This window comes from Phragmites australis, chromosome 5, assembly GCF_958298935.1.
Source record: "Phragmites australis chromosome 5, lpPhrAust1.1, whole genome shotgun sequence".
NCBI lineage: Eukaryota > Viridiplantae > Streptophyta > Magnoliopsida > Poales > Poaceae > Phragmites > Phragmites australis.
This window is the reverse complement of record NC_084925.1, coordinates 18,800,984-18,873,072: the sequence shown is the minus strand read 5'-3', so window position 1 is coordinate 18,873,072 and position 72,089 is coordinate 18,800,984. Positions and strand designations below refer to the sequence as shown.

The following is a 72,089-nucleotide window of genomic DNA, read 5'->3' as shown; positions in this document are numbered from 1 at the left end:
CAGCTCGAGGATCTGCAATTTGAAGAATTGAATAAATCAATACATATGATTTTGGCGTATCGAACCTGAAAATTAGTCATCAATGTGTATACCGCCTACCTTAGGATCTTTTGGCAGGATCGAATCCTCTGTATTGAAGCTGTGCATAAATTCCATTACATAAAAACCACATAAATTATTGCCCGGACCCTGCTTCCTACAAGGAAAGCCATATCGGACTGTCCATTCTTTCGTGTATGGCCTGTATCTAACGCTCTTCTTGGTGTATCGCGGGTACACTCTGTATGTGTGTGATTATTACCGTAAGTAGACTTAGATTCAATCAAATCAAATACTACAAGAGCAGTAACGAAATGGTCGGTTTTTACCTTTGTAGCAAGTCAATGATGGGTTGGTAGGTTTCTTTCGGATTATCTTGTGAGTCGAAAATAAAGATCTTGCTAATATCTGACTGGATGACAAGAAGGATCCAGTGAAAACTGTACATAGGTGACTATAGGTTAGTTGGTTCTAATTTCTAACGATGTATTGCTAAAAAGAGTATAAACACGTACCCCCAGTGGTAGGGTAAAAGTATGTATTTCTTCAATTGTAGCTCCAGAAGACACTTCAATACGTAGTCCTCGGTTTTCTTTAGGTCGGTAGATTTCATCATTGTTGGGTTAACAAGATATGGGTCGATAAATCCCACATGCATGATGCACTCCTTTCTGCATCTTTGTACCTCCATTCTACACAAGGAATAAGTTAAGAGATTCAATACAATGGTACAGAAATGTATATTGTGAATTTTACGTATACGACACTTACAGAGTCCAACAACTCAAGATAGACACGTCGAGGGCATCATACTGGTACAATCGATACATTTCCTCGAAGAATATAAAAATACTGTCATCCCCGTGGAGGAGATCTTGTTCCTTGAATCGGGCCTCAAAACTTTCCCTACCCTCCTTCGACTCATTCATGTACCACGCATGAAATTTTTGAAGTTGATATGTCAGTTTGGCCCACTCGTCCGGCGCGACCAATAGTTCGCCCAGCTTAAATTGCCATCTCTCGACTGCTTTGGGTGCCACGGACTCGTTAAAAAATTGCTCTTTTATCATATTGGTATCCTTAAGGAATCTTTCTAGTTGTTGTTCTTCCCGTACCTGATCAATAGAAGCCTGCCTCAAGGATTTCTTTCCTTTGATACGCTCATAGTCTGATTGACGCTTAGTCACAACAGGTTTGCTCAACGTCAAGAGAAATTTTTTTGTTTCCTTAGTGAGTGGTTTTTTCTTCTCAGGCTCTCGCTTCTTAAAAAATTTCTTGACTTCGGCATTCACTATCGCTCTGTTTTCCTCTGCAGTTCTTTCATAAGGCAACTTCTCAGGTGCTGCCACCTTCTTAGACTGAGAGCGTGTTGTCAACTTCAGAGGAGTTGGCCATTTTGGTGGCAGTGTTGCTGACTTCGGAGGAGGAGGAGTCGGCTCACTTGGAGGCACTGATGCTGACTTCGGAGGGGGAGGTGTTGGCTCCCTTGGTGGCACTGTTGCGGACTTTGGAGGGGGAGGAGTTGACTCTCTTGTTGGCGACTTGCGTGGGGAAGGAGTCGGCTCTCTTCTCGGTGACGGTGGCAGTGGCGGCGATAGTGGAGGAGTTGGATCTCTTCCTGGTGACGGTGGCACTGGCGCCGACCGTGGAGGAGTTGGATCTCTTCTGTGTGCTAGGTCCGACTCTACATCAGACGACTCGTCTGTCTCATCTTCAAACAATATGTAGCGCTTGTGCCACAAAACGAAACCACCCACGTTTGATCCGAGCCTCTTGGAACCCGTCTCTCCGGGGTAATCCATGTCAAGCTTACGGTACGGCTTTCGCATGGAGTCCACGTGGACCTTAGCGTATCCCCGTAGTATCGGAAGATCGTTCAAGAGAGCCCCTTCGATGCATTGGTCGACCTGCCCCATAGCCACCGTGATGGTAATGTTCATAGTGGGCACGACAAGCTTGCACACCTTGCTTTCTGTGATGTCATCCACGGGGTAACGGGCTAATTCTTCTTCTCCAAACCCCGCGGACGCGCAGCTGCTCCGACGACCACCAGGGCTCACAACATTTTCTTCGCCTTGCTGCTGTCTGATTCCTTGCTGAAATGATTCTTTGATTTCTCTGATTTTGGCGTCTGTCATCTGACGCTCTTGCACAAGTTCTTGTCGCACTACAGCCAGCAGGTCTTCCAGCTCTTCTCCTTCTCTTTCGACTCCTATAACTTTCGGCGGATTCTGGGAATCCCTCTTTCCAGGGCACCACACCCTTGCCTCTGGTGCGACCTGGGTGCTCCTTGGTTTCTAGTGTCAAGGTTAACTGGTCGTTCTCCCTATCCGGCCTGAAAGAGCCTTGGGAAGACTGAGTGTGGGCATCTGCAATTCTCTGCATCACTTCCTATTCTCTGTCACTTTTGAAGTTCAGACTGCCATCTGCCACCAAGGTCACCCCTCTCGCGTATAGATAGTGCTTCGCCCGTTCAATCCAGGGAGCCATCTGAGGTGTGGCACCACTGCGGGTTACCTGTTCTTCCATCTCATCCCACTCATCGTACTTCCTCACGTACCCACGCGAGCCAGTTCTGTGGGGGTACACGTTCTTCTTGAAGTTAGCTTTGTTGATCTCGCTTAGTCTTTGTGCTTCCTCTGAACGCTTGTGCTCTATGAAATCGTTCCAGAATGGTTGAACCGTCAGATAATGGTCCCATTTTGGTGTCCGGCCCACCAAGCCATAATTTCTCCACAACTTACCCTTGAAATTCTTGAACGAGATGGACATTGTTGATAGGGCACGACTCTTCGCTTTTGCCATGCTGCATCCTTCAGGGAACTCAAACTTTGCCAACAACTTGCCCCACATAAGATCCTTGATATTTTCGGGAACCACCCACACGTCATCCCGTCTTCCTCTCCAAGTTCTGTATGTGACTGCGACATGGTCCCTCACCAGACACCCGATTGCTGTCTTGTATGGGCCCAGAATAACTTTTAGTCTTGTGGGCTCCCCGACTGCATTGACCTCTGCGATGATGAAACGTCCCTCAGGCATCCTGTTGGGACCTCGTCCACTCCTCTCTTCTCCAGTCATCTTGTCACCACCCGGAGCATCAGCATCAGGGTCGATCTGACCCTCCGGTGCATCACCTTCGGCCGTGCCCTGCGCAACCTCAGCGGCTGTCTCCAACTCAAACTGTTCCATGTTCAAGTACAACCTCGGGCTACCTCCCCATGTCTGGTCCGGCTCCATGTTTGCAGGCTCATCATGTACTGAGGCTGGAGCCAGACTTGAGGGACCTTGTCTCGGAGGGGGGACGGGACGGGGCCGTGCACGGCGGTTGGATTTTGTACGTGTCATTCCTACATCAACATTGTACACACAAGAAGCACTTGATTTAGAGATAATCTAAAACCGAATGCTATACTGGAACATAGAAGAAATGAGGAGAAAGGGACGTAAAATGCAAGGGCATAAGGCATACAGAAATGCAAAAGTACAACATATTGCTCAGGTCCATAAGTACAACATACATCAGTTTCAGTTATGCAAGTGTTCATAGCCAGAGTACTATACACATAATAATCAGGTCCACACAAGCATTATACATTCAAACTACTCATCGCTATCATCACTCGGCAACCACCAGTACTCATCGTCCTCAATGTGGCCAACATCATCGCCCTCAACGTAGTCATAAGGAACCACGTCGTTCGGGTCCACGCTAGAATCCATATCATCGCCCTCAAGGTGGCCAACATCTTGACGGTTCAGCACCTCGGCCGATTGAATGGACAACTTCTGAAGCCTTCTCACTACCTCCTCAATTTGGAGTACAAGCCGGTTCGCATTCATAGAGCACTTGCACGAACAGGGATCGAAGCTTTCCTTAGCCATCTTCCTTAGGTCTACAACTATATTATCGATCTTTTCAATGGTCCACGCCCAACCATTAGTCATTGTTCTACAACCATCCAAAACGGATAGGAAAACACATATGACATACCAATTTATGACAAAGCTATATATACAAATGAAAGGCACATATTAGAATCAATGACAAAACTATATATACAAAGCTAGTCCAATTATTGGAAAATTGCATGGTTTGAGATAAAAAAAAATGCAGATAATATTTCCATTGATCTGATCTGTATCAAAATATTCAGTGTAAATAGCAAATTTGACAATATAACCTTGAGGATAAAGAATGCAACAGATAGAATTAAGTATAAATAGTAAGTAATACATATACTATTAGAGAAACACATTTTACTAACTAAGCTGCTAGAAACCAAGCTGCTACAAACCAAGCTGCTACAAATAAGTAGCCTTAAACCCAATTTTGAAGACTCTTCCACAAATTTGCCTATTTGCAATGTCATCTTCTAGCCGAATTCGATTGTAATGTCACTCTCCTAGATTTATTTAGTAACCTAATTTTACCCAACAGAAATTAAAGTTGCAATTTTATAAAAAACCTGAAAGGCGGTCTTCAAGCAAAAATAGATTTTGGCTGTAATATGCAAAACACTCTACAAGTTTGGCCACTGAAACTTCACAAATTAGCTGTCATAATTGTACTTTGGAGTGTACAAATCACTAATCTTAAAAAATAATTTACTTTGTGCTTCATGGAACATTTGCGGCATCAAGTTTGCACCAAATATCACGTGTATAAATGGTTATGTTCTATTTCAGTAGTCATCTAATGAAGGAGACCAATACGTTGGTAACTGCTGCTGGTTCACTACTGAAGCAAAAGGAAGAGAGTTACTCTACATGCTTTGTCTCAACATACTGATCATTAGATGCAACTTAGTGAAACCTGGCAGGCTGTATCTCTGACACCTATTTCTGCTATGAGATGGACTACTGAAGTAGAACAAGATGAATTATTGAAGCATGAGATTTGGAAGAGGATAAAAAATTTACTACTGAACTAGGATAGGATGATTACTGACACAATTTCATATGATTTTGGATGCTACAAAGAACAACAAAGTGCTGAAATTTGCTATAGCTCGAAATCATTGAACTCTGAAAAAATGCTAAAAATAACTACTGAAGCCTGAAGGATCAACACTGAAAAGCATAAATGGATGAACTACTGATACGATTTTCATATAACTTGGATGCTAGAAATTTGCTACATCTTGGACTACTGGGCCCTGAAAAAATAAACTACCGAATCATGAACTTCACATTTCACGGAACAAAACTAGAACCCTAGTTCGTAGTTCCTCTATTTCTCCCAAATTCTTCCATCCTTATCACAAATCGGTGTTGGGGAGGATGGGATGGTGCTTACCCGTTGGGCTTGAAGGGGATGGAGGAGAGCAGAGCAGGAGAGGTGGTCCTCGGCGTCGGCATCAAGGGCGGCGGTGGCTCCTCCTCCGTGGGGGTTGACGACGGCGACGGCTCGGGGACAAATCGGCATCGGGAGGAGGCGGAGGAGCGTCGGGGAGGCGTCAGGAGGAGGAGGCGGCGCGTCCGGGTGGCGTCGGGAGGAGGCGGCGGCGCGTCGAGGCTCGGGTGACTGAAGTTAACGAGGAAGGTAGCGCTAGGGTGAATAGAGGAACGAGGATGCGGCTAAGTGTTGGCGATAAATATAGGAGACGTATCAGTGCCGGTTCTATTTCCCAACCGGCACTGATACGTCTATCAGTGCCGGTTATATGTACAACCGGCACTGATAGTTCAAGTATCAGTGCCGGTTATATGTACAACCGGCACTGATAGTTGAAGTATCAGTGCCGGTTGTACATATAACCGGCACTGATACTTGATTTCCCAGCAAATTAATTCTTATAATGTGCTTTGTTTGACAAAATAAATGCATTAATGTGCTTTGTTGCATATAAAATTAGTTTTAATTCTAGAAAATTGCAAAAAAAAATTATAAATTCTTTTTAACTTGTTTTATGTTGAAAAATAATTCTAGAAAAATTCAATATGCACTCAATATAAATTAAAGCATATTATTACATCACTCATACATGTCCTTCGTACAAAATAAAGCTTAACCTAAATATTATACAAATTTCATCAAATACATGAAAGCTGCTTTCACTGAACGATTAATGCTTCGTTATGGTCGCGGCGTATGTAGGTAGCTTCCGCAGTGTCATCAATGAGAAGCAGTTCGACATTCTCTCCAAAAGGAGGTAGGTCTTCGAATTTGTCGCAGTCTTCGTCGTCGACAATATTCTCAACACCGACGATTTTTCTTTTTCCTTGAAGAACCACGTGACGCTCCTCCTTGTTAGCTGGGTCCGGATCCTTTACATAGAAGACTTGTGCAACATCGTTGGCAAGCACGAATGGTTGTTCTCTGTATCCGACGAGTTTGAGGTCCACGGTAGTCATACCGAACTTGTCGACCTTGACTCCCCCTGTGAGTCTGACCCATTGGCACCGAAACAGAGGGACCATCAACTCGCCATATTCAAGTTCCCAAATCTCCTCTATGAATCCATAGTAGGTCTCCCTGTTGCCAGCGCGGTCACAAGCATCAGTACGGACACCGCTATTTTGGTTAGTGCTCTTGTTGTCTTGTGCTCGCGTATAAAATGTATAGCCGTTAATCTCGTATGCTTGGAATGTGCGAATCGTAGTTGACGGGCCATTTGCCAGCAGTTCCAACAGAGCATCGTCGGTATCCTTACCCATCATGAGTTGATGTAACCAATTACCGAAATTATCTCTGTGCTCTTTTGCGATCCAATCATCTGACTTCGTTGTATTTGTGGAGCGTACCATGCTCACATGCATTTTGACATACGGGATCACTACAACTGCCTGTTGCAGAACTGCGAAGTGTGCTTGAGTGAATGAAGCACGATCTTTGATATGGATTGAAGTATGACCTATCGTCCCTTTCCCCTTTAGCCTCCCCTCATAGCGAGATATAGGCATACCAATCGCGTTCAGTTTCATATAGTCAATGCAAAACTCAATGACCTCCTCCGTACTCCACCCTTGGGCAATGCAACCTTCCGGACGACCTCGGTTACGAACATATTTCTTCAGAACCCCCATGAACCTTTCGAAAGGATACATCTGATGCAGAAACACGGGGCCAAGGCTCTTTATCTCACCCACAATGTGAACAATTAAATGGGGCATTATATCAAAAAATGTCGGAGGGAAAATAGTCTCAAACTGACATATAGTATGGACCACGTCTTCCTACAGCTTTGCCAGTTTGTTCGGATCAATAACCTTCTGTGAAATTGCGTTGAAGAACGAACACAACTTAATGATTGGGTCTCGGACCTTATCCGACAGAATACCTCGAATTGCAACTGGAAGCATCTGCGTCATCATCATGTGACAATCATGAGACTTCATGCCAACTAACTTCGTATCTTTCATGTTTACAAAGTTCCTGATATTGGAGGAGTAACCGGTCGGAACTTTGACATCACGCAAGCAACCACACAGGCGGATCTTCTCTTCCTTGCTCATAGTGTAGCAAGCTGTGGGAAGTTTCTTTTTGCCGTTGTCTAGTTGTATGTAGTGTAGGTCCTTCCTGAGGTTCATTTCTTCCAGGTCCAGCCGTGCATTTAGTGTATCTTTTGTTTTGCCGGGTATGTCTAGTAAGGTACCAATCAAGCTATCAAACACATTCTTCTCCACGTGCATGACGTCGATTGCGTGTCGGACCGTAAGATACTTCCAATAAGGCAGCAACCAAAATATTGACATCTTTTTCCACGTGGGACCATTTTGCCCAGCCTGCATTTTTGTACTGCCTGGCCCCTTTCCAAGTACAACTCTAAGTGTATTAACCATCTTAAATACCTGTTCTCCACTGCGAATCTTTGGAGCTTGATGAAGCTCCATTGTCCCGTCAAAAGCTCTTTTATTCTTGCGGTATGGGTGATCCGGACGGAGGAACCTACGGTGACCCATGAAGATCATTTTCCGGCTGTTTTTTAGCCACCACCCCTCCGTTTCCTCCAAGCCCTGAACACATCCATTGTACCCTTTTACAGTCTGCCCTGATAGGTTACCAAGAGCAGGCCAATCTGAAATCGTCACGAACAACATCGCGTGCAAGGTGAAATTCTCGCGTCTGTACTCATCCCATACTCGTACGCCATCTTTCCACAGTACAAGAAGATCTTCCACCAATGGTTTGAGGTACACATCGATATCGTTGCCCGGTTGATTCGGCCCACTAATCAGTAGAGGCATCATAAGGTACTTCCTCTTCATGCACATCCAAGGTGGAAGGTTGTAGATACAGAGAGTCACAGGCCAAGTGCTATGAGTACTTCTCGTGTTACCGAAATGATTCATCCCATCCATGCTCAACCCGAACCTTATATTTCTCACTTCATCTCTGAATTCCTTGTATTTTGAATCGAATCTCCATTGCATGCCATCAGCAGGGTGTCTAAGCATTCCATCTTTCTTGCGCTGTTCGGCGTGCCATCGCATTAGCTTGGCATTCGCTCTATTAGCAAACAATCGCTTCAAACGGGGGACTATAGGGAAATACCAAGCCACCTTAATGGGGGGTCTTTTCTTCTTTCTCTTCACCCCTACGCCATCGCCCTCGATATCATCAACGCTGCTCTTGTACCGCAGTGCATTGCAAATGCGACACGCTTCCAAGTTTGCATCCTCACCGCGGAACAACATGCAGTCGTTTCCACATGCATGTATTTTCTCTACTTCCAATCCCAATGGGCAAACAACCTGCTTGGCATGGTACGTGTTTTCGGGCAACGCGTTCCTCTCTGGAAGCAATTCCCTCAAGAATTCTAACAATTCATTGAAACCCTTATCGGCCTAACCATTGCTAGCCTTCATTTGCATCAGTGTCAGCACCACATGCAACTTGCTATGCTCATCTTTACAGTTCGGGTAAACTGGTGTTTTAGAGTCCTCTATCATGCGCTGGTACTTTTGATGTTGTCTTTCAATGGTGAAGTCCCCCTCCCCATCGCGCAACATTTGTTCTATGCCTTCTTCATTGTTGCCAACAAAACTGTCCCGATCATCGTTCTCGACAAAAGTATCTTCAAATGCCGACATATCGAAGTCTTCGTTAGCCGTCGGATAGTTGACTCCGTCACCTTCGACTGTTGGTTGCCCTTCACGCCCAACATCTGCAAGTTCACCGTGCTCAGTCCTACGGGTGTAGCCAGCCTTAAAACCCCTGCGAATCAAGTGTGCACGGATCTGCTCTATGTTTGAAAACTGCTTCTCATTCTTGCAGTCGACACATGGACAACATATATAGTGCTCGTCACGCTTCCCTTTTGGCTTCTTGTACACCGTGGCAGCCCTAAAAAAAGCCTCGATGCCAACAATGAACTCTGGCCCTCGTTCCTTGTACATCCATGACCGGTCTATCTGCAAATCATTATAATTAAACACATTGGACTTATAATCATTAAACATTTCAAAATCTAGAACATATTCATCGAATTACCTCGCATCCTGATTGGTCCATATTTGAGGGCCCATCTCCTTCCGGTATTTGGGCCGGGTCGGGGGACCCGCCTTCCAAAGGCTGCCGAGTCTGATTGCGACCCGTGGGTGGACGTGCCATCCCTACAACACAGTATTTTATGAACTGTACATGTTAAATTCAGTATGTTGATTAATTAACTGATGAAATTCATCGGATTATTATTAAAATTCATGACTTTAAAAAATATACGCAATACACATACCAGAAAATTAGAGCTAGATTTTAGAGACATTTTACAAATACCTCCCTGATTTTTTATTCTTTGGATGCCACTCGAATGACAGTTCTAGCGGTATTTTTGCAATTTTTGAATGGCAATAATGGTTCAACAAGTTGCAAAGTTGCAACTCGTTAAATCATCTACAATAATAAAATTACGACCTTTCTCTAATTTATATGGATATTTGAGCTCTTGCTCATTTCAAATTTCAACACCAACTAACAACCACCTAAATTCAAACCTAGAGAAATCTAACAACTAAAATCCAACTAAGAATCAAATTTAGATCATCTCTATACATATAACAATGACAAAGTTGCAAAATTTACCTAAATTATATCTCAACTACATCTCTAAATCCATAACCATGGAACAAGCACCATCCATCATCAACCCTATAGCAAATTACCAAGAAATCTATCCAAAAATAAAATATAGATCTCACTAACCTTAAAACAGTTGACTCCTCCAAATTTTGAAGGCTCCCACGCAAAAAAAAAAACCTTGAATCGCCAAAAAAATGGTAAGGAGGCGCTGTAACACTGGGCTGCGACGGCGGCGGCTCTGTTCTGGGTCGAGACGGGGAAGAAGATGGGCTATATATACTGTAGCAGGCTTTCAGTGCCGGTTTAAAGACAAACCGGCACTGAAATACCACTATCAGTGCCGGTTCTTAACTCCAGGCCCTCGATCGTGGCCGGGAGTTTTAGAACCGGCACTGATACCTCTTTCAGTACCGGTTCCTTTGAACCGGCACTGAAGGTGGCGACTATTATGTGGGGTTCTGTAGTAGTACAATCTACCATAAAAAATGTTAGTATGTTACCAAACTGTCAACATGCAGCAAGTAAGCATCATTTTTTCAACATGACAAATGACAAATCACACCACAAGTTCATAGAAATAACATCAAAAGTTCAACATAACAACATCATATTTTTAAAACACAACACTCTTATTTCTCAGTAGTCATCATCATCAAGGTTGAATCCATCCAAATTCTTGCCATCCATATTCAAAGTAGCAACCCGTTGAGCTTCACCATTATCATCAAGGCGTCATCAACATCATCATCATGAAGAATAAAATCTTCATCATCATCTTCACCTCTTGAATCCGAGTATGGTCCATTTTCTTTGACCACCCTTGGTGTAGAAGTAGAAGTTGGACACCAAAAATAGCCTCTAGGAAGATTGTCACGTCCCAAATCATTAATTATGTAATTAAACATAATTACACTTTTAAACATTATGTTTAATTTTGTGTAATTATAATTGGTAATACTAATGCACTTCATTAAATTTTAATTGGATGAGAGAAAAAAAATCTGAGAGGGAAAAGAATGAAATTCGCAGTCAAAACGGACCTTTTTCTCTAAAACATGGACCTCACATGTGGGCCAACCACTCAAGTGAGCACCCCCACCTGCTCTCTCTCCTCCCTCACTCCCCACACCTCCACCTTGCAGCTGCAGCTGCAGCTCACCCCCTCCCTCTCACACCCCTCTCTAGCTCTCTCACTCTCCCTTAGATTTCTCTCTCTAGGAGCCAGGCTAAGTTATGCATGTGGTACCATTACATTCTCTAGCTCGTGAGCTGCTCATCTATCCAATTCATTTTCATTTTCCCGAAGGATTCAAGCTGATTTTGATTATTTTTGGTGATTAGGGTTGAAATATGAAGAACACCATAATTCTTCGTCTCCCGAGCGTTTACTTCATTCTCCGGCAGTCACCCAACTTCACAAGTATCTTGGGTAAGTCCCTTAGGTTTCCCATGGCATGAATTCGTGATTTGGGTGGTCGATTTTGAATTAGAGCAAAGTCCATGAGTTTTGAAGTTTAGACCAAAATGAGGATTTAGATGAGATTTGAGTTAGAAATCGAGTTAATAGGTTGATGAGTGAATTCTAGACTCTATAAACTATTTTAAACATGTTCCCCTTTGAATTGGAGAGGATTGCAAATCGATTTGGCAAAGTTTTTCCCTAAAATGTTGCTTTTCTGGACAGTCCAGACAATTTTTCGGAGGTTCCACCGTCCGGAACTTCCGCAGAAATTCGCGGATCTTCTGCAAAAGTTCGGAACTTCCACATAAATCTGCAGAACTTCCGCAATTACTATTCATTAGGTGGTCCAAAAGTTGTAAAATTCATAATAAATTCTCCGTAGCTCCAAAAATTATGAAACCAATTTTGTTTGTTTCATAATAACCTAATCTACCTATTAAAAATGTCCCTATCCATGAAAGAATTATTTAACTTTCTAAGATAAATTAATTAGGTTAAGGCTTCATTAATTCACCGTTGGTTCTTTGTGAGTCCAAAATTGATGAATCCAATTTTGCTAGTTTTCTTATGACTTTTTCTATCTAGGAAAAATATTTTAAGCCATTATATACATATTGTAGCATATATTTGCACTTCATTCATACTCATTGCATTGCCCGCGTTGATCCTTTTTAGAGAACGCCGATCCGTCGATCCCAGAGGCCCAGGATGATCCCGACACGCCCCACCTATTTGAGCCAGTGCATCAAGGCAAGCAACTAAGCATATTGATCCATCTTGTGTAATTGAATAAGTCAAAAATTGATGAAATATGCTTATGTATATATGCATGTTTGGCGAGTTAGTGTCGGGTACCAATAGGTAGAACATATGTCGATTGCATTCTTCTACTTTGAATACTTGTGTATTTACATTCCTTGTAACCTTGAGATGTTGTCAATTTCTAGGTATGAGTTCGAATTATATGCTTAGCCATGCTTAGGTCATTCGGTAGAAGTCGAACGACGGCGCATCCCATTGTTCGCGAGCATTGGACCTTCTTATGATTATATACACTTGTTGAGATTGAGATGGTTGTATGAGTGGTGAGTATGAGACGAGGTGTGGACGGTGCTAGGAGGTGTTTTGTCCTACCCAGATGAGGAGTTCTCCTAGGTAGGTTGGTAGAGGAAACCGGACACTGTAGACTGCTTTACGCCGGTTAAGCACCGATCGTCGGTGTTGTCGGTTTTAGTATTTACCTTACTCACCACATGCCGATCTAATGGTAAGACAAGCTGAATACCTTCACAACTATGACTTTTTGGGCGTGGACATCGATGGTACTAGTTTGCTCCGGGAGTAGTTCTAGTACCATCGCACCGAGCGATGCATGATCCAAACGGTTGGGGCTGGATAGAAAAGGCTGTCACGAGTACTCCCTTGTGTGTACTTTGATCGGTGGCATAAGCCGAATGGTCATCGTGTCGTGTGGGTCCGGGAGTATCCCCCTGCAGGTTGTATAAACGGTTCGAACTGCCGCGCTCTAGGTCATGAGCATGCTTTTGTCCATCTGCATCGGTCGTAGAGTTTTGAGTATGGTTTGTAGTTCGGTATGTGGGAGATAGTGATGTTGGTTCTTGTTACTTATTGATACACATGTTGGTTACAGTTACACTTGTTTAGCTGTTAGTTGCAGGGTAGTTTTCATATGTTTTGGTTCAGTTTCAGTCGTTCACACATATGTCTAGGATGCTTAGTGCATATGTTTTACCTAAGCTGTGACTCATCCTTGCTAATGATCAATGCATGATCCTTGGATTCAAGCTATGTATATATGCTCTATATGGTTTAAGTCTTGCGAGTACCTTCGTACTCATGCCTGCGCTTTCAGGTACTCCTGCTGCTGAGGAAGAGGCTATTTTTGGCTACTTCGTGCCTACCGATCTTGGTGGCGGGCAAGAGTAGTGCATCATACTCTGAAAGTGGAATTTTTGAGACGGTGTCTAAGGGCATGCGACGCCGTTCTCTTTTGTTGTTTATAAGTTTAACTTTCCGTTGCGTAGTTCTTTTGTGGTTAGGAGTTAAGGGATTTTGTCTCCTCCAAGCTCGCTTTTGTTGTAAATTGTTGAAATCAGTTGCATGCTTAATACTTGTAATATAAATGTTAATTATTGTAATATAAATGTTAATTACTTGCTCTTTCTTAAACTATGTTGTGATGCTAAATGTTGGAAGGCATGTGTTTCGATCTTGGGCACAAAACACATGCCGGGACTACCGGGATGATATTCTGGTTGATCATCGAGGTTGTGATTGTGAATAATGATCCTCCTAGTGATTAATTAGAATATTATTTGGATGGCTCCCCACATAGATTTCGACCTTTAAGCATGCGTGATGCACCAATAGCGCCATCAATAGGCTCGAATGTAAGGCCATCACACCAACCATAAACTTAAACCGGTTTGGCCAATGGGTCCACCCATTCATTGCTCCAATCAAATTTCTCTATGACTAAAGGATCATAGTTGCAGCCTTCCACTCATTCATTGCCCCCATCCATATTGCTTCCAACCTCCTCATACTTCTAATTTATCTACTTCTTTCACGCTCTCCTCCAACAAGGACACCCTTAACTCATGGTAACTAGGAGGCTTGTATCCAGGACCGTATTGTCCAATGGACTCACACATGACCTCAAAGCTCTTTGAGTTTACGGCATTAAATGGTATGCCACACTCATAGAAGAACGTTGCTACATGCATGTTCACGACATATCTTTCTTCCTTAGTTCTCAGCTTTGACTCAATGGAAACTTGAGAAGAAATGACCTTTGTATGTCTTTGCTGAACAACATCTTCTAGGCTTTTTCAAAGCATAGTAGCAATAGACTTGTTTTGCTTCATTTTAGTGCCACAACCATGAAATTAAGGGCATATTGTTTCCTATTGGCTGTTGTCCCAGAACTTGGCACACCAAAGGGCCTAGAGGTAGTGGTAGAGCCAACCCCAGCAGAGGCAGGGGTAGAGCCAACACTGCTTGCTACCTCAACTACATCATCCCCTCCTTCATCATCATCTAAGTTAAGTGGTATGTTTCTTCTATTTTTGTTCAGATAATATGCTTTTCTTTCATTTCTTTCACGATTGTTGTTGTAGTCCTGATAATTTCCTATCACAAAGTGAACATTGCACCAAATATCTGTTCAAAATGCATACTTCCATCCCAGGTGTTTAGATTTTTCCTTCCTTGTAGGATCCTTCTTTGGATCTGAAAGTGAATCTAGACCCCCCATGTGGGTTTTGATGATTGATGATAAGAGATTAAGGGACTAATATATTCAATGAGTATTTGAATAGGTGAAAGTCCCATTGATGAAAGCATCATGATGTTAGTGACCTCCAAAAATTGAAGAAATAAGACGGTGAATGATTTTTACCTTTTAAAGTACTTTTTTATATTTGAATTGAGTATAGGACCACCGTACTATTAAGAGTGGTGCAATGTAGCAGCTTTATCATGAATTTAGTGCTCAAAATGATCTACACTCAATTTAGAGAGAGACACAATTCACAATATGGACACCGAGTCAAAAGCATCTTAGTGAAATCGGAAGTTCCGAGCAAGTCGAATAGTCTGAAATTTGAGAACTCTAGGTTCTCAAGTTGCTGTTTTAATTAACATTGGAAGTTTTGATGTTTTCGTCGGAAGTTCCGACCAGGGTCAGAACCTCTGGTTTCTACCAACTTAAAGTTCTCGGGTTTGAATTAAAACTCATATATTGTCTGTTTTGACATTTGGATCAAAAGTTCCAATAGGGGTCGAAACATCCAGTTTTTGTGGACATATGACTCTCAGTTTTGATTTAATTTCTAGATCAGAAGTTCCAATCCATATACATCGGATGTTCTGATGTGGTTAACATACTAGTTCTGACTTGGGAAGTGAATACATCGGATGTTCCGATCGTGGGGATTGGAAGTTTCAATGTGGGCTAAAAAGTTATCCAACGGCTAGTTTTTGAAGAGGTATATTTATACATCTCATCCCCTCTCCACTTCCAACCCTTGCCCATTTCAAATCTGAGCTTACATCTGAAGCAAAAGTCCCTCTCCTCTCCCTAGAAAGTGATTCATCTTTAGAGAGAGATTTGAAAAGAGAGATTGAGTGCTAGAAAGAAAAGAGTTCATTTTTTAGCATTAGGGTTCATCTCTGAGCTTTTCTGCTTGTATTTATTTCCCTTGGAGATCGAGGACTCCTAGATGGCTAAGAGTTGCTCATGAGCCACCGACTCATTTGTGGTGAGTTGTGAGAAGGATTGTGAAGGCCAAATTTTGCCTCCACAAGGAAAGAAATACCACAAGAAAGCCGATGAGAGCTTTGTGCAACCTCAAGAGAAATTTTTTTAAAAGAGATTCGGCTCAAGTGTGATCAAGTCTCTCAACGGAGACGTAGGATACCCTCAAGGATCTGAACTTCAGGAATAACATCGATTTTGTCTCCGCTTTTGGTTATTTCACTTATTTTCAAACCTTATTGCAAGTTCTTATATTGCTTAGTGTAAATCCTTGTTGTGTTTATCTCATATAGGATTGCATCTTATAGCTTGGCTTAGAATAGCTTTAATTTTGTAATTAATTTAATTAAAGCAAAATTTTAGCCTATTTTGAGAAAAATAGAAAAAGGCCTATTCACCCCGTCTAGACTGTCATCCCGATCATTCAAGATCATATTGCTCGGTATGCTTTCTTCAATTTGTGCCAACCATGGCATTTGTTGCTCTACTTGCCGCATTAGTCATCACTTCCTTGTGTCTTTGTTTTTCCTATAAAATAAATTGCTCAGTAGTCAGTACTCACATTGGAGGAGAGGGAGACGATGGAGTTACTCAATACTCCCACTTGAGCCTGGTTGAATTGCCCTGGAGCAAAGGGAGGTGATAGGTTTGCCCTAGAGCAAAGGAGGGTAGTAGGCAGTGGGGACTAAGGAGGCGATAATGGCGGTGTGCCAGAGCAGAAGCAATGTAGGAGGTGGGGACTAGGGAGGCAACGATGGCGGACCGACAAATCTCGTCTTTTGGAGAAGAGGAGACGATGGGGAGTCCAGGGACTATGGAGGCGGGTGGGCAATGATGATGGCGTGCTAGACTAGAGCAACTAAGGTCAGGACTGGAGAGGTGGGTAGGTGGTGACAATGACGTGTTGGACTAGTGCAATAGAGGAGGTGGAGATAGGGGGGAGGTGATGACGACTGATCTCTTCTTCTAGAGCAGATGAGGCGGTGACGATGACGATGCTGGAGACGATGGCGACGGTGGGGAGGGGGAAGCGATGGTGGCGGTGGACCTCCTGCACTCGCTTATGCTTCCCTGTTCCTTTGCGCGCTCTCTCTACTTTTGGTAACTTGTTGAATTGCATCGTCTCTTATAGTTGCCAATAGAGCTTGCGGCAGTAAATGATTACAGGGAAGAAGTGGAAATGCAGTTCCCTTTGATTTCACCAATTCCAAATGTTTCAAACTAGAGTATTGTTGGATTAATTTCTCCATGCTAAATTGGAAAAATGCAAAGCTAATACTATGTTATCTATAGTCATACAAAATATTGCTTGAACGCTGCGATAGAAGTAGAGAATATACCCTTTTATCCCTCGGTTTTGAGGCTATTCCTTTAATTTTGCATGATTCCCTTTGAATCTCGTATTGCACGAGTTTGGACATCAAGTCAAATCCATCAGACGCTCTCGGGTGCTCCCGTTGCAACATTTCACCATACCTTCCACAGCAAATCAAAATAACAGCTGCCACAAGACATCGTGATTTAAATAAAAAACCAAGAAAAAACTCCGAATCAGGATCGGAAAATGAGTTGCTAATCATGCAAGGGATCTCCTCCCACGGTGGATAAACACATATTGCAAGAAAGAACGCTGCAACAAATAAAAACTGTTATTACAACAACTGAAGAAACCATTTCCAACAGAAGTTAACTGCGGTGGACATATTACCCGCAACAAAAAGAGCAAATTCACTATACGGAAACTGCAACAGACGAAAACACTAATTGCAACAAAATCGAGAAAACTGTTCCAACAGAGAAAAAACATGAAAAATCTTGATGTTGCACATGTTCTTGCTCACTGTTGCACACATGAAATCAAAATGTTGCAGTAATGAATTATCATTGCAACATCTAGACAAATATAGTCTCAACATCTAAAATGAACTATTGCAATAAAATTATATAAAAAAATACTGATGAAGCCTACCCGTCCTCTGCCCTCGTAGCTTTCGAGTCCGAGATCAAGGGTGCAGAGAAAGAGGTGGCCCGGACGGAGGAGAATGATGGTCGACAGCTCAAGTGCTTGGAAGCGCTGTCGCCCGCATCCGCTCGCTCTCAATCTTGTGGGCGTCGATCCCCATCTCTCTCCCATTGCCTCTCGTCCTCTCCTCTCGTTCCCTCGCCTCTCGGCGCAGATCGCGCGTCGCCCTTCAGCTGCCGCCCACCCTTAGCTTTCTGCGTGCTGCCTCTCAGCCGTGGCTGCTCCTCGCTGCATGCCGTTGCCTGCCACCTGTTGCCCCTCAGCCGGTCGCTGGTTGTCCATGCCGTCGCTTCCACCAACGCGAATCTTCTCCAATGCGGCAACGCTGATGTGCGTGCGCAGCTGGGGAGGAGGCAACATACGAGGGAAGTGCTTGCGAGGAGATGTGGACCAAGCTCCGACGTAGAGGAGACACGAGAGCTCATGAGACGACGTCAATTTTGTGGCAGTGAGGAGGACACGTGGTGTGGATGAGGTAGAGCTGTGTGAGATTCTGTTTGTTCTCTAAATTCTGGATTGTGGATTGTAGAAGTTATCTTTAGTGAATTATGAATTGTGCCATAATTCAAGTATATATTTGTAGAATCTACTTTTAGAATCTAACTATTTATTTGTAGAATCTACAATCCACAATCCGGAAGCAAACAAATAGGGCCTAAGTCTTTCCGCTCTAAGGGCTATTTGGGAAACAGGATTGTAAAAACACATGAATCAAAAAAAAATATATGAATAGGATTTGCCGATCAGTGAAAAACAGAGGATCGAGAAACGTATAAATTGTAGGAGATTGATTGTTTAGAATGTAGGAATAAGACCCGAGCGCTCATGGAGATGATATCAATTTTGTGGTGGTGACCGTGGTGTGGATGAGGTAGAGCTGTCTGCTACTTTTCACTTTAAGCGTTATTGGGAACGCAGGATTAGAAAAACACGGGAATAAGAAAAATACAAAAATATGATAGGGTGGTGGGTGGAAAACAGAGAATTAAGATATGTAAGAATTGTAGAAGATTAATTGTTTAGAATGCAGAAATGACATAACAGGAAACCAACTAATGATGCGCGATTTGCCTCGATCCTGTTGCTGCTCCTGTTGTTAGCTGCTTCTGCATCAGTGCTAATGACGAGTGTTTGCCTCGATGCTACGCGAACCAGCGGGAAAAAATGAGCTTCCACTGGATTTTCATTTCCCGTAAAATTACCGAACTTTTGCAGGATCACCACAGTGTTCCTGTGAAATTCCTTTTCCCAGTTCCTGCAAACCAAACGGCTTGAACAGTGCAGATTCCGGAGGAACGAGCAATCCTGTGAAAATCCTCTGAGAATCCCATGAACCAAAGGGGCCCTAAAAATATCAGCATGTGCACTTGCATTACTGCATAAGCAGGTGAAAGCTAGCCACTTTGCCACTAGCTACCAATCTATGCCAAATTTTATAGATAAAGATGTTATGTTACTTTTCTCATGGAAATGATCCTGGACAATTTTGTTATTCTAAAATTTGAATATTTGATCTGGGTTGCAATAGACTTTTATGTTTACTTGTTTAGGATGATCAACATGTTAAAGGAAGAAAAGCTATGATCAAGTCACTAACAGATAGCACATTCAAGCGGAACGAGTATGAGTCGGCATCAAAATGTTATGGTTTGGTAAGTCTTCGCACCTTATCTATAGTAGTTTAGAAGATAACCTATGCTGGAACCAATAGGAAAACGTTATTGGTCTCAAAATGGATAGGAGAAAACATCATCTTGGTAGCCAACTAGTTTTTTCCTCTAATTTCCATCAGTTAACAGATAGACAATGTTCTTTTTTGAGATCAAGAATAGACAGTGTTCTGGAAACTCAATAGCGAAAACGATGCTAGAGTTCAATCTTTTTTAAAGTGATTATGAGTTTTGATGCAGTTATGAGTAGGATAGATATGCTAATGGATGAACTAAAGTTTACACCATCTCCAGCCCTTATCTAACTAGGAATGCTCTAAAATACACACTTTAACTATTTGAAGTAGAATGGAAGCAGATTCCAACGTGGGATCGATGTAGATTGTAGGGGCAATGGGGAATGTCATATTGCTCGGACAAGCTTAGATTAGGAGAGCAGAACATCTGGTAGTAATTAAAAAATAACTTTAAAAATTTCTGCATCTTTTTTGAAAACATGTGTCTAAAAAGTTTGTAGATATGTCTCTATGACTATATATATCTGCTGTCACGTGCGAACTCTATTGTCTACACATAATTGTTACAATGTAGTTTCCATTTGTTATCATCTAAGCTTGGGAAATGCAATTGTATAACCTGTCATGTTTGACCATAGGTGATAGATTTTGCACCGGACACAACGTTATATTCAAACAGGAGCCTCTGTAAACTGCAAATGGGTAATGGTGAAGGTGCTCTGTTAGATGCTTTGTGCAGGATGATCCGACTTGACTGGGCAAAAGCTAGCTATCGTCAGGCTGCAGTTCACATGCTACTCAAGGTGAGATCACACTTCTGGCTTGCCAATCTGTTATTTACTTCACATTTAGCTGAGGTGTGGCTATGTCTAATGTGTCTGGATGTGCTATGTCCAGTCTCCAGGAGTACTGCGCAAAAGCTGGATCCTGGAATTGATGAGATCGAGAGAGAACTGCGGTAAGCCTTCTACCTTTTGTTTGTCTCTTTTGAGTATCTGTCTTCCAAAAAAGGGTAATAGATTGATAACGCACTATTGTCATAATAATCACAAGCAGTTGCATTGACCGGCAACACGAGTTGTCACAATCGAAGAAATGGTTTTTATTTTCAATATCTCTGTATGCCATTCTATCATAACTTCAGTTCTGTGATTACAATTGAGTAGTTGACATTTTCTTTCATTCATTCATTTTATTTTTGCAGGAAGGCTATGGAATTGACGCAGATCTCTCCTGATGAAGACCAGCAGTGAAGCATGGCCGTCTGACTTCAGCATGCGCTGGTTGCAGTAGAGTAGCTTTCAGCTGGATGACTCCTAATGATTATGATTAGTTAGGGACCAAACATTCTAGCCTCTTTAGCAAGTAGCATTCTGTCAAGTGTCTGATGAAAGTCTGGAGGAAAGTCGTTGAAGCGTTTTTCTTCAGCTAGGAGTCTAGGACATTTCTATGAACTTATCGCCAAGTCACTGTAAAATTATATGAACCTAAAACTGCCAAAGAGCTATTTTTGCCTTTTGATCTGTAAGTTTGTAGCAGGCTATGGTCCTAACTGTCGTGATGTTCGTTGTTCTAGCAAGGATCCGTGCTCGCCACAATAAAAGCTTATCAATAATGCTCGAGTTTGAAGAAACATTGTCTTCACTGGAACGCACGATAGCGTGGCTTCGTTCTGGGTTGGGGTGGCTCAGACAAGGGGATGCTAATACTTCTTTCATTCATTTTCATGCTAAGCACCGCAAAAGAAAAAAAAAATTCATCCCAAAATTGTTGTCTAATGATCAAGTCCTCACGAACCATAAAGATAAGGAACGTGCCATCTTTGATTTTTATTCCAGCTTGCTCGGTTCTTCAGAACAGCAAGCATTTTCGCTTGATCTGGATGAATTGCAGCTACAGCCACATGATCTGGAGCTCCTTGATGCGCCATTTACGGAGGAGAAATTTTGGGAAACCATCAAACAACTGCAGATTTTACAAAAAGTGTTGGCCAATCTTCAAACGTGAAATCATGGCAGCAGTAAGAGAAGTTCGACAGGGAAATGTTAGGAATCTGAGGCTGCTACACACTGCATTCTTAACCTTGTTACCAAAGAAAGATGATGCCGTCCAAGTGAAGGATTACAAGCCCATTAGTCTTATACATAGCTTTGCTAAACTTCTGGTCAAAATGATGGCAAACCAGCTTTCTGGTAGACTTCAACAGATGTTATCTCCTAATCAGAGTGCATTCGTGAAAGGTCGATGCATACAAGACATTTTTTTGCTTCTCCAACAAACAACAAGATTTGTACACCGGCAGGAGCCTCGAATTCTTCTAAAGATTGATATTGCAAAAGCCTTTTACTCACTCTCTTGGTCGTTCTTATTGGAAGTCCTCCGTACTCTTGGCTCTGGTCTAATATAGTGTGGCATGATCTATGCTCTACTAGCGGTGTCTACTACTAAAGTTTTACTCAATGGGGTTCCAACATTGACGCAGATTATGGTAGGGATATCCTTTATCTCCTATGTTATTTATCCTTGTGATGGATTTGCTTAACACCCTAATACACTGAAGGTGATATGCTCTATAGGCATCTGTCTTCATATACTATAGAATAATGTGTTATTCCAAGAGTGACTATCGTTTATATTGATTGACAAGTATGTGACTTGTTCATAAAACTCTTTGTTTATATCATGATGTTATTATTAGTCGATCCCTAGTCGCATATCATTGTGATGATACATAAGACCAGCACATGTATTAATTGATGATCATATTTTATAGATCATAGGTATAGAGATACAGATTAATAATTTGAACATTTATGTTAGAGAACATGATGTTGGATAAACCCACTTTAAGATATTGCTGAGATTGTTATTTATGATGTGGGTGTACCTGCGGTATCCTTAGACCTGAGATTGTCATTAATTTTCAGAATGTGTAGTGGCATACTTTGAGGCTACCAAACGCTATTCCGCAACTGGTTAGTCATAAAGGTAGCTTTCGAGTTTGTCATGAAACATGTCGTGGGGTATGAGCGATCAAGATGTAATTTGCCCCTTCTTGATAATGGGAGAAATATCTCTGGGCCCTTCGAGGTAGTTGGATTGAGAAAGTGCATGGCTACATTGATATGATTAAAGAGTTAATCATGATGAATCCACTATTTGATCGAGTGAATGGTCGGGCTATCACAAGGGTGGCACGTATCTTGTCTTGAGCTTGATTGATATCATGAGGCGAAGGGATCGGTGCATGTGTATATCAAGGTTCAGCCGATATGATCTTTTATGTATACTCGGGAGTCAACATGTTCTAGTAGGGACCGCTATTGATTTCGGTTTGAAAAAGTTTTCGAGTCATAGCTGTTTGTACATAAACCTAACGGGTCACACATTTAATGAGTTGGAACAAAACATGCGAATTGGATTCGTATATGGGTTTTGATTGGATTGTGATCCATGAGAAGTTAGAGTCCTAAAGGGCTTCCAACGTAGGAGCCCATTGGCGAGCTCTATATAAGGAGAGGCGTGGGTAGGGCGTGCACAGGTTGAGCCACTCCAAAACCCTAGCCGCAACCTTCCACACAATCTCCTAAAACCCTAGCTACGTGTGCAGTGCTAGCACATCGACACTTGGCATTTCTACCCAATACATGTGTATACTGTAGAGACATTGCTACTATTGCGGTGTTGATCTTCTCAGCGAGTCGAACATGTGTTGGTCGAGGAGCACGACCACCTGCTCGGAATTGGCCGATGAGCATGACCACTTGCTAAGAGTTGGTCGAGGAGTGTGATCACATGCGTGGGGCTGGCCGCGCATCTGATCGAGAAGCTACTTGAGGAGTTTGACGCGTACGACGTTGGATTGGTCTACTCTAACTCTTCTTCCGCTACACTGTGCGTCGAGCGGTAATGATCTATGATCTCCTACTAGCATGATTTACTGGGTGAATGTGGTAGAAATTTTTTGTTTTATGCTAGTGTATCCTGCTCATTCCACAATAGTGGTATCAGAGCCATCTTACGTAGTTTTTGATCTGGATCAGTCACATATATGTGTGGTAGTAATAGATTGGATCTATTATTTTAGTGATCAGTTCATGTGATGGATTGGTCACTGCACGGTTTGGTGTAATTGGGATTGGATGAGGTGCGAGTCGATGAAACCATACGACCAAAAGGATTAGCTCGATCTCCCACCTGGCCATATGCGACTTGCCCCTACCGGTTGGAATCACCATCGGGGCTAATAGTACGTGCCGCTTAGTGGTCGGGAGAACAGCAGATCGAGGTTGTACGTGTTGTCGTCGTTTCCAGAAAACCTCACGCGATAGTCAATATGATTGATCCAATGAAAATTGAGGCATTTTGAATGACTCATAATCGGTTTGATATGATCAATCCAATGAGATTTTCATAGTGATATCATAGATACGATCTATGAATTTCTGATATCGTTGGAGGGAAACGATTTCAAAACATATAGTGAAAGTATTTTTTTGTTAAATTGTTTAATGAAAGGTTTACATAAACATAGTGCTAAACTTTGCATATTTATTTCTGTCTATAGATCATGGCACCTACTGTAAACGTCAATTCCAATTTTAATTTGCGTTCGATTCTTGAAAAAGAAAAGCTATATGGAACAAACTTTATTGATTGGTATAGAAATCTAAGAATTGTTCTCAAATAAGAGAAAAATGAGTATGTTCTAGAGGTTCTCTATCCTGATGAACCACCTGATAATGTATCTGCCGCTGATCGGAGTGCTTATGAGAAGCATACCAATGATTCACTTGATGTTAGCTGTCTCATGCTTGCCACTATGTCATCTGAGCTTCAGAAGCAATATGAGAACGTAGATGCTCACGATATGATTGTGGGACTCCGAGGCATATTTGAGAACCAAGCTAGGGCTGAAAGGTTTAACACCTCCAAGTCCTTATTTGCGTGCAGGTTTACAGAAGGCAGTCCAGTTAATCCTCATGTGATCAAGATGATTGGTTACATTGAGAGCCTGGAAAAACTTGGTTTTTCCCTTAGTCCTGAATTGGCTACGGATGTGATTCTTCAGTCGCTCCCTACGAGTTTTGAGCTGTTCATTTTGAATTTTCATATGAATAGTATAGAGAAGAGCATGACTGAATTGCACGGGATGCTTAAGACTGCTGAGAAAAGTATTAAGAAAAGCTCTAGTCATGTGATGATGGTTTAGAAAGATAGCAAGAAAAGAAAGCGCAAGGCTAAGGCTAAAGCGTCATATGAGATCTCGAGCTCAAAGCCTAAACCTGTTGGAAAGTCCAAGGCAGTCCCTACTGCTTCTGATGCTTGCCACCACTGCCATAAGGCTGGTCATTGGTGGAGGAACTGCAAGCTATACTTAGAAGAAGAAGGAAAGTCAGACTTACACTTCAGGTATAAATGTTATTGAAATTAATCTTGCTACTCATCCTAAAGATTCATAGGTATTTGATACCGGATCGATAATTCATACTTGCAAATCGTTGCAGGGACTGAAAAGGACTAAGAAGTGTGCGAGAGGCGAGATGGATGCTTGTGTCGGCAATGGTGCAAAAGTTGCTGCGTTGGCCGTCGGTGTTTATTCCTTATCGCTACCCTCAGGATTAGTTTTAGAATTAAATAATTGTTATTACATTCCTGCCTTGGGCAAGAACATTATCTCTTCTTCATGTTTGAAAGAAGATGGATATGATTTCATAATAAAGAACAAGTGTTGTTCAATTTATTTGAATGGCATGCTCTATAGTAATTGTCCATTGGTGAATGGATTATATATTCTAGATCTTGAGGATGTCCCTGTCTATAACATTAATACGAAGAAGCCTCGGCTTAATGATTTGAATCCCACTTTTATTTGGTATTGTCGCTTAGGTCATATAAATGAGAAACGCATGCAGAGGCACCATAAAGATAGTCTTTTTGATTCATTTGATTTTGAATCATTTGATACATGCGAATTTTATTTACTTGGCAAGATGGCTAAGACGCCTTTCACCCGTCAAGAAAAGAGGTCGAGTGAGTTGTTGGCCCTTGTACATACTGTTGTATGTGAACCAATGAGCTCTATCGCTAGAGGTGGTTTTTAGTACTTCATTACTTTTACCAATGACTTTAGTAGATATGGTTATATCTACCTAATGAGGCACAAGTCTGAGTCCTTTGAAAAGTTCAATGAGTTTCAGAATGAAGCACAAAATCAACTTGGCAAGATAAATAAATTTCTGTGATTTAATCATGGAGGTGAATATTTGAGCCATGAGTTTGGTGATCATCTAAAGCAATGTGGAATTGTTCCACAGTTGACTCCACCGAGGACGCCTCAATGGAATGGAGCGTCTGAACGGAGGAACCGGACTTTGTTGGACATGGTCCGGTCCATGATGAGGCAATCTAATCTTCCATTATCCTTATGGGGATATGCTCTAGAAATTGCTGTGTTCACTTTAAATAGGGTTCCATAAAAAACTATGGAGAAGACACCATATGAGATATGAAGCAAAAAGCATCCCGGGTTGTCTTTCCTTAAGATATGGGGTTGTGAGGTCTATGTAAACGTTTGACGTCAGATAAGCTCACTCACAAATCAGATAAATATTTCTTTGTGGGATATCCTAGGGAAACCAAAGGATATTACTTTTATAACCGGGAAGAAGGCAAAGTGTTTGTCACCTGAAATGGTATTTTTTGGATAAATAGTTTCTCTCAAGGAATTTCAGTGGGTGCATAGTGCAACTTGAAGAGATTCAGGAACCATCAAAAAGTGTTTCAGCTCCTACTGAACCACAATTGGATGTTACAGAATATGTTGTGGAGACACCATCCCCACGACAGTCAGAAAGGATCAGTCGTGCACCTGAGAGGTTTATGTTCTAAGCACGGAGTAGAGTGATATATTATTGTTGGACAATGATGAACCTAAGACCTACTCGAAAGCGGTGGTGGGACCGAACTTTGAGAGATGGCTTGGAGCCATGATATCTAAGATAGAATCCACACACGATAATCAAGTTTGGAATTTGGTTGATCCATCTGATGGTGTCAAAGCAGTTGAGTGCAAATGGGTTTTTAAGAAAAATTTAGATATTGATGGAAATGTTCATATCTATAAGGCACGATTGGTGGCAAAAGATTTCAGGCAGATTCAAGGTGTTGATTATGATGAAACATTTTCGCCCGTCGCAATGCTAAAGTATATTCGGATCATCCTAGCAATTACCACATATTATGACTATGAGATATTACATATGGATGTCAAAACAACTTTCCTTAATGGAAACATAAGTGAGGATGTGTACATGACATAGTTTGAAGGTTTTGTTGATCCAAAAAATGCTAGGAAGATATGCAAGTTGAAAAATTCCATCTATGGGCTGAAGCAAGCTTCTCGGAGTTAGAATCTTCATTTTGATGAAGTGGTCAATGGGTTCAGTTTCATCAAGAATGAAGAATAGCCTTGTGTTTACAAAAGGTCTAATGGGAGCGCACTTGTGTTTTTGGTCTTATATGTAGATGACATATTATTGATCAAGAATGATATTCCGATGCTTGATGCTGTGAAATCTTTGTTTCAGAAGAGTTTTTCAATGAAAGATCTAGAAGAGACAGCATACATATTGGGCATAAAGATCTATAGAGATAGGTCGAGAAGGCTGATTGGATTAAACCAAAGTACATACATTGACAAGGTATTGAAAAGGTTCAATATACTGGATTCCAAGAAAGGTTTCTTGCCAATGTCCCATGGCATCACTATCAGCAAGAGTCAGTGTCCTTCGACCACTGATGAGCTCGAGAGGATGAGTGTGATCCCGTTTGCTTCCGCTATCGAGTCCATCATGTATACCATGCTTTCTACACGCCCAGATGTCCCCTATGCTCTAAGTGTTATGAGTAGATATCAATTAAACCCGGGTGAAGCTCATTGGGTAACAGTAAAGAATATTCTCAAGTAATTGAGAAAAACTATAGATATGTTCCTAGTCTATGGAGGTGACGAAGAGCTCATTGTAAATGGTTACACCGATGCTAGACTAGGATGATTCGAGATCGCAATCTGGTTTTGTTTTTTTCCTCAATGGAGGAGCAGTGACTTGGAAGAGTTCCAAGCAAGAAATGGTGGCCGATTCAACAATGGAGGGCAAGTATATTGTAGCTTCCGAAGCTGCAAAGGAGGCTATTCGGATTTGTCATGAAACATGTCGTGAGGTATGAGCGATCAAGATGGAATTTACCCCTCCTTGATAACGGGAGAGATATCTCTAGACCCCTCGAGGTAGTTGGATTGAGAAAGTTTATAGCCATGCCAATATGATTAAAGAGTTAATCATAATGAATCCACTATTTGATCGAGTGAATGGTCGAGCTATCACAAGAGTGGCACGTATCTTGCCTTGAGCTTGACTGGCATCATGAGGCGAAGGGATCGGTGCATGTGTATATCAAGGTTCAGCCGATATGATCTTTTATGTATACTCGGGAGTCAACATGTCCTGCTAGGGACCGCTATTGATTTCGGTTTGGAAAGGGTTTCCGAGTCGTAGTTGTTTGTCCATGAACCTAACGGGTCACCCACTTAATGGGTTAGAACAAAACATGTGAATTGGATTCATATATGTGTTTTGATTGGATTGTGATCCATGAGAAGTTAGAGTCCTAAAGGGCCTCCAAAGTGGGAGCCTATTGGCGAGCTCTATATAAGGAGCGGCGTGAGTAGGACGTGCATAGGTTGAGCCACTCTGAAACCTTAGCCGCAACCTTCCACACGATCTCCCAAAACCCTAGCCACGCGTGTAGTGCTAGCACATCGGCACTCGGTGTTTCTACCCAGTACGTGTGGATACCGTAGAGACGCTATTGCTATGTCGATGCTGATCTTCTCGGCGAGTCAAATGTGAGTTGGTCGAGGAGCACGACCACCTGCTCGGAGTTGCTCGAGGAGCTTGATCACCTGTGTGGGGCTGGTCACGCATCTGATCGAGAAGCTGCTCGAGGAGTTTGGCGCGTACGATGTTGGATCGATCTACTCCAACTCTTCTTTCACTGCACAATGCATCGAGTGGTAACGATCTATGATCTCCTAGTAGCATGATTTACTGGGTGAATGCAGTAGAAATTTTTTGTTTTTGGCTAGTGTAGCCTGCCCGTTCCCCAACATACACATGGCCAGTGCTGAGGGTTTATTGCAACCTTTATCTACTCAAAACATTCAGCACAGGGTGTCGCTGTATGCGGACGACGTTGTCCTATTACTTCACCCGACCATTGAAGACATGGACATGATTCAAGACATTTTGCATGTGTTTGGTGTTGCTTCTGGGCTCAAGACAAATATACAGAAGAGCAGCATCACTCCAATGCAATGCACAGAAAATGAGCTCTCCATGATTCAGAGATGTCTATCATGCGAACTCAAAGAATTTCCATGCAAATATCTTGGTCTTTCACTTTCTATCAAGAAACCAACAAAGACGAAGTTGCAACCACTTATTGACAAGATTGTAGATCATCTACCAGGTTGGAAAGCTGGGCTATTGACTCATGATGGTTCATGTGGTGCTGACCTTTATGCCGGTTTATCATGCCATCACAATGGACCTTCCAAAATGGCCAGTCAAAGCGATTGATAAAATACGTCATGGCTTTCTCTGGAAGGGGAAAGAACTAATCAATGAAGGTTACTTTATGATCTCTTGGGCAAAATTTTGTAGGCCACAAGAGCTTGGAGGACTTGGCATCCATGATCTCACAACCCTTGGGTGAGCCTTACGGATGCATTGGCTATGACTTCTCAATTTAAAGTGCTGGACAAGCCTTGGGTAGATTTTAAAGTGCCTATCTATGCAAACATGAAGGCTCTCTTCTCAATTTCGGTAGTTTCTTTGGTGGGTAATGAAAGCACCACTCTGTTTTGGACCAATTGATGGCTTCAAGGGCATGTTATCTCTACCCCCAATCTAGCAGCCCTAATCCTTAGGTGGATTGCTAATAAACGCATGGTTCAGCAAGCTCTTCTTGGTTGTTGTTGGGTTCAGGATATCCGAGGAGCACCTTCCATTAGTGCTCTCATAGAATACCTGGATGTATGGGATATCTTGGCTAATGTTGTGCTTCAGCTGGAGGTACAAGATGAACATCGGTGGAGGTTTACAGAGTTTGGACAGTATTCGGCCAAATCAGCATACAACACCTTCTTCCATGGTACTATTCGTTTTGAACCATGGAAACTCATCTGGAAAACCTAGGCTCCGATGAAGTGGCAATTCTTTCTATGGCTACTTGTCCATAATCGTTGTTGGACGACCAATCACTTGGCTAAAAAGGGACTGCCTCATCCAGAGAGATGCCCACTTTGTGAGCAAGTTGATAAATCCATTCAACATATCTTAACCACATGCATCTTCGTAAGACAAGTTTGGTTTCTTCTGTTCAACGATTTGGCCTCCCAGATGTTTCTCCTCAGCTAGATGATGTGTGTTTTAGTGATTGGTGGGTGAGGACATGCAACATGATTACCAAACCGATGAAGCGTGGGTTCAACTCATTGGTGATTCTAGGGGCTTGATTGTTATGAAAGCACCATAACGATTGTGTCTTTATTGGTGCGATGCCGAGTGTTCTCTAAGTCCTGTGCCAAGCTAGAGATGGTACCCGGCTTTGGTGTGACGTGGGTGCTAAAGGGTTGTTGCAACTCAGTGCGAGTTGATCTTGGCGTAGTTAGTTGTCATTATGGTGTTTCAATTCGTGGTAAGTTTTGTAAACTTCCTTAAGCAGGTCTGTTTGTTTGGGTGTACTTGAATCTTTTTTCCTTCCTTAATGCAATGATACATAACTCTTCTATGTGTTTGAGAAAAAAAATGAAGTATTTGTTAGCGTGAGAGGGTGCATCTTCTGGGACTGGATACGGCTTCGTTTGCATCTTCTGGGAAAAATCATCCGTTATTTCACCAGGAATGATCACTTTTAACTTTTGCATTGCATGAGCACCCTGAAACTGTCATCAATACTACTGCTACGGCTGAGCCGCACACACAGGTTGCTTAGGCATTTGTCCGAATTCAGATTCTTCAGAGAACCAATAGGCAATGAGCCCCAGTCAGCCGCTCCAGTCCCTCGTACTCAAGTTGATGTGTACTAATATTTTCGAGTTTCCATTTTGATTTTTAGAGACCATGGACCTATGACTTTATCATAAAAAATCTGGTTATTTAAATACAAACGAAAGATCATGTACTTAAATATGTTTTCCGTTTTCCTTATGACAATACCATTTGCCTGCAGGCTGTTTTTCAATTTTTTATTGGGTCAATTTGTGAAATAGCAAATTTTCTACTGTGCCTAGGGCAATTGGACCGGGTTTACTAGACGGGGATGGCTACGTTACCCGTGCGTAGGTGCATGCTAGCTAACGCGTGATTGCAGCGTGCGCCGCCACACGCTTGTCCCCCCCTCTTACCCTTCTCGTCATGCTCTTTCCCTTTTTCCTATCTTGATGACTAGGACTGTACTTTTAGATGAAAATTGTTAGAGATTTGAACCATGACTTCCAACTTCGAACTACTTTGTTTCACTTTGAACTAAAAACTGAAGCCACTTTAAAGTATTTCAGAACTTTGAATGGCAAACATCAACTTTGAGCTCATTTGGATTCACATTGAAATGAAAATTGAAGCCACTTTGAACTGATTTTTGAGACTTTGAAATGGCAAAAATCAACTTTGGACTGGATTTTGTTCACTTTTGAAGTGAAAATGAAGCCACGTTTAACTGATTTTAAAAACTTTGTATGGCAAAAATCAACTTTGAACTAATTATGATTCACTTTTGAACTGGAATGTGAAAACAATCAATATATACTGAATTGTATTGGTACTATTGAAGTCACTCACATTCCTATGACTTGGATCGTAGTTAACATTGGTATCTACGTACATATTAGCAATTCCTAGCATGAGAGTAAAAAACGTATAAAATCGCTGCAATTATTCAGTGTAATTGTCAAACCAAGTTGTCCTAAACGATTTTATGAGAAGATAAAAAATTTGGTGGTTGCGGGTGAAACAGGTTACCAAAAGTTTCTATTTTTCTTAGATTCACCGAACAAAATTTTCAAGCACGGAAAAAAGCGAACTTCAACTGAAATTTCTTAGGTTTTCAAATTTTGAAATGTATGAAAATTGACAAAACTATGGCAAAAAATTGACACAAATTATATTTGACCATTCTTTTTAACCATACGGAGTCCTACTAATAAACATGGGAAATCAGGTTTATTGGCGGTAACCTGATTTTTTTCCCATGGGTTTAGGAGTACACCTATGGTCAAGCGAGAAGAACAGAGTTGCAGGAGATGCAGAAATCCAGATGGCTGTTGTTGCTTTGATTAAATTTATTTAATGATTGTATTGTCCAAAACCGTCCACAAAACCAATTCCAGCCGATCACGGTAAAGCTTTTAAGTTGCCCTATTTCATAGCACAATGTAAAACTCTAAGGGTACAAAACTTTCAATATAAGTAGGGTTACCTTTCTCTAAAAACACTACATTATAGATGTCAGTGACCCGGGGAGGGGATGGTGTGGGGCAAGCGGACGTGCATCGCGATATTTTTAGTTCTTACTTGTCTGTCTCCATAACTTATAAAATTATCTCCCTTAGCTGTCTTCGCAATGATTTCATCATTATATTTTACAAAATAATTCTACATTTATCAACAATTTCTCTACTGTAGAATTGTTGCAAAGGATGTGCTTTATTATACTGAACCAACAAAACTGGAGTGCAACTCTACTGTAGAACAATTTCTCTACTGTAGTTTTTGAAAATTGTGCAAATAAAAACATACATAAATTTTTTAAAAAATTCTGAAAAAAACCACACCTATATGTGAGGTTATGTTTTACACTCATACAAAAATTTAGGGGCAAACTCTATTCCGTTTGCGAGGTTAAAAAAATGACAATTTTCAAGGGCATTGGCACAAAGGACAAAATATACTGCTCATACCTATTTCCGCTGAAGTTTTTCTCTCTTTTTTTTTGAAATTGTGCCGCTGGTTCCTAAACTTGTAAGGTTGTCTTACCCGAGGTTTTGCTTACTGACCGGAGCTCAGTTACCGAGCTCTGACGGTAATAAAAAATTCGCGGTTACTGTAATAACCAGATGAAAATTTAAAAAAATTCGGACAAAATTTATTTGAAAAAGCTTGAAATTTGGGGGAAAAATCGTGATTTTACCCTCTCGGTAATCAGTCGAATTGGACCGGTTACCGAGCGGTTTTTGCGATTTATCGAGCGGTTTTCTTGAATTTTCCGCATTGTCGGTAACCGCTCAGTTTTATCGGTAACCACTCAGTTTTCTCGATTGATCGATCTATTTTCTTGATTTTTTAGTGACGTTCAACAAAAACCCAAAAATTATCTTAATATTGTAAAATTAATAACTAATTCATCTGAGCTTCAAATCAAATGAAATAATTTTTTTTTGTTCCCTGTAGCATGATCTACATGATAAAAGTATTTATACTCATAAAAAGTTCAAAAATTTCTGTGAGAAAATATATTTATTAAACCAAGTTAAATGCATAGTTTACTCTTTGCTAATCCAAAAATTATGAAACTAATTTTGTTAGTCTTCTTACATGATCATATGTCTTTTAAAAATACATGAACTCATGAATTAGTTATTGTAACATGCAGGATTATATAAATATGTTGCAAACGCTTCAACTTTTTTTCATTTTTCAAACTTCCTTCTTATAGAATATGATGCAAACGACATTATTTTTTAAACAATTTTTCATAGAAGGTCATAGAATTGTGTCTAGTTTTTGAAACCTTGGTCTCACCCACACCCCTGTACTTGCAAATTGCTTTGACAACCGCTTCATCTTGTCTCCATTTGCACAGTTGGCCCAAAACACCATTTGACTAACGGAGAGAAAATAGAAAGTATAAAGAAGAGAGCTTCACCTTGTATCTTGTGTCCTTGTGTCATTGATTGGATATGTGCTTGATTGATTGAGAGAGAGCTTCACCTTGTATCTTGTGTCTTTGTGTTATTTATTGGATATGTGCTTGATTGATTGAGAGAGGAGGGAAAGATGTCCAACCGCTGGCACCATGGATATCCAACAAAAATAAAAGAAAGGAGATTAACGGAAAAGGAGATTAATGGCGACAGGAGGTGGGCGACAAGCAACCGGTGACGGACGTCAACTCCCTCGAGGAAGGCAGTGGTAGGAGGGTGGGGGTCGCTTGTTCCTCGTGAACCTATTGGATTTCCTACTAGGAATAGGGGTTTGTAGTTGAATGTAGTAGAAATTTAGGGTCTACGATGGTGGATTTTGCATTTAGGGTTGATTAATGGCGAAATTAGGGTATGCATGGTAACCAGCAATTAGTTTTGAGTTTTGGTTACCGGTGCACTACTTTTTCAGTTTTGGTACTACAGGTTGTGTTTAAAGTCTGATTTGGTGAAACTTGTACATGTTCAGGTAGTAATTTGTGTATGTATTTGAACTTAGGATCTAATAGTGAGGAATTCTCATCATTTGGCAATTTGCACTTCTGTTAAAGGTCACGTGGGAACAGAGAGAGCACAAAGCACAAATTCCAGGGTGTGCATCCACATGTTACACTGACGTGGAGTCCATGAGCTCGGTTTGATGCCAGAGGTGCTCTCTCTGTTAGTCAAACGGTGTTTGGGGCCAACAGTGCAAACGTAGACAAGATGAGGCCATGAGGGGGCTGCCAAATCAATTTGCATGTAAGGGGTGTGGGTGAGAAAACTTGAGCTCAGCCCACCCCAATGGTGCAATTTTACAACTTGAGCTCAGCCCACCCCACACCCCACCCCACCCAACTTGTACTGCATCAGCACCCGGTGCTAGTCATGCCGAAATTAATACTCCCGTTATCCATAAATATCAGACGCATAGACGATGGTGGATTAATTTCTTATCAAACTAGTAAATGCACATGTGTTAAATACATAAAATTAATTTAAGTTATTATATAATAATTCGAAAAAGTATGAAAGACAAATAATAGAAGATTGAATGTATTATATGAAAGAAAAATATTAGACGTCTAGATATGAAAGATAAATAATTAGAGATTAAATGTATTTTTAGAAGAAGAAACAGAGTTCAACTTTGCATAACAATTATTTGATCAACTCGAATGGATGGTGTAGATTGTTTGAATCAGCCACAAATGGTGAATTATATAGGAATATAGATGACATTCTAATTCTACAATCACTTAATATATCACATCGTAGAGAGTGAAAACTGTGCAAAATAGACATTTTGAAACAAAGATTACTGTTGAGGGAAATGTCACAGCCCACAGATATTACCAAGGAGTCGCCATCTGGTGCTGCTCCGAAGCCCTAAGGTTTTGGGCTCCCCATAGAGACTACAACCCCTGGAGGCCGTAAGGGCTCATCAGGCCGCTCCTTCTCCAGGTAGGGGAGACAGCTAGCCTCCAGAAGAAATATCAGTAAAGAAATAATACCCCCTACAGTCATCTGACACAAAGTGACTGACAGTTAATGCCAGTGCAAGTGGAGGCTATCCTAACACCCGGGATAGTGCGACGTCGTGTCGCAATTAACAACTGGCTCGGCATCACACTGGCCGAGGGAGTCACAGACTACCTCCTTAAGCCCAACCATAGACTTCACCTCCAACAAACACCGAGCGGCTCTGGATGGCGCTGCCTTTGGATCCTAACCGCGGCTGAGGGCCGAGGGGGTCATGGACTTCCTCCTCCCGTCCAGCCATTAGCTTTACCTCCAGCAAATCGTTGCAGGGTTCTGCATGGCACTGCCTCTGGAGCCTCACCACAGCTAAGGGCCAAGGAGTTCGTGGACCACCTCCTCTAGCCCAACCATGAGCTTCACCTTTGGCAAACACTGTGGGGCTTCGGATGGCGTTGGCTTAGGAGTCTAACCATAGCTAAGGGCCGAGGGGGTCACGCACCACCTCATCCAGCCCAGCCATCAGCTTCACCTCCAGCAAACTGCCGCAGGGATCCAGATGGTGCTACCTCTGAAGCCTCACCATGGCTAAGGGCTCCGTGGCTAAGGGCTGAGGGGGTCACAGTCCACCTGCCATGGCCCAGCCATTGGCTTCACCTCTGGCAAACCGTCATGGGGCTCTGGATGGCGCTACCTCTAGAGCCTCACCACAACTAAGGGTTGTGGGGGTCGCGGGCCACTTCCCCCGGCCCATCCATTAGCTCCACCTCAAGCAAATGCCGTGTGGCTCTGGATGGCACTGCGTCCAGAACCTAATTGCGGCTAAAGGATGAGGGGGTCATGGACTGTCTCCTCTGGTCCAGCCATCAACTTCACCTTTAGCAAATGCTACAGGGCTCCGGGTGGGACTGCCTTCAGAGCCTGACCGCGGCTAAGGGCCCAGGGGTTCACATACCACCTCCCTTGGCCCAGCCATCAGTTTCACCTTCGGCAAAACCGACGTGGGGTTCCAGGTGGCCTTGCCTTCGGAACCCTTGTCATGAGCTCCGAGTGGATTGCCTTGAGTCTCGAAGAATTGCCATGCACTTCGATCCAAGAGAAAACACTAAGAGGTTCCAAGTATTTAGTTATATTATCTAAAACTTGCACATCCAAAGGACACTTATAAAGAGGAACGTCGACATACAAGAAACAAATCCTGAGAGAGCAAACCAAAGGGAGAAAGAGTACAAGGTGACAAAAGAAAACTCTGGAGCCCTAACAGCGGCCACACATGAAGCAGTGTATGCGCTTTATCTGAGGCCTACCACTGTGGAGGTTGATACAGTAGCGAGCCCTCAAGCTATCGGAAGATGAGGATGATGACGATGAGACCTCCTCCACAGCTATCTTTCCCTCCTCCTTGGCCTCTTTTTCCATCCAGGCCGCCCTTTCTTTGCTTTCATTTTCTCCTCCTCATCGATCTCCTTCATCAGGAGATCCCAGTTGACCTCCCCTTCATCGCTAGAGATACTGTCACACCTGGTTTTAGAAAGGGACAAAACCAGATGTAAGCCACATGTATGCTAGGATCAAGTTTTATACATGCAGCGACTTCATCAGTGTATCACACGCAGTGTCATTATTACAACATTTAACTTGAATAAATAAAGAAAGACCACAAAGTCTTAAACAAAAGCACACAACTAAACACCGCGAAGCTCCAACTTCCATAGGCAATTGACCAGAGGAAAATGCCAGCCTAGCAGTCTTCATCTTCATCAACGAAGAAGTCTGGATCTCCTTCAATGTCTGAGAAGCGCTTGAAGGACATTTGGATAAAAATAGCAAGTATGAGTACAACTTGTACTCCGCAATATGGGAAGATAAAATGCCATGCAAGCTTAAACAAAGGAACAAGCTGTAACAGTTAATTTTTTTCATAAAAGCCAACTATACTAACGAAGTATTATAAAAGCATCCTACTTGTCTAGGTGAATCATCAGTAGACCTCCAACTCCTAGAAACATTTACATATGTTTCCCAACCACTCCTTGTAGAATCTAAGTTTGCACTGCAAAAACCTACTCGAGGGATGGCTGTGACGGTGGGGAGGGATTATCATTGTCTTGTCCATCAGAAGCATTGCCATTAGCGTTGGTGCGGTTCCTTAGGTTCACCATTTGAGATAGGGGCAGGTAGATGCGGAAACAAGGGATTTATGAAGAAAAACAGAGGTAGGCTCCGAAACTAACTAATATATTATATTATAAGGATGCATTCGTGAAGAAGATCTTCACAAAATATCACTCACTCAAACAAAGACCCTAATCATTACATATCACACCACCAGATCAACTTACTCACTAACACACGATTCTAACGACTCATAACAACTATAGGACAACCTCCTAAACGAACTCCTAACTCTGTCGAAACCTCAGGGTACTGGAGCTGGACGATGACGAGCCTGAAGATGGTGCGGGGAACGCGGAGTCTCTTCCTCAGAATTAGAGTCAGATGAAGAAGATTCCCAGCAGTCTGGGTGGTGATGCTTCTTGTTGCGTAGCTCACTCTACGCTTGAGCTAGCTTGCCTCTGACGTATTGCAGCTCCTCGGTGGTTCAATCCAACTCTTGACTCAGCTCCAAAGCCAGGGCGGTTTGCTCTCCAGGCCTGGTAGTACCTTCTGCGATGATGGGTGTAGTGGTGATGTCGGTGAAGCCACTGATGCGCTGAGGGTAATGGCTAAATTGAGTGAAGATCAAGTTGTCGCTGTGGCGGTGGCAGAGGACTAGTAGGGCTTGGCGTGCGGTGTCACGAATTCCATCCTCGAAGGTAGCTCTTGATGAGATGGCGTAATGGATGCTCGTCACCTCGTAGGCTCCACGCTCTGGTAGCGAACCGAAGATCACTCTTGCGTATTCTGGTGCCTTCTCGAATCTCAGATTATGAAGTATCTCCCAAAGCTTGGCGGGGAACCATCCGGTGTGGCGTCCATCGGAGTGGTAGACACGGCTCCATCTCTGAACTCGGGGTGGCTGCTGTCTTGCAAAGGCCATGGCACGAGTCGGGGTCAACGGTCGAGCAGGAAGGCGGCCGTTAGTACTCTTGCGTGCAGTCTTACGGGTCCGGGCCATCTACAACATTTTAAAAATAGGGAGAGTCAGCAGCAAGGTTTAAATAGAATTAGCAAGGAAAATACATAAAAGATAGAGTAGAGTTTTCAAAAATAGTTTTTTTTTTTATCAAAATAGTCCTTAGAAACTCGTCCATTCTAGCTAGGCTTGCGGCCTACGGTCAACACGGCTCTGATACCACCTCTATCACACATAGTTTCAGAAAGGGACAAAACCAGATGTAAACCACATGTATGCCAGGATCAAGTTTCATACATGTAGCAACTTCATCAGTGTATCACACGCAGTGTCATTATTATAACGTTTAACTTGAATAAATAAAGAAAGACCACAAGGTCTTAAACAAAAGCACACAACTAGACACCACAAAACTCCACCTTCCACAGGCAATTGACCAGGGGAAACGCCAACCTAGTAGTCTTCATCTTCATCAACGAAGAAGTCTGGATCTCCTTCAATGTCTGAGCAACGCTTGGAGAACATTTCGATAAAAGCATCAAGTATGAGTACAACTTGTACTCCGCAAGTGTGGGAAGATAAAATGCCATGCAAGCTTAAACAAAGGAACAAGCTGTAACAGTTAAAATTTCGCATAAAAGCCAACTATACTAACGAAGTATTATAAAAGCATCCTACTTGTCTAGGTGAATCATCAGTAGACCTCCAACTCCTAAAAACATCTCCACATGTTTCCCAACCACCTGAATCTCACATCATGCTCCCAAAATGACCAAACCAACCCAAACCCATCCAACTAATCATGTGAGAATCTAAGTCTCTCATATCCGTGAGCATGGCTGATATATCAGATTTTACACTCTGCAGAGGTTGTCCAGCTTTCCCCACAAGTCGTGATCTTCCTTGTTGCCGTGTCCACAAAACACTTAACACACGTCAATGGTGTGTCACTCGGAAAGTCACTACAAAGCCGTTACAAAGTTTCATCCAGTATGTGCATACCCGCTAGGTTTCACCGCTGTCAAAGTGGCATTCACACCACCCAGAAGCGCCCTTTTGCACCTTGTAGCTCCAGAAAATTTTCACCCTTCCCTTCCACTACACATCCCATACCACTAACCAAATGGTTCTGGCATTTGCCGTCCCCACACAACCACCCTTCCGTTTGGCACGCACAAAACTGGAATCCACTAATTAATAGGCTAGGCCTGTCCCATACCAGGTCTCGTGGTTTGTATGATATTTCTTGGGTTGTTGCTCTACGAACCAGTCCTTACTTAGGTTACTTGAGAAAACACTAATCCAACAACATAACTTCATCATCAATGACACTATTTTGCTCAAGGCCTAAGGTTCCATGTTGCTATACCATTATTAATATTCCCAACTCATAGTTGCATTAATTCATTAGTCATGTTTAACCATTAACCCTTCCATCCCCTTGTGCAAAGCGAAGCATGACTACCCATCATATCCAATGCTAACAACTAGGCGACAAGAAATTATATGGAACAGGATATTATAAGTACATAGGATTTAGAATTAACAGCATGCATATTTGAAGTAAAGAACGCATTTTAAATAAAATTGGGATCAAAATGTTCAAGGACACTTGCCTCTCCCAACTTGCTGCTCAGACTCTTCAAATACTTGGTCCTGGAGATTCTCGAACTGCTCCTCGTCTGCTCTCAAAACACATCGAAAAAACACACAACAGAACTAACTAAGAACAGTACACCAAACAATAACTAACATCTATGAAAAAGGTACTAAAAGATAGTACACATCGCTACGAACACGTGAGCGCGAAAACCATCTAAATCGGAGCTAAAACAATTCCAGAGAGGAAGGCAAGGGAGGCTTAATTGGCCGGTTCCAGAGAGGAAGGCGAGCGGCTGCGGAGGAAGAAGGGGACAAGGGGAGTCCATTTTAGTGCATACCTCGAGCGGCGGTGCTCTGAAAGGCAGTTGGCGGCGGGGTAGACGGCGGCGGCCTTAGGTGAGTGACGGGGAGGGAGCTCCGGTGGCCAAATCATGCCAGCGAAGGCACAAGCAGGCACGGAAGGCAGTGGAGGTGCTCAAGCGCGGCTCAGCTACAGCAAAAGGGCGATGGAATTTGCCGGAGCGAAGCTCGGTCGAGTGGCTATGGTGACGGCGGAGGAGCTTGAGTTTGCGCCGAATTTAGATGGGAAACAAATGGGTGCTCGGGTGTTTATATAAGCGGGGCACTTAGTTGCGGATAAGCTCGAGTTGGTTGGGATTCGTACTCGAGGAGGGCGGCACACGGCGCACGACGCTCGAACTCGAGTCCGGTTTGGCTGCGGGAGGAAGAAGGAGACCGGGTGCTAGAGTGCGGGCGGAGGCGGAAATTGGCCAGGCGCCAGCAGCGGATGTAGCAGCGCTGCTGGGCCATGGCCTTCGGTCGGCCCAGGCGGGAAGGCGGGATGGAGATGGGCTGGAGCTCGGCCTGGGAAGGAGGAAGGGGCAGATTGGCTCAGCCGAAGAGGGAGAAGGGAAAAGAAAAAGAAGAAAAGGCTCCAGGCTCCCCACAGAGACTACAACCCCCGGAGACCGTAAGGGCTCATTAGCCTACTCCTTCTCCAGGCAGGGGAAGTAGCTAGCCTCCGGAGGAAATATCAGCAAAGAAAGTACACCCCCTGCAGTCCTCTGACATGAAGTGACCGACAGTTAATGCCAGTGCAAGTGGAGGCTATCTTGACACCCGGGTCAGTGCAGCGTCGTGCAGTAATTAACGACCAGCTCGGCATCACACCCTTACGGTTGCTTGAACCACTATATTTGCCATAATAGATAATATCTTCTAGATAGGGGTAAATATATTTTTACCAGGACTCGGGCTATGTAAGATCGACTGGTCCTGGGTCCCTATAGTATGGCGGTAACTTGCACCATCGTCTTTGTAGGGGCATGTTTGTACTTTACACCCTGAATGGCACTATAAATACAGACCCCTAGCCACCAGACCAGGAGGAGGAAATCTTTTGCCGATCAATACACAAGGTGTTCCTTCCTCTCCACTTCTTCTCCCAGCTTGAGCCATTCATGTGAGTGTGCTCTCGCTGTACTTGTTCATGGAAGAGATTTTCCTCCACCAACAATTGCCGAGAGAAGGGAAAATACTGTGAAATAGATAAGAGTGTTGATGATGTGATAATAATTATAACACAATGCAATAAATTATTACATTAGTAGAACAATTCAGAAGTTTTATATAACCTAAAAGGGGCATAAACTGCATGTTGGTCTCAGTTTACACTCTGATATTGCTTTTAGGCTTGGGCATTTGTTTTTTCGGTTTTGTCAGTTCGGTTTTTTGGTGTATGAATTATTCAGTTTTAGAGAATGCAAACCAAAGTTCCTAAATTTTTTTAGAAAACCGCCATTTCAGTTTTGGTTTTCACCAAAAATCATGTCAGACCTTCACTTGGCAGATAGAGCTGATCATCTATTCATTTGAACTGAAGGAGTCGAGGAATGAAGGAAGGCTAGGTAGCATCCAGCACTGCATTAGGCGCCTGGGTGGCTGGAGCTTCTGAGCCTGGAGCCCTGGAGCAACAGTCAGAACTTAGAAGGCAGCATCAAAATCGCAATTTTGACTCAAGTATCTAAATTTACATGTTTGGTCCACAGTGGAGTTGTTGACGACTGAAATTGGCATATTGTGAAGAATTTCGGTTCTAGAAACTTACTGGTTGACCAATGAATAGTACCTGTGACCAGTGCACAATAACTCCGACCGGATGAAAAGTACCTCCAATCAATGCGTAGTAACTCCGACTAGATGAATAGTAACTTTGACCATATGAACAGTAACTACAACCAAATGAACAGAACTCTGAGCAGATGAATAGTGCCTATGCCCAGGAACAGTTCCTACGACTAGTGAACTATGGAGGTCAAATTGTAATAAAGAATACTCTGGTAGATATATAGGAGTTCACGTGGTTAACTAGGAAAGATATGTTAATTATGGGAAGTTTTGAGATTGAAAGGAAAGTTGAATCATATCTGTAAGTCCTGTTTAGTTTGAATTAGGAGTTCTGATCTTGTACGGCTAAGACCTGCCACCCTTTAAATGGGAGGGCCATGGCCGATTGAGAATAATAAACCAATTGATCAAATCAATCTACTTTACCTTTCATGTTTTGCCTAGTTTCTGTAATCCCGTTCTCTTTTACAATCTATATTGCTACCTATTCTTGATCCCAACGATTAAGGATAAGCCACCGATCATCTGCACTCCGACGGAGTCCCTCCCGAGCGTGGGTGACGATGAAGGTCCGACGACGCAGTGCCATAACGGGGTGTCCTGGGTGCTACTTGCCGGATATATTGCACACGAGGTGCTCAGTGTTTGGCATGATATCTTTTCGCGTCAACATACTTTTTGGCGACTCCGCTAGGGAAGAAACTTTCGGCTGCATTTTAGCTGAATTTTAAAACCTTAGCCATGACGAATGGATCCAAAGTTGACTCCGACAAGGTCGTTGTGCCTGCCTTCGAGGAGTTAGATGAGGAGGCACAACAAGAATATGAAAGGCGCAAGATGGAGTTTGATAGGGAGTTCGCTTCGCGCTATCAAAAGATGAGGTAGGGCATCATCTGAAAGGGAGGAGATTTCATGCTTGTCTATACCAAGCCCGAGGTAACTCCCACCATGAGTAATGAACATCTTTCTTAAGAGAAAGTTGCTTTGATAATTGATCAGCAAGTAGGTGCTGTTATGAGTAACAACTTTGATGCATTAGTTAAGGGTTTTAATCAATCACTCAATAGTCATTTAGAGTCTACGGTTTTTGAGATGCGAAATATTAAGGATACAATAAAACGGCCTCGATCACATGATGCTAGTGCTTCAACTTCTAATAATGATGGTAGAATTCAGCAAGGTTTCTTTGATTCATTGGTAAAATTTATACCACCTATGCCTACACAACAAAGTATGCCAATGGAACAAATTTATAGATGAACTAATGTTGCAGGTTCGGCCAATGCTGTGACACCACCGCCTACATCACTAGATGCCACTAAACCGGAGGTCACACCATTTATTTTTCCATTATCAAACACTACATCTAGTATAATTAACTCGGTTCCACATGTAGCTAATAGTAACAGCACAGTTAATGAAATTTCAGCAAACATGCCGGTAGCTCTATATAATACTGTTGCATATTGTACACCACCTATACCTCCACAAGGCTCCGGTATCCCTTATGGTCCATTGCCGAAAGCTTGTTCAAAGTGCCTCCACAAAGTACTCCATATACGCAGTCCGTTGTGTTGCATTCTCATGATACACCACCACATTCTTTTGGGCAGCTGCAACAAACTAATGTGATTCCTACTCGGCCCCCGGCCGAGCAACCTACGGGGCACTAGAGAGCAAATGTTGTGGGGTAGAACCTAAGGTATAATTACGTGCCTATCAAAAATCATACCCTGATTTTTATGATAATATTCAGTATCCTAGAGGGTATAGAGTCCATAGTATCCTAGAGGGTATAGAGCAAATGTTGTGGGGTAGAACCTAAGGTATAATTACACTAGAACATATTACTCAATTCATCTTGCAGTATGGTGAAGCTAGTGCTGGTGATATGTTAAAATTGAGATTGTTTCCTTTATCATTGTCTGGCCTTGCATTTACCTGGTTTACTTTTTGGCACCTAATTCTATTTATACGTGGCCCCAATTAGAGTAGAAATTTCATGAGTATTTTTATACTGGGGACACTGAGCTTAGATTATCACATTTAACATCGGTTAAACAAAAACATAATGAGTCCGTCGCTGAATACATTCGAAGGTTTAGAGATACAAGAAACCGATGTTTTAATTTGACAAATTCTGATAGAGATTTGGCTGACTTAGCTTATTCTGGTGTACTTTCTCATTTAAAGGAAAAGCTAGAAAATTGTGATTTCTTAGATGTTAGCCAAGTGTTACAAAAAACTCTAGCTCAACAAAGTTGGGCAAAAGAATCTAGAAATTTTTATAGATCAAATGATAGAGTAAGAGAGGACCGTCCTAATGTGCACATGCTTGAGTATGAAAGAGGCGTTACTTGAAAAGCCTCCCGAAGACAAAGGATTGGTCAAGACTGCGGAGAACACTTCAGCTGTCGGGGGGCATGTCAATACTAAGCCAAAGATGGTCAAGCCAAAGAATTCGGAGGTTGGCAAGTGGAAAATCAATGAAGTGAAGAAACATGACAAGGTTAAGAAATTCAAGCCCACTTTCAAGCAACTCTTGTCCAAATATGAGAAAGACAATGCCATCCAAACACATAAAAATCAGCCAAGTGGAGCTAAGCGATCGAGGTCACCTTCAAGGCAAGGAGTGCGCCATCATCATCAATCATGGGAGGATAATGCTACTAACGTCTACCCACTACTTGGTATGGTGCCATAGTCATGGATGCCTCCTTCAATGCCTTTTCTTCCTTGCCCAACTTGGGGTTGTAAAGTTATGTGGGTGCCACCCCCTCCTATGCAATTTAATCCTTTTTATTCGATGTGGACAGCACCATAGAGGCTGGTATTTGATAGAATATCATGTCCAGTCCATAACCAATTAAGACGTACAAATCGATCTAACGATGTTCAATATGCTAGAGATGTGAAGAACGTGTACTAGGCCTAGGAGGGTAGTGTTCCTACTCAAATATCATATCCTAATGTTGATAAAGATTGTGCTACTACTGCTGATATTATTAAGATTGGTTCGATGAAAGTAGTGTCTAAAGAACTTGGCAAAGGACCAATTTTTTTGGTGATAAAGCAGTCAAGTCTAAACACGTATCTACTGCTATCCAAGTTGTTCCAATGGCTAATAATCATGAAGAAAGTAGCAGCAAACTTCTTTCTATGTATCTACAACTTAGGTGGTGTCCCCCAGGCTTATCTCACACAAAGAAACGAAGATTGCAGCAGCTATGCAAGCAAGAATTGATGGAGCAACAAGCTGAAAAGTTACAGGATGCTACTTTCAATGAGATTAAGCCAATGCAACCCGTAAAGCAAATATAGAGACCAAAGCTAGATGTTATAATAGCTCCTACAATAGCCCTTTCAACAACAACAATGCCGTCACCTATGCAAGATAACAAGGAAGATGAAGAATTACTTGATTATGGAGAGTCGCTGGTGCATGCTAATGATACTTCACCAACCGAAGGTATGGGTATTAATATGATTTTTATGTTACCTTCGGAGTTTTGGTTAAATGGTGTAGTGAATCAATAAGCAAAGATGTAAGGCCGATGTATTAGTTACCATCGTGCTAAGATATTCATAGCTAATGTCTTGATCATACCCTAAGAAACGTAGAAGTAGAGAAGATATATTTGTTGGCACGCAAGCTTTAAAATAAACAGGGGGTATGTGTTGACGATCGAAATTGGCATATTGTAAAGAATTTTGGTTCTAAAAACTTCCTAATTGACCAGTGAATAGTACCTCCGACCAGTGTGTAGTAACTCCGACTAAATGAATAGTACCTACGACCAGTGTGCAGTAACTCCGACCAGATGAATAGTACCTACGACAGATGAACAGTACTGGCCAGATGAACAGTCCCTGCGACCATACGAACAGTAACTGTGACCAAATGAATAGTACTTGCAACGGGGAACAGTTCCTATGACTAGTGAACTGTGAAGACCGAACTATAATAAAGAATACTCTGGTAATATAGGAGTTCACGTAGTTAACTAGGAAAGTTATGTTAGTTATGGAAAGTTTAGAGATTGGAAGGCAAGCTGAATCATATTTGTAAGTCCTGTTCAGTTTGAATTAAGAGTTCTGATTTTGTACGGCTAAGACCTGTCACCCTTTAAATATAAGAGGGTCACCGCCAATTGAGAATAATCAACCAATCAATCAAATCAATCTACTTTATCTTTCATTTTTTGCCTAGTTTCTATAGTCTCGTTCTCTTTTTCAATCTATATTGCTACATGTTCTTGATCCTAACGATCAAGGACAAGTCGTTGGCCATCCGCACTCCGACGAGGTCCCTCCCAAGCGTGGGTGACGACGAAGGTCCGACGACTCAGTGCCATGATGGGGCATCCTTGGTGCTACTCACCGGATATTGCACATGAGGTTTTCAGTGTTTAGCGTGACATCTTTTCGCGTCAACATGAGTATAGCTTAACGTTGCACTTTTTATCCAACACAAAATAATACTACTAAATTATAATAACTCCATCTTTGCTCCCAAAGGCATCCAAGCATTATGAATCTAACAAAAACCAAGAATCGCTCCAGTACTAAGCAAAGCACATACCATGAAGATCCTGCTCCCCTATCGGCCGAGCCGGAGCAGCTCGAGCGTCATCTCCAGCGCTTCGATGAGCGGCGCTAGCGCCCGCTCCTCCTCCTCGTCCTCCCCTTCTCCCTCATCTATGGTCACTCGAGCCACCTCCCAGAGCTCCTCGGCGAAGGGCCCAAGGAGCCGAATCCAATAGGACAGTGCCAACAACTGATGTTGGTACGCATTCCGGAACTCCCAACCATCCGACGCCACTGTGATTAGGGATAGGCAAGTGCCGCAGGGACTCAGGATCGCATCATCGCGGGTGAGCCAAGGCCTCACAGCTAGGGCTGGATGAAAAGCTTGAGGCTCAAGAGCTAGCTCGAGCTTGAGGAGGCCTAGCTCAGCTCGTTGTCCAAATGAGCCGAGCTCGAGCCACCTTACTGGCTTGTTTCTGAATCAAGCCAAGATCGTGCTAGCTCATGAGCCGCTCACAAGACAGACCGAGCTGTGGACCCTCGGCTCGACCCAGCAGCCAACAAGCAGCGGTCCAACACTCTAGCTTTGGGCCTCTAGCATCGCAGCTCGTAGATAACGTGGACGAGGGACTCGTCAGAGAGGAAGAAAAATCCTAGCTGCTTGGGGTCTTCCCACGCGATGGGCGAAGATACGATGGCGCCAGAGACAATGATCCTGACCGCGCTGGATTGGGAGAAGCCGAACTTCTCGAACATGATGGACGAGCATCGGTCCTCCTGGAAGGACCCCGTCTTGATCTCCCATGCTGCGGGGAAGGCGAGGGCACCATAGCTCTAGTTTGGCCCTTGAGGGGCTACCTTTTGGGGACTGTCATACCACACAGACCATGGACAAGGTTAGCGGTGCGGTCGTAGAGGTCGGTGGAGCGTTTCTTGAATCGGGTGTACCGGCAAAAGAACCAGGTGATGATGAGCTAGCGGAGCATGGCGTTGGGGTGAGCACATCATCCTAGAGCTCCTGCAATGTGGTCGGTTAGGTCCGGTGGCCCAGCACCAGCCACTGGGAGATGTTGGCCCGCACGTACGTCTGCCCCGTGCACAGTGTCATCGGGTCCACCATGGGCTCCAGGGAGACCGGGCAGATGAACACCATCGGCACTGTCTCGTCCCCCGTGACATCCAGCTCATCCATCATCTTCCTCAGGTCCACCAGTTGCTTCCTCACATCCCTCGCCGCCACATCTCCAGGCTTCGAGGCACCGTCGAGAATGTTGTCTTTGCTCCCAACGAGTCTGGCAGGCTCATGAGCCCTCACGAGTCAGCTTGAGCTAGCAAATGAGCAAAGCCAACATTATAGCTTGGTTCACAAACCGAGCCGAGCCGAGCTGAGCCTACAGTTCATCGAGCTTCTATGAGCCAAGCCGAGCTCGACTCCGCTCGTTTCCAACCCTACTCACGACGCTAGGGTTTTACAGGGGTGGCTCTGCGACTAGCTAGGCGCAGGGGGAGTGGGCAGCTTGGGCTAGCTAGGCCGTCAGGGGGGGGGGGGGCGAGTGGGCCAGTGGCTAAGCGAGGGGAGTGACGAATGAGCACCTGAGCCATGGCTCTTTAGGTATATCGGTTTTTGATACCCGGCAACCGAATCTAACACCGACCACCGAATAACACCAAAACAGGAACCGAACCTCACACTAACCACATAATAACACGGAAACAGAAACCAAACCGACTACCAAACACCAAAAAACCAACCATTTTGGTGTTTCAGTTACGGTTTGGATCGGTTTATCGGTTCCGGTGTTTTTTTTTTCCCAGACCTACTGCCTTCTAACTTGCCAGGAGAAAAACTCCACAAGGAAATGTAATTTTGGTAGAATAAGCAAGACTAACAATCTTGTAAAACAAACACTCAGAGAACATATTCCAATGCAATAGTATAATTTTCGGTGTACAAACTTCTAGTTGACCCAGCAAGTAGATCAAGCCAAGATATATAATATAGTTAACCTCGAGTCATTCACTTATTTGTGACAGCAAATCATGTAAAAATGCTACTCCCCGAAGAACTAGTACAATGGAAATAGTGGCGTTATCAATAAAGAAATTGGCGATGCATGACACACATAACCCTGGAAATCCTTTCAAATTGCCATAGAAGTCTGATGTCCACGTTTCTCTTCTTTTTTACGCTTCTCCTCTTTTTTCTTCAAACTGGCTTGATAAACATAGTGATACGGCTCTCTTTAACCAGTTCTATACATCTATTGAGTCAATAGGCCTCTCAATTTGTCCAATCCTGACATTAAGAACTGGGCACTTTTAAATGGTAACAAATTACATCACATATATACTGACTGAAGGGAAGTTAGACCCTGTTTGGTTGAACTTTTTCTGGCTTCTGCTTATCAAAAGTCAGAAGCCTAACCAAATAGGCTATTTAGAAACTGACTTTTGAAAAACTGAAAACTAGTTTCTGAGGAAATGAACTAAAAGCTGAGAAACTGGTTGAATAGAGTTTTTCTGACTTTTGATGTGCTGAGAAGTTAAAAATTTATTAAAAAAATCAATAGAAAAAACCACCAGACAGAAGCCAGCTTTTCAGCTCAAAAGCCAAAAGCCTCAGCCCAACCAAACACAACCTTAGAAGAGATGGTTTTTAATCTATCCTTTTCTACATTTCATACTGTTAATAGTTGGCCATCAGGAACTTATCCATCTCCAACACTATTAGAGACATCTGGGGGGCCACAGGAAGAGCATCTGCTTGAACTGCTGCCTTCTGTGAGAGTACCAACATTAATTTGATTTATGCATTGCTTCTTTGTTTTCAAGTCAGCTGAGGAATCCTGTCAATGACAAACACCATGAAAACTTAGCTCACTTTGCTATTTAATCAAATTTGCACAAAAGGGTATAATAAAAGGAAATGTGTTTCCATACCATTCTGTAGATTTCAACAAATCAATAGCATAAAACAACTACAATTGATTCACATACTGATCATTTATAAGAAACTGAAAAAAATACCCTTACCTTGTTAGCAATCACTGAATGTGAAGGAGCTGAAGAACCAGGAGTTTTCAGCTCCAGGTCAGTTGCAACGTCACCAACATCACTGCTTCTCACTCCGCAGCTTGCTTGCTGCAGCGTAGATGACTTGCTTCCACAGTCTATTGCAGGAGAGTTAGATCTATGACTACTTGAATGCTGAACTGGAGTAATAAATTGGTTAGATGGCAGATCAGTGGGAGGATGACAGGGCTGAGTATATGCCATGTAAGGGGTGCATGGATTTGGGATGGTTCCAGAAGTTTGACTTCGGAAGAAGGGGTATGCCTGCAGTTGTGGATGCATAGGTACAGCACCAGAGGGTATAGGAACTGGGACTGGGTAGGGATATGGCGGAGGTGGCCCAATGACAATGGAAGGCTCCATTCCAACCCATGGATACATCACCCGCATTCGTTGCTGATACTGGTTATTCAAATTATCAACTTCAGACTTCAATGAAGCTTTCTCATCTCTAAGCTCATTCTTTTCTTGTGTCAACTACAAGTACCAGTAAAAATGTTTATAAGATGTCAGAATTTTTTCTGTGGCCGACCTGCTTCTTCGTACTAATATTTACCTCATGTGCTTCTTCGGAGAGGGACGCGTATTCAGCTTTCAGCTTGTTCACCTGAGAAGTTAAATCTTTCAGCATCTGGAATGTGTCACCAAGGATAGTTGCCTTATCATTCCTGGGACGGTCTGGATCTGGATATTTGAATATGTAGCTGACATGAGATGATAAAGTTACAGTGCCAAATCTAGCACTTCAGAAATCAAATAGATGCAGCTGGTAAGAGTAGGATATACAATTTTCGAACATTATTTCATCTTGATTATGCAGAAACTATCAAAACTATATCCATACAAAAAGCAAGGATTCACATCATGGAGCTCAAAATAATATGTTTCCTTAATTTTGGAACCAGTGACACATTTTCATTTGCGGGACTTCAAAACCAGTGATCTTTCTCAATTGCAGGTGCCACCAGCCTGCATGTGGATGACTACTGACTAGATATTAAAAATTAAGGGCATTGATAGACAAAACTCAGCCAAGAAGTGGAGAGAGCTCCCAACGAAAACTGGTCAAGAAACAGTAATTTAGTCCTTTTCCAAATTTTGTAAGGCATTTTTTATAAATTTTGTTAGTGGCTACCTGAAGATAGCATCATAAAAGGCTCATAACTGCCCACCGGCATTCATTCAAAATGACCGAAGTGCAACTTTACCTCAAATAGTAGCCCATGCATTTGTGAGGTGTGAGCCATGGCTGGTTCACCAAATTACCAGTAATCATTGTTCTATAAGGGGGGAAAAACAATTTTCAACCTCAACTGTTGCTTCAGTCTAAAAAGTAGCCTCAAACTCTAAGCCGTTTGAATTGCAATCTTGAACTAAGAAAAACAAGGTTACTTGACGCCCTCGACCCATTCAAAAGCTGTTTCATGGATGCCGCAACACCAAACACATAATCTAACAGATCAGCAAATAAAAATAAGGATGGAGGGACCAACATGTCACTCCCTTCCCTACCTTCTTCCAATCCAGCCCCACAATAGGTTTGCCACATCAAAACCACTTATACATGGCATCAGAACTCGATTAGATTGAGTCACGGGGGGTGAACTGAATGGTTTTAATAGTTTAAGCCTTTAAGGTTGTGTTCCAGACAGTTTCACAGCTCACTGTTGTTTCCTGGACCAGGCCCAAAGTTCAAGGTTGAAAAGTGGACTTGTTCCTTCAATAAATTCTTTTTTCATAAAAAAAGGGTCAGCAATAAACAAGCTAAAACTGGTGAGCGTAAAATAAGTCATATATGCAAGTAATTGTGATGAAAAGAACCAACAAGTTTACCAATTTTAAGAAATTTCGCGTGTGTAAATTCACAGGATGGAGAGCCAAAAGACAAAAGAAGCAGGGATGGAGAGCAAAAAGACAAAATAAGCAGGGATTTTGTTCCAAATGTCTTAAATTGTTGCTGAACAGGTGACCAGAAGAGACTGGCCATTTCTAAAATGCAGTACAGTGGTAAGTTAGTAAGGGTCCTTTCACCATGTTGCTCAGTGCCTGATGCTAGTGCATAACTGCATAAGATCTATGCAGAGACCAATATACAAGTTCCATCCACACAGAAGTTAATAAAAATACAGTGCCTACACACACAAAATATCAATACTAGCACACAGATATGGTCAATGGACCCACTATTGATCATAGCAAATGTAAGTACATATTATTTGAGCAAATGAGCAGTCATATTTATTAAGCATGAAGCAAGAACATGAAGCAGGTACATATTATAATCATGTGGTAGTTTGAACAATGTTACTGTTTTACGGAAAAATAGCTTGGACGAAACTATAAGATAATAATTTAGTCAGAAAGGCTTTTGCGATAATAGCAAGTGACAATATGAAAAGTATGATATGGAAGAAAAACTCTTATTTGGTAGCACAAAACCATACAGATTGTGTCATAAGCACCCTAGCCAATCATAAACAAGTTCTGAACTTTCAAGGAAAGGAATAAGACAGCCAAAATACTTTAGAAAAAATATCAAAGCTATATGTTGAGCACGAACGCATAGGAGATTGGCCAATCATCTATCTGCAGTTATTTAACACCATGTTCATGTGTGAAGATTACAAGTTCTTGATAACTTATATTTTTTGTCAAACATCAGGTCTGTGAAGTGAAACAGGATATGAGCTACATGGTATAGCATTGGTGACAGTTCAGTTTTAATCCTGTTCTACTAGCACCAACAGATTCAAGATTGACGATTGGCTACGGTCTAACTACAACAACAGAACTTAATTTCGTCTCCTGGAGCAATCTCCGGAAATTTTCATTCATAGGACTGAGTCAACATTTACAATAGTACCACTGTACCACTGAAATCTCTGTGACTTGTACTTGTAGGCACATACCCCGTTTGTTAGAGTCACAACCAGTACAACTTTTCCAGTGGCATAGATGAAAGTTTCCAATTAAACTATGAAATTAATTTCACTAACAATATGCAATATAATTTGCAAATATACATCAAAGATTATACCAAATGTTACTTTTAGATGGACCTAAAATGGAACTATGTGACTCTGATGCTGGTATCCATATGCAGTATAGTTTGCAAACATTTATCAAATGTTACACTATATATATTACTTTTTTATGGCCTTAAAGTGAACAATCATTCTGAACTGCACAGGCCTGTGTCCACATACAGACTGAATGGTGTGCTGGTACTTACAAACTTGCAGTGGTAGTTAACATACAAGGTTCGTTACAATAAACTAGTAAGAAAGTCATGACCAGGACACTAAAATCGGCTCGGATCCACTAATATGGAGACATTTCATGGATCATACCCTCACTTGTCCGGATAGATATTAGTCAGAACTAAAATGTCTTACTAATCCAACCCACCCAGAATTTGTCCTCATCAAACAGCAAGCTCTGTACACTGAAATACTGCACAGTATTAAGCAAACATAGCAAGTGAACATCTGTATAGATCCACATGGGTACACCTGATCATTCACCAGGGTTGGATATTAGATCTGTCACACCAACCAGGGTTCAAGTTCCTACTAGAAACCAGCAAATAGGTAAGGCAGCATTGCTACATCCGTCTTGAGCAGAACTGAGGCATTTTCTGATTTTATAGGTTTATTATATACTGGTGATGATTCAATCATTCAACATATTATAACTTCAAAAGTATAATGGACAAATCAAGAACAGATTGGGAAAGGAAAAACATGAAACCAAACAGTTCTATTCATGTAATATTTGAAGGAAACAGATCACAATTGCCTTTAATGGGGTAGTGCTGTCTACCTAATAGAGAAAAATATGATCTAATTCCATCAAATATAACCCTTAATATGCGTGGTGGACAAGTATTGTGAAACAGATAGAATCCAAAACAGAAAAAAACAAAGAGTATTGTGAGAACGATAGAGAGTAGGCCAGGTCAAACCTCAAAGTGGAAACACATAATGAACTTCCAACATCGCTAGGCCATAGGCTTAACAAGGTTTTCCCAGTGCCATGTAGTATTTCCAATGTCAGGCATTAAATAAGGTACCTTTCTCCATTCTTGCTAATCTTGATTGTCCAGTTCACAGGTTTAGTATAAAGCATGGCTTCATGGGGATATGACATTGCTAATATGCAAGACACTGGAGTATTTGTTGGTACTACAAGGATGGACGTGCCATTTTTGTGCTTTAAGGTAACCGCTCTTGCTGGTTTAGCCTTTAAAAATTTGTTTCTTTTCCATAATAACCTATAGAAGTAAACAGACCCAAGAACATTCCTGAATATCATACAAGGAGCAATTATGATGTTATTTTAACGCTCGAGACAGGAAACTGCATCATACCAAGTGCATTTCCCAATTCCTGGAACTGCTCGTTTAATTTATCTCTTCGCATCTTCTCGCGGTCAGCCTTTTGTACCTTTCGCGCAGCAGTCGGACCTTGGGCTTTACACTCTGCCCTTAGACTGTGGATAAAAGAGGGAACAGCTGTTGTTAGCAGATTTCAGATCAGACATATGTACGACCTTAAATTATCTTGTACAAAATCACATGGCAGACGATCCATGTTTAAATTCCACGGTTGATCACACTAGATTCAAATGACCACTTTATTCATACGTTATGTAGGAAATATCTTTTTTTTATCCTGGGATAAAACCAACGTGTCCTGTAATAAAAATTGTTTACCCGAACGCTACATAAATCCACCGAATTGCACTATGAAGCTGCTCGACTCGCAGCACCAAATTATCACCGGAGAATCCTTCTAGCCCTGTATCCCTCCGAAATTCCCCAGATTTGTGTAACAATTGGGTAACGATTCCCATCGAACTGGCTCCTAACCCTAAAAAAAAAAGCAAAGCAAAGTAGCGAGAAGTGGTGTGGGCAAGGCGACCTGGGGTCGGCGTCTCGTGGGTGGAAGAAGCCGTCCTCCGGCGGCTGGTGGCCGCGCGGATCCATGGCTCGGGACGGGAGTGTGGAAGCCAAGCGGGGCCGGGGCGCGTGGTCGCCTCGCCTGCCTCCCGTGGCGTGCGCGCAGGGAGCAGAAGCAGAGGAAGGTTGGTTAGGCTAGCTGCAGAGAATCTTCCTCTATTTTTCTCCTTTTTTTATAATCTCTAAAATTTATTATCTATTTTTATATCTATTCATTCAGACTCCAAATTTCGTCACTAGTTATCGATACGAGACATATTTAACTAATATTTATAAATAAAAAAATAGAAGAAAAAATAAAGTATAATTTTTTTAATTCTATTTGAATCAAACTATTATATCACTTTTAATATATTTATTTAGTGATGTTTATATAAGATATCAATATATCTATATGTTAAATTTTTTTACCGCAGCAACAGTGGACACCTTAAGATCCACCGCTCGTGCTCCACGCGCGGACGTACTATCATCCGAAACTTCTCTATTTGGATAGTTTGCACTTGTATCCTTGCAGTTCTCTTATTTCGCTCCTTAAGGTCCAGTTTGTTCAGAATTGGGCAGATCAAGCCACATTCAGTTCATCTGATTTGAATCCCTCCTAAACTTAAACACATTTCGAGGCCCAGGGTACTAGCATTTTAACCTCCAATTTGTGTTGATGTTTAGCTTACTGATCAGAAAGCCCCTCAAAAGGCTAACAATTTATTTCGACATTACAAAGAAAGAAAGAAAATAATAGTTACAACAACAAGCATGTACAATTGCTACTAATATTTGTTTAAAAAAGGGTCAAATGTGCTCAGATTAATCGTACCGGACACAATCGGATGGCACTCCACGTTTTTCTGAACGATTAGCACTTTTCGTTTGGTTAGTGGCTAATGTGGTGTACGTGCAATCAGTGATAAGTACTAATCAATTTGAATTGATATCATATACCCGCGAATGACAATTCTTTATTGCATCATTGCCTTTACACAATTGAAGGTTACTAGCTGATTGCCAACTACTATTGTTACAAATTAACAATTGATGCAAACATGAACAAATAAGTTTTGACTCTAGTCAATCTGCCAATTGGTGCTGTCTTGGCACGTTCCATGGTCAATATTTATGGTACAGGAGCAGTTGAGCTCAAATTTCGAATCATATACTATTGAGGATTAATCAAAGGACAAATTATCTCTCTATCTAGCTTCTCCTTAATAAAGTGTGATGATCCATTCCGATGTGCTTGATTCAATCATGCTGAGCTAGATTATTAACTATATTAATAACAGCCTTATTGTCACGATATAGCATAAAATGCTTGCTCCTAAACAACAGTAATTTTGCTAGGAGGATTTGCAACCACAATAATTCACAAACACCATGGGCCACAGATATTTGGCTTTTGCAGGAGATCTTGCAACAACATTTTGTTTTTTACTTCACCGAGAAACCAAATTACCGCCCACAAAGGTGCAATATCCAAAAGTTGAGCACATATCATCTAAGGAACAACCCAATCAGTATCGGTGTAGCATTTAACTTGCAAGTTCCCTTGGCAAATATACAAGAGACACTTCCCAAAACAACCTTTCAGATAATGCAAGATCCAATGCACAGCTTCCAAATGAGGTGATATAGGATCATGCATAAACTAGCTCATCACACTTACCGCAAAGGTAATGTCAGGTCGAGCATGATATATATAGGAAAACTAGTTAGTACACCTGGGAGACCCAACTAGTATTTGATAACTCTCTCGATCCACAAGAGTCCTTGCGTATTTTGCTCAAATGATGATTTTGTTCAATGGGTTTGCTACAGGGTGACATACAAGCATACCAGTTTCTCTTAATTAGTCTTAGACATATTTCTCCCCCGCACAAAGTAATGAACTCCACTACAACTTGTCAAGGCAGTGGTGAAGCAATGACACAAATTAAGTCAAGGAAGAACTATGGCTCCTCGTGCAGACCACCACCAAATCGCATGGTCACAGTGTTGCAAATGCTAAAGAGATGAAAAATGGGTTGGAATCACACATGATTCGTAGGCGCTGATACCATATCGAGGATTAATTAAAGGATATGAGAGGAATTTCAGATTTAGGGTAGAGAAGAGGAGGAGCCATGGACACAGAGCAATGGGAAAACTGGATGATTCATCTCTCGATCATTCTTGTGTTCCTTTTCTTATGTTTATTGTACTTTTACACTTTAGTCTCTAACTTATATTATAATTACAACTAACACACATCAACACATATGTTTCCTCAAATAACATAAGTAGAGTCTACGGCACACTCATAGTCATCCATATCAACTTCTTGTAGTTGTCATGTTGTGTTGCGTCATGTTCTTTTATCCTTTATCATGGCAAAATGTTTGAAATTATTCCCTGTTCTTCCCAATCTCATATGTCGGTCTATCTCTTGCATTGAAAGGTATTCCACTTCATCGGTTCCATTTAGGAGGATCCATATTGTCGAGACCGATTTAAGGAATAAATCAATCTCATCTATGTGCGGAGCTCAGTAAGCAATCATAGCATGTAGTAATTTCATTGATGATAACCATTATAATATTCATACCTTAATTGAATAAATTGTCTTACACAAATGACCTTCAAGGTCGAAGAACCAATTAAACTGCAGTGGAACTAAATGAACTACAATAACTCTAATCCTTTATGACTCTTCCACAAGCATGATCGACGTAAAAAGCATATTAGAAGATCCTCAGCGCACTCCTCGATACGTTGTCCAACTGAATGTTTAGTGATAGAAAGAGTGAGCACATATCGTACTCAGCAAAGTTGTGGAGGAAATAGTATGCATATTAAGGCATTGATAAGAATATAACTTAATAGTTTTTCTACATAAAACAGCTTTTAAATAAAAATATTTAAAAAGAGATAATAATTAAGTGAATAACAACCCACCTCAAGATCCTATCCATCTTGACTTAACCAACAACTGACTACCTCAACCAAAGTTCCATTCGCTAAATTTGAACACCTCAACTATGATTTTCCCTATCACAGTTGACCAACTAACCAAAACATCAAAATCTAGTCATGATAGGTTTTCAATGCCGCTCGTGATAGTGAGTACGACTGAATATTCAGTTTTAACTCTGCAGAGGTTGAACACTTTACCCACAAGATGTTTCTTCCTATTTTGCTGAGCATCCGTTGATCAACGGGAAACTCTTACAAACTACCGAAGTGTGTGTTAGGAATCCACTACAAAACTTTTACAATGCCCTTCTCAACACATGTCTACCCGCTAAGGTTTCATTGCCGTGTGATTCCACCTCAACAATGGAAGCCCCCTCTTGCGCCTTTCAGATATAAGGAAGTACACCCTTCCATTCCTCGTTCTTCTACTTTGCACTATGCTGAGAGTATAATAAATTACTCAACTAGGACCGTCTCATACTAGACTTGTGGTTGTACTGTAAACACAGAAAGATCATCCCCCGAACCGGTCCTTAGATTTGAGCAAAACTACCACATTCCCAACCGTACATCATGTACCGTCTCCTCATACCACATACTAAAATTCCTATGCCATGTTGTTACAAAAATTATTCCATAATATTTTAACATTATTGCATAGGAATATTATTAATTTCATAGAGCAATTATGATGATTACCATCCCAAAGCAAGAGTAAGCATCATCTATCCTTTCATAATCCAAAACCATAACTAAGGCAACAAGGATGATAAGAGAAAACTAGGGTAAAATCTAACTTTTGGGATTCCCAATAAATTATTAGCATACATGTTTGAAAAACAAAATATTTAAAAATTAGGATAAATATGTTCAAGAACACAACTTACCCTCACCGAACTCAATTTGGTCTTCAAAATCCTGATCCTACAATCCTTCTAGCTCCTCTAGAACATTGGCATCTACTTGCAATATACGTGGAAAAAGAACAACATATAAACATCAAGATCTAAAAACAACTAAAATCACACAACAACCAATATCACATACAAGATCACACTCTTTCGGACAATCCGGCGAATGAACGGATCAAAATGGAACTACATTTAATAAGTTATGATTTTTAAAGATTAAAAAATGACTAATAAAATTAACTATAGATGAAATTATGTTGCTAAGAAATTTCTAGAATTTTTCCAAAGCCATCTATGATTTTCTAGAAATTTTCTAAAATTTTCTAGCATTTATTTGAATTATAAAACTATATAAACTATTAAATAGAATTAAATAAAAATAGAAATAATTATTGAACTTATCCAAAATTAATTTCCTATTTATTATTATTTTTGGAATTATTTTTATACTAGAAATCTATTTATTGCGCAATATATACTAATTAAGTTATCAACAAAATAATTAAAACAAACAAAAGAGAAACAATGCTGACTGGGCTTGCTGACTTGGCTCTTTGCACTGACATGGCAAGATACATTCAACAAAAATGCTGACGCTGCTGCCACATCACCCTACTGACTGGGTTATGAAGGCCACGTGGTGACATCGGATTGGTTCGTGAAGAGGTATGTTTTAGATTAATCTTGGTCCTCAGTTTTGGATCAGACGGCTCACACTCACCCGCTCTTGGCTCCAACGGAACAGAGGTGGCGGTGACTCTCCTCGTGGTGGCACATGGCAGGAAACTCGCCGGAACGACCCTTTGGTGCACTATGGTCGACGACGAGCGGCGTAAAAGCATCGGGAGAGCATGGGGAACTCACCTCAGGCACACATCGGTGTTAGCGATGCTCCAAAGAGGCGGGCGATGGCGATGGGTGGCTTGAAGCTTTGACTCTCGTCGGAGATGGGCTTTGGGCGACGATTTCGCCTCAGCTTGATGGGCAAAGGTTGTGGGATGCTCTCGGGAGGTAGTAGGGGCGCATATATATAGGCGACCGACTCCCTTATCTCTATTTCGACTTGGATTTGAAAAGAGCGGCGGCGACAGGTCAAACTGCAATTCTGATGATTCAAATGGCCTCAGACTCTTATCACTTGGCAAAAGCTCCGTGTAAAGCTCATGGATTCTTCCTTGTTTGTTGCTTGGCTTATCTCTAGCTTAAACTGGCGGATTTGATTGGGATTTCATGAAGCCGGTGGTTGAACTCAAGTGTCCATCTTGGGTTTGAACTCAAGTCCTGGCGAATCCATTTTGGCGATGGGTGGTCGATCTTCGGCTCGGACACGACATCATCCACACGTGCGGCGGCGGGCTGTTGCTGCTGCGAGCTGAAGTGGAGAAGAGAGAAGAGAGGAGAGGAGAGGAGATGGTGGTCTGGGCTGGATCAGTGAGAAAGTGAGGTGAAAAGAGGCGGGTCAGGTGGTCGAGTTGGGCTGGGCCAAAACAGAGAGAAAGAGAAGAGAGGAGAGATGGGCTTCGCTATTTAATCTAGAGGCTTTTTTATCTCTTCTCTATTTTCTCGCATGTATATACACATGTATATTTGTACATACAATGTATATACCACATATATTATATTGGCTCACAAAATCAATCAATCAAGCAAGCAAGCAAACAAATAAACACATACACACACACACCCTTAGGGTAATTTAGTTTTGCAAAATTCTTTTTTTTTTGGGAAAAAGTTTTTAAATTTCTTGCTTTTGAGAATTTGGGCTGTTACACATATCAACTTTCATCAAGTTTTAATCATTTGGGTAACTTACTTCACCTTGTTACCCAAGTTCTCTAGGGTTCATCTAATTCGGTACATTTGCCAAAATTTGTTCTTGATGTTCATGATCAAAACTCAATCCATCAAGTTATACTGCCTTCTCATATAACTGGGGTTTTTGCATCACTTACGGTCATCATTGCAATTTCATAGCACTCTACATTTGCATCGCCCAATTATATCTTGCACCAATATAATGGAGCAAGACTGTGTGGTGGTGTGGCTCGAAGCTTTCACCTATAGGAGATGCACTATAGTTTTGGTAATGCTAATGGTAATCTAGTTCCACATCTCTTGTGTGTCATGTCCAACGTTCAAAAGATGTCCCTTTGGAGCTTTTCACATGACCTGATGCATCTTGACATGCGGAAGCATAATACTTCTACTTTTTGATAAATTTGATTATCTCAATTATATTAAGGAAGTAATTTGTGCCACCACATAATGTGATTCAAAGTATACCCATATGCTCCATGAGTCCACACTGACGGCTGCGGTAGTCATTGCTTTTAACATATAAATTGCATGTGATTACCTCTCCCTAGTTTTTGCATCATCAACATGCCTCACCAATTGTTTTAGCTTCAGTGCCACCTCTGTATTCATATGATTTTGCCTTCAGCGTCACATAACTGCTCCCTGAAAACTTTCGTATTGCACATGTGTAATGCTTTGATGCAACTTATTCCGAAGCCATCATGACCTTGGAAATAATTCACCTGGTGCTATAATTGATGTGTGCAGCAAGCAGTGTATTTTACCATTTTGGTTTGCAACAACTTGAAATTCCTCTGTCCCTATCAACTAGAAATTTAGTGTATATGTTAGAGTATATCTCATATTACCAAAAAAAGAAAAGAGTATAAGGCAACGAAATCAACTTAATAAGAATACAGTTCAACATGCAAAGCTACTAGAACCGCTTATACAAGGAAGAACAAGAGACCAAAAGTATCACCGGTGTTTACACATTGCACCTGTGTCATATTAGTAGTAACTTAAGGTGCATGACTACTATGACCACCAACAAAGCCACCCTTGGGGTGCATCATTTCAGCTTCGCATGCAAATTAAGCAATGAAGAGATCTCTTCGTCTTCCTCCCACATCAACATTTTCACCATGCATGTCACCATGACAATCCTTGGTCAATGTTTTGCATGATAATAAGGGCTAAGAATGGCAGTCATCATCATCGTTAACCATGGTCATGGTGACACAAATTCAACAAACACAAGACATGATCATAGAAGTTGAAGTTGAGGTAGGCAAATTGCTTTTGGTTGCTAGCAGTGTTACACTAGCCTCCTCCTCATGAAAATAGGGGTGGTCCTACCTTGTGACAAGGGTGTACATATGTGCACCCAATAATTTTTGCAACAAAATTGTAGTGTAATAGGTATATTATATATGTATATGACAGTTGAGTTACATTATGTGTATTTGAGCCCAAAACTGCATGCACGACATCCCTTCATTCTCCACCACTTCGCCTTCCTAGAATGGCCATTATAATGCTCGCCCTCCCCGACCTTCCTCATTCCATCCACGATATCGCTCCACCTCCTCCTATCCACTGCACACAAATTAATTAATTCATTCTCTCGGTCAAGTCAAGGTCATACCTCCTCCACCGCTGCCACCTATGGTCTCTCCTCTGCAGCCACCGCTGTACTCATCAGAGGAGGAGGAGCTAATGTTGACCTCCTCTAATGACCACTTCTCCTACTCCTCTAGCAATGACTAGTCCTCCTCCCCATACGATTATGACTAGGAGAACTTCCTGGGCGAGAACTGTCACACCCTAAAATTTTAATTTTGGGTTGTGACCATTTTAAAATAATAAAATAATATTTTTTCTAAAATTTGAAAGTTTTTCTAAAAATTTTTAGAGTTTAAAAAGAATTTGTTTTGTGTGATGAAAAATGTATTTATAAAAAATAGAAAACGTTAAGGAATTTCAAAGTTGGACAAATCCTTGTTCTATTTTCTCAATATTATCCAAAATCCCTATATCAATTTCTTTCATTTTATATCTTGTCACATTTCTCCAAAACTCCAAAGTTCCGTATCTTTATTTCTCCCTAATTCTTTCCTATAGCAAAGATGGTCCTATTGAAGGTGATATGCCCTAGAGGTCATAGAGATGATTGTATCACACATGTACTTCTGAATAATGTGTTATTCCAAGAGTAACTATCGTTTACTTTGACTGGCAAGTATGTGAACTGTTCATGAAACTCTTTATTTATATTATGATGTTATTCTTGGTCGATCTCTGGTCGCATATCATTGTGATAATACATAAGATCAGCACATGTATTGATTGATGATCATATTTTATGGATCATAGGTATAGAGATACCAGATCAATAATGTGGACATTTATGTTGAAGAACATAATGTTGGATAGATCCACCTTAAGATACCGCTGGGATTGTTACTATGATGTGCCATTAGTTGTTATCTCAAATTGTATACCTGCAGGATCCTTAGACCTGAGATCATCATTGATTCTTAGAATTTGTAGTGACATACTTTGGGGCTGCCAAACGCTATTTCATAACTGCGTTGTCATAAATGTAGTTTTTGGGTTTGTCATGAAACATGTCGTGGGGTGTGAGTGATCAAGATGGAGTTTTCCCCTCCCCTCCTTGATAACTGAAAATTGTAAGCTCTATGGTAATTGTCCATTGATGAATGTATTATATATTCTAGATCTTGAGGATGTCCATGTCTATAAGATAAATATGAAGAAGCCTCAGCTTAATTATTTGAATCCCACTTTTATTTGGCATTATCGCTTATGTCATATAAATGAGAAACACATGCAGAGGCTCCATAAAGATGGTCTTCTTGATTCATTCGATTTTGAATTATTTGATACATGCGAATTTTGTTTACTTAGCAAGATGACTAGGCACCTTTCACCCGTCAAGGAGAGAGGTCGAGTGAGTTGTTGGCCCTTGTACATACTGATGTATGTGGACCAATGAGCTCTATCGCTAGAGGTGGTTTTTGATACTTCATTACTTTTACTGATGACTTTAGTAAATATGGTTACATCTACCTAGTGAGCCACAAGTATAAGTCCTTTAAAAAGTTCAAGGAGTTTCAGAATGAAGCACAAAATCAACTTGGCAAGATAATTAAATTTCTACGATTTGATCATGGAGGTGAATATTTGAACCATGAGTTTGGTGATCATCTAAAGCAATGTGGAATTGTTCCAAAGTTGACTTCACGGAGGACGCCTCAATGGAATGGAGTGTCCGAATGGAGGAACCAGACTTTGTTGGACATGGTCAGGTCCATGACGAGCCAATCTGGTCTTCCATTATCCTTCTGGGGATACGCTCTAGAAACTGCTACGTTCACTTTAAATAGGGTTCCATCTAAAGCTGTAGAGAAGACACCATATGAGATATGGACCGAGAAGCATCTCGGGTTGTCTTTCCTTAAGATTTGGAGTTGTGAGGCCTATGTAAAACGTTTGATGTCAGATAAGCTCACTCCCAAATCAGATAAGTGCTTTTTGTGAGGTATCCAAGAGAAACCAAAGGATATTACTATTATAATTGGGAAGAAGGAAAAGTGTTTGTCGCTTGGAATGATGTTTTTCTGGAGGAAGAGTTTCTCTCAAAGAACATCAGTGGGAGCACGGTGCAACCCAAAGAGATTCGAGAACCATCAGGAAGTGTTTCAACTCCTACTAAATCACAATTGGATGTTGCAGAACATGTTGTGGAGACACCAGCCCCACGACAGTCAAAAAGGATCAGTCGCGCACCAGAGAGGTTTATGTTCCTAACCACGGAGCAACGCGGTATTTTATTGTTAGAAAATAATGAACCTAAGACCTACTCGAAAGCAGTGGTGGGACTGGACTCTGCGAGATGGCTCGGATCCATGAGATTCGAGATAGAATCCATGCACGATAATCAAGTTTGAAACTTGGTTGATCCACCCGATGGTGTTAAAGCAGTTGAATGCAAATGGGTTTTTCAGAAAAAGATAGACATTGATGGGAATGTTCACATCTATAAGGCACAATTGCTGGTGAAATGTTTTAGGCAAATTCAAGGTGTTGATTATGATGAAATATTTTCGCCTATCGCAATGCTAAAGTCTATCGGGATCATCCTAGCAATTGCCGTACATTATGACTATGAGATATGACAGATGGATGTCCAAACGGCTTTCCTTAATGGAAAGCTAAGTGAGGATGTGTACATGACACAGCCTGAAGGTTTTGTTGATCTGAAAAATGCTAGGAAGATATGCAAGCTGCAAAAGTACATCTATGGGTTGAAGCAAGCTTCTCGGAGTTGAAATCTTTGTTTTGATGAAGTGGTCAAAGAGTTTGGTTTCATTAAGAATGAATAAGAGCCTTGTGTTTACAAAAGGGCTAGTGAGAGCGCACTTGTGTTTCTGGTCTTATATGTAGATGACATATGATTGATCGGGAATGATGTTCCGATGCTTGATGCTGTAAAATCTTTATTGCAAAAGAGTTTTTCAATGAAAGATCTAGGAGAGACAACATACATATTGGGTATAAGGATCTATAGAGATAGGTCAAGAAGGCTGATAGGATTAAGCTAGAGTACATACATCGATAAGGTATTGAAAAAGTTCAATATGCAGAATTTCAAAAAGGTTTTCTTGCCAATGTCACATGGCATCACTCTCAGCAAGAGCCAGTGTCCTTCGACTACTGATGAGCTCGAGAGGATGAGTGCGATCCCATATGCTTTCGCTATCGGAAACATCATGTATGCCATGCTTTGCACATGCCTAGATGTTTTCTATGCTCTAAGTGTTACGAGTAGATACCAATCAAACCTGGGTGAAGCTCACTGGGTAACAGTAAAGAATATCCTCAAGTACTTGAGAAGAACTATAGATATGTTCCTAGTCTATGGAGGTGAGGAGGAGCTCATTGTAAATGGTTACACCGATGCTAGATTCCAAACCAACAAGGACGATTCAAGATCACAATCTGGTTTTGTGTTTTGCCTCAATGGAGGAGCAGTGAGTTGGAAGAGTTCCAAGCAAGAAACGGTAACCAATTCCACAATGGAGGCTGAGTATATCGCAGTTTCTGAAGCTACAAAGGAGGTTGTTTGGATCCCAAAGTTTGTTTCTAAGTCAAGTGTGGTGCCTAGTGCTTCCATTCCAATGGATCTCTATTGTGATAATAGTGGATCCATTGCGCAAGCCAAAGAACCTAGGTCGCATCAGAAGTCCAAGCACATACTGCGGCGCTATCACCTTATTTGGGAGATTTTAGATCGGGGTGACGTGCAGATATGAAAGGTGCGCACGAATTTGAATATTTTTGATCCGTTGACAAAGCCACTCCTGTGGCCCAAACATGAGGCGCACATGAGAGCTATGGGTATTAGATATTTAAATGATTGACTCTAGTGCAAGTGGAAGATTGAAGGTGATATGCACTAGAGGCAATCATAGAGATGATTATATTACACATCTATGTTCATGTACTTCTGAATAATGTGTTATTCGAAGAATAACTATCGTTTACTTTGATTCGCAAGTATGTAACTTGTTCATGAAACTCTTTGTTTATATTATGATGTTATTCTTAGTCAATCCCTGGTTGTATATCATTGTGATGATACATAAGACCAGAATATGTATTGATTGATGATCATATTTCATGGATCATAGGTATAGACATACCAGATCAATAATGTAGACATTTATGCTGGAGAACATAATATTGGATAGACCCATCTTGAGATATTGCTGGGATTGTTAGTATGATGTGTCATTAGTTGTTATCTCAAATGGTATATCTGCAGGATCCTTAAGATTTGAGATCGTCATTGATATCCAGAATATGTAGTGACATACTTTGGGGCTACCAAACGCTATTCTGTAACTAGGTAGTCATAAAGGTAGTTTTGGGGTTTGTCATGAAACATGTCGTAGGGTGTGAGCGATCAAGATGGAATTTGCTCCTCCTTGATAACATGAGAGCTATCTTTGGGCCCTTGAGGTAGTTGGATTGAGAAAGTGCATGTCCATACCAATATGATTAAAAGAGTTAATCATGATGAATCCACTACTTGATCAAGTGAATGGTCGAGCTATCACAAGGGTGGCACATATCTCGCCTTGAGCTTGACTGGTACCATGAGACGAAAGGATCGGTGCATGTGTATATCAAGGTTCAATTAATATGATATTTTATGTATACTCAGGAGTCAATATTTTTTGCTAGTCGATATTGATTGGGCTGTGATCTATGAGGTGTTAGAGTCCTAAAGGGTGTCCAACATAGGAGTCCATTAGCGAGCTCTAAGGAGAGGCATGGGGTGGGGCATTGTGAGGTTGAGCCACTCAAGAATCCTAGCCACAACTTTCCACATGATCTCCCAAAACCCTAGTCGTGCGCGAGGTGCTAACATATCAGTGCTTGGTGTTTATGTCTGGTACGTGTGGATACTGTAGAGGTGATGCTGCTATTGTGGCGCTGATCTTCTTAGTGAGTTGATCACGATGTGTTCAGGACTGGTCGCTGGCTGTGACGCATTGGTCGACATACCTGCTCGTCTGGTAACTAAGCACAACGTGACCACTCGGATTTGGTCGGATAGCACGACACGACCTCTAAGAACTAGTCGAGGCCGCGATAGACCTGATCGGGAGTTGGTCAAGGAACTGGTTGAGGAGCATGACCACTTTCTCGGAGTTGGTCGAGTGTGACCACCTGCGTGGTGTTGGTCTTGGATTTGATTGAAAAGCTGTTCAAGGAGTTTGACGCGCATGACATTGGATTGGCATACTCCAACTCTTCTTCCACTGCACTGCGCGTCGAGTGGTAACGATCTATGATCTCCTTCTAGCATGGTTTCCTGGGTGATTGTGGTAGAAATTTTTTGTTTTAGGCTAGCATAATCTACCCGTTCCCCAACAGGTCCAAGCTGCCCTGTCCCTTTGTCCCTCTAGATTGAGAGGAGGACATGAACAACGTCATTCACCTTCTCGACTCCATGGATTCTCATTGGAGATACCAAAATAGATGAATTCAAGTTGCATCCGAGCTGTTTATTTGCCAATATTGAATATGCTATTGTCCTTATTCAATCCCCTTATCAATTCCTTCTTTATTTCCCTCAATTAAAGGTCATAACCGATGCTTTAATTGTTTCTAATGGCCATTAATCCGGTTGCCAATTACTCCTTGCCCAGCCTCATCTTCTCATGTAGTTTCAGAGTTCAATACTATCTCAAATGCAAATCTTGATAATACCAAAGTTGTGGACTCATCGTGAGCTTCTATTTGCACATATGGAAGTCCTCATTTGGATAATGGATCTAGGAGTTATTGCCCCCTAGATCAATGCTGCACAGATAAGGCTGAATTCGAATAGTTTATCTTGTGACAAATTTTCTAGAAATCAAAATGGCATTTTCAGATGTTCCAATTAATACAAAAGTTGTAGATATTTTCGAGCACTACAAGATAGAGTCAAACAACGTCCAATTTGGAGTCTAGACGATGAAAATATCGTCCTTGAACCTGAGCTGTCTGTTTCTTCTTCCACTCGTTCGTTTCATCTTCCAACTACGGCCATTTCCTCTCCCCACTTCATGGCCAGCAGCCCCTAGCTCTATAAATTGGACCATCACACCTTCCCCGCCATTTCCCATTCCACAAAACCCTATCCATCACCTGTTTTCCTGCCCGGGCGCCGTTCGTCATCGCGGACAGTCATGTCATCGCCGGTTGGCATCTGTTTTCCTGGTGATCCGTCTAGCTAAATACCTTGATCTTTTGCCAACATGTGCCCTAGGTTGTCCCACACCTTTTCCCAAGACAGTTTGTCCAAAGGAGGACAGATGATGCTGGGAGCTATGTCATCGTTTGCACTGCTCTGCGTCTGCTTGCTACCAAGGCGTGAACTGAAAAATCCATCAGTGTTCTTGATGATTCAGTGAAGATCCAGCTACGCCACCTGTGTCACTGTGTGTCATATCATCTCTTCTATGTGACAATAGGAGGGCTCACTAGGATTGGAAGCGACACAATGGGAACACGAGCCGTATCTCCAACGCCGCAGTTGCCACCGTTCGGCACCCCGACGACCACCTCCCCAATCAATCGCAACAAGATGAGGACCAGCCCCTTCCCCTCCTCCTTTCCCCTGTGTTGTTGTCCCATGTGATCCCTAGCTAAACCCCCATTCCCTTGGATCCATTGTCGCGTCACCACGGTCTTTGCCGTTGCAGACAGGCGCGCTATTGCAAATGGGATTGGCTTTCCCTGGATGATCAGAGCTCGGATCGCTATGCCCTTTGACAAGAATATGTCCCTAGATGTTACCCATGCTCTCACCAACCAGACCGGCTAATTGAGCCCTAAAGCCACCGGATCACGATGGTATTGCTGCCGCCCTTGTCTGGATAAGTTCTGCATGTGCAGTGCATGTTTAGTCCACGTTCCCTAGTGATCTAGCAACCGTATGGGTGCATCGACTACATCACAGCATGTCATAGAGTCTTCTACGTGATGCCAGAAGCTCTTCACTGGTTGTGCAGCAACACAACCGAAACGTGGTTGCCAACCGAAGCATGCCACAGCCGTCACCCTTCCCATCTCCGCTGTTTGATCTCCTTTTTAGGTAAATTTCTATCCAAACCTCCACCCTAGTATTGTGTTCCCAAGAAATATGGAAGTTTATATTCAGTTGGTTTCTCAAAGTTCTCAGCCAATCTCTAGGAACACGTGCATCATCTTTGCTATGTCTGTGTGCGGCCACCATCAAATATGAGAACGTTCATCTCTGTTTTGACCGCTACCTTGGAACTTCTCTGACAAGACCAACCATAAAATTGAGCTTGTGTTCTTGTATTCTACACCTGTGCTCTCCTTGATTTATTGAAACACCATTGCTACCTGACATCAACATTAGCGATCATTGTTGCCGTCGCCATTTAATCGTGAACTTCGCCGCCTTCAGCTTGCCAGTGTGCATGTCCTTCTGTACCTTAGGTCACACTGAGCCCTCCACGAGTTCATGGCTGCATGGGGACCCCGTCTGTGTCATCTCCATCAACCCCAAGCCTTTTCCTCACTGGCGACGCTGAGAGCCCACCGCCGGTCGACTCCTCCACGCCAAACTCCCCTGCTCTGCTCTATGATCTCTCTCTCTTGGTGAGAATTCCAAACAACCCCTACATAGATCTCTTATTTTTATCTTTACTTTCCTGTTTAGAATGTTTACACGTTAGCCCCTGCCTTTTATAGTTAATTATGTTCTAGCCCTTTAATTCAAATAGGGTTCATCTTTTCAAATCGTGTTTAGTGAATTTCATTCAAATCCAAGTAGCACTCCTTGGTTCATATAATCTTATGACCTATCCAATCATAGAGTTTTTCTGATGTGTTGTCTCTATTTGGTGTATTGTTTCTTAGTTGTTTTGTGCTTTCTCTTTTGTCGGTAGATCTTGTGAGCAGAATATGGAGTTTCTAGAGATTCGATGAGCTACAAGGTCAAGACTTCGAGATATGCTAGAACCGAGTTTATGAAGATCATGAGCAGCATCTAGACAAGTATCCTTGAAAATCTTGCACCTACTCTAAGGTTTTAAGTTAGTTGTTTATCCTTCATGCATGCTTGTCTAAATTGGAATCCTATGATTAGAGTTTACTAGTTTCTGTATCATCTTCCTTGTCACTGTTGATGAGTCCTTGGGTTAAAGGGTAGATATGCTAGTCGCCGTCATGGTTGGGTTCTAATTTGAACATGAATAATGTCTATTATAACATGAACCGGGAATGGTAATTTTGTAGCAATATGGTATAGAGATCCTAACAGGATGGTTGGTTTGAGGATGGTGCAAGAAGGCAACATGTGTTGTGCTGCACGGTGGGAATGTGTCTATTCCTGTATGGGATCCTAATGACTAGTTCTTGAAGCCTATAACCAAGCTAAACCGCGAACATCCACGAGGCCTATATGGATACAACCTGACCAATTAATTAACCACCCCTCTGATTCTGTGAGAAATTGGACAGTTGAGTGGCACAAGAGAGGGCTTCTGCAGTGATGGAATCACTATTAGTTATGAAACTTCAGTGGGTGCTTGCGGGTCAGTGGGGGCTTTGTAAAGGCTTTGTAGTGATCTCCTGGTGACACACCATAGGAAGTGTGTAAGTGCTTGGCCGGCACAACATGGAGACTGTCACAATAATGTGGGTGATGAAATCATGACCCATGAGGAAAGATGGGCAAACTCTATAGAGTCTAAAACTGACCGATTAGCCATGCTCACAGTCAAAAGCGGCTTGAACTTCTTCTTGATTAGTTGGGATCAAGGTTCTGGTATGGATAGTCTGGTAGCCAGGTAATAGGATTAGCTGGTGAGTTATGGTAGCCGAATATGGAATATTTGGAGAGTTTTATAGTCAGATGGAATCCGATGAGCTGTTCCTCTTGTTTAAATTGTGTTTTCATATTTAGTAAATAGGATGTCTGATTCTTAGAGTTATAGGTTAAGGATGCTTAGTGCAGTAAACCAGCGTCTAACTTTTTTTTGACTTAAGCCCCATGTCATACTTTCCTACACACTTATTTTTTTTCCAATAATAAATGTTGCTTAATTGGAGAAGAGTACAAGGAGATCAAGGAAGCTGAAGACCATTGATTGGAGATGGAGCATTCCAAGTCACGTTGCCCCAAGTCGATTGCCTATGGTGTGCCCAGAAGATCCATATGAGTCCTCTTCTGTTCTTCCGCCACTGTCTTGAAGACTCTGGTATTTATTTCAATAAAGTTGTTTTGTTCGATATAGAACTGTATATTACTTATAATGTCACCGCATATATGATGAAACTGATCTTGGCATACATGTGGAATGCATTTGGTTATTGTTTTGAAAAACTGGGCATGACAAGAGCCCTCCACTGAAGAATCGCAATGCGCTGGCAGGCTCAAAGGACTCCTACACCAACATCGAGGACAATGCGTCCTCCTTGGAGGAGGAGGATGAGGACGCCAGCACCGAGGGCTCTGACAATGATGATGAGGAGGAGTAGGCCGGTACCGAGGAGGAGTAGGCCAGTACTGAGGAGGATGAGGTGGTGGAGGAGGAAACCACCATCATCAATGATGACAACGGTAGGAGCATTAATTGTGACAAGCTCAAGAAGACGAGCTCCAAGGAGGAGGAGGAGGTCGTCGTTTCCTCTGAAGATCGTGATGACCCCATCATTGTCAATAGTGATAAATGACGATGAGAAGGAGTTGTCGTCTGCTATCGAAGTAGAGGAAGCTAGCATAGGCATAGGGCTAGCATATATATAGGCTTATTAATCAATATTTCATTGCGATCAGGATGTTGGTTTTTGTGTGTATTAAATTTTGAACTTTCAAGCATATTGTCTCAGTATTTTGCACTTCTAAGCTTGGCCAACATGTACTCTCTAGAAGCATGTCTCATGTCACTATGAGTTCGTGGGATTAATGGGCAATGATAAATGTTATATCATTGTTGGTTGATACCACGAACCAACATTGATACATCACTGCCATGAGCTAAAATTGATGTACCACTATCAGTTCGTATTATGAACCGGTAGTGATAAGTGATATCACTATCGGTTCCAATAGACTCATTAGTTTTTTAGTCATTGGTGGTTACGAACCAGTAATGATACCTTATCAATGCTAGTACTAGCAAAATTGACACTGATTGGGGTTTCTATAGTAGAGGAGGGAGGATTAGCTACTCCAATCATGTGCTCTTGTAGAATTAGCTATATATACATGGTTCAGCATGTAGCCGAGGGTGATGATGCCTTCTCCGGGTAGTGGCAAACTAGGCTCGAGTTTGGATTGAGATAGCTCTTGACCTTAGAATTACTTGCTAGTGAGGTGTTGCCAACTGTGGGCATAGATGTGCAACAAGAAGTGTTTGGTTGCTGGAGATGCAAGGGCCACCCTCCACTGCCCGAGACGAAGACAGAGTGGCAAATGGCACTCTATAGTGATATGTCA

The 72,089-nt window shown here is 41.9% G+C and overlaps 1 protein-coding gene and 1 long non-coding RNA gene across 2 annotated transcripts; both read right to left on the bottom strand.

The window, feature by feature from the left end:
* Nucleotides 1–16,975: 16,975 nt before the first annotated feature.
* On the bottom strand, nt 16,976–18,337 carry LOC133917488 (uncharacterized). Its single transcript, XR_009909684.1, has 2 exons — nt 17,774–18,337; nt 16,976–17,434 (listed from the first exon to the last, which is right to left on the bottom strand). It is a non-coding gene; the product is annotated as an uncharacterized LOC133917488 (long non-coding RNA).
* A 29,902-nt stretch (nt 18,338–48,239) lies between these two features.
* LOC133918878 (transcription factor bHLH121-like) lies at nt 48,240–54,536 on the bottom strand. Its single transcript, XM_062362978.1, has 5 exons — nt 54,340–54,536; nt 53,787–53,908; nt 49,974–50,101; nt 49,379–49,894; nt 48,240–49,191 (listed from the first exon to the last, which is right to left on the bottom strand). Exons 1-5 carry the CDS (start codon nt 54,402–54,404, stop codon nt 49,054–49,056), a joined length of 969 nt encoding a protein of 322 aa, XP_062218962.1. The 5' UTR covers nt 54,405–54,536; the 3' UTR covers nt 48,240–49,053.
* Nucleotides 54,537–72,089: the final 17,553 nt, after the last annotated feature.

Bases quoted from the DNA above. Each gene is read 5' to 3' on its own strand.
- LOC133918878 (XM_062362978.1), bottom strand. From the start codon at position 54,404: ATGGATCCGCGCGGCCACCAGCCGCCGGAGGACGGCTTCTTCCACCCA. The intron at 53,909-54,339 runs GTCGCCTTGCCC...TTTTATCCACAG, and splicing joins CCACGAGACGCCGACCCCAG to TCTAAGGGCAGAGTGTAAAG. The intron at 50,102-53,786 runs GTATGATGCAGT...TCAAATATCCAG, and splicing joins GGAATTGGGAAATGCACTTG to ATCCAGACCGTCCCAGGAAT.